The following is a 72,089-nucleotide window of genomic DNA, read 5'->3' as shown; positions in this document are numbered from 1 at the left end:
AGTACCATAATCCCTCACTCCATCATAGGCGCAAGCACTCCCCCCCTCCTAAGTATGATTATCTCTTACTAGCCATCAGGAACACACATATTGTCTCCTTCCATCCATACGTCTATCTCGATATCTCTCGGGGCATATCTTCTATCGCGCACACACCCTGTCACTCGATCTCCCACCCATTGAGTCCCATCACGATCTCCAGCGGATCTCTCTATGACAAACATACACTCTCTCCTCCCCATATATGCATTTTTTCTGTACTCTCTCTCGACCTCTCTCCCTTGTTTGTCAGACCCCTCTTGACCACATGCTAGGGGTCTTCCTCTCTCGGTTCCAAACAACCACACACTATCTCCTCACCTTGCCTCCGTTGTCGAAGATGCATGTGTGATATGTTTGCACAAGACACGCACGCTTTTTCTCTACTTTTATCGTGTGTTGTCCATGTCTCTTTCACACACGCACACACACTTTTTTCACTCTGTCTCTCTCTCTCTAGTTAGGGACTCTGTCACGTCCATAAGCATATGGATGTTTTGAAAAGTCAAACCTCAGAAAAGTTTGACCAAGTATATGTGGAGAAAAACATTTACATCTGGAATGATCATTAGATTCATCAGAACATGTACTTACTTCATACTATCATTTATCTTTGGTGTTGTAGATATAAATAATTTCTTTATAAACTTGGTCAAAGTATGAAACATTTGACTTAAAAAAATGTTGGAACTACATTATCGAACTCTCTATACTGACGGATTATACGCTCACTGTGTCAGCGTATAGCTCTGTATATTGTTTAGTTGACCGGTCAACCAATCCACATGCTGCCTTGTCAGCTCGTGTTCTGTATCTTCGTGTGCTGGCCCATGTGGCAGTGGGTGAAAATAAGTAAACTAGAGGCCCATCTGACACGTGGTGAAGTAAACAAAGTTGAAACCACTCGGGGTAGCACCCCGCACGCTAGTAAATTGAGGGCGCATTGAGGATATAACCTTTCCTTGAGAGATTGCTTGTATCGGATCTAGAAGGTCCAACAAAAATCAGGGTCACTGACGCACCGAAATTGACAGCGTTGGTGTACTCGTGTGCCAAATTCTCCAAACTCTTTATTGGATCCGTAATCGTTCAGGCACAACACTCATCTTCTTCTCCGTCTTCTGGAAATTCACATTTTTTAATTTCTTCTTGATGTATTAACAACCGTCTTCCAGAGAATGATTCCCACAAGCTTGACCCAGTCCATGCGCACAGTGAAGATCTTAGCACTAAAATCTATCGGCCCCAATCTAGATCAAGTTGTTGGATTCCTTACATGATTTCCGTGCACGGAGAAGCTACTCATCAAGGTGAAACTTCTTTCCTATAAGTAAACGTTAATCACAACGTAGCTCAATTTTTTCGTAATTTTCCCAAATTACGATGACAAGTGTAGTGTTCAAAACTACATCTACGCACTGCACCGAAAGAAATGTTTTTAGTATTTTTCTCACGTGATCGCCTGCATCATTTTTATGTTGTACTACTATAGTAGCCTAGGCTAGTGATAGTGGAAAGTAACTTAGACTACTCCAGTAACTCTATGGTTACCCTAAGAGCAAGTACTACCTCTGTCCCGGTTTACTCTTCCAATTTTGTAGTATCAAAATTCGACCATAGATTTAACTGACAAAATGTTAATGCATGTCACTAAGAACTATTTCGTTGGATTCGTATTTGAACATAATTTCAAATGGTGTAATTTTTAGTCACATGCATTGGCATTTTCTTAGGTAAATCTATGGTCAAAATTTTACAGTAAATATGAGGTAGTATTCTCTCCGTCCCAAAATTCTTGTCTTACATTTGTTTAGATACGGATGTATCTAACACTAAAATGTAACTAGATACATCCGTATTTAGACAAATTTAAGACAAGAATTTTGGGACGGAGGGAGTACAAAAGTGGGCTATGTAGGCCATAACATGTGCCAAATTCACTTGTGATGCATTTGGTATCGATGCCCCTCCATTGCTCACCTGGTGCCCCAATCTGGATCACCTACTTTGCTCCGGTGCCAAATTAACTCACGCAATGAAAAAACACTACGTGGGAGAGAGAGAGGACTGAGGCAATAAAAAACACTTGTTTAGGAAAGTGAGAGGCTGGTGTTGTTGGTTTGATTGATTTGTTTATACATGTGGGTCTGTGTGCACAGCAGTGCCAACTCTCTCACATCGCGAGAGCGGTGCCAAAATCTTTTGATTTGACATCAATGCGTATTATGTGGCATACTTTTGCGAAATATAGCATCAGCCACATAGTGGAAGGCAACAAATGCCCAAGCTCTTCACGTGCTCCTAGTTAAATGAGAGGAAACAGAAAGAGAGAGAGAGAGAGAGATAGAGAGAGAGAGAGTGAAAAAATATCACTAGCCAGCCAACCCTATCGTAAGAGCGAATGATATTGGTACCTCTTGATGACACGGCAATCTTATGCAGCCAGTTGCTCTAATATGTTCTCTTCTTTTGTAGATAAAAGACCCGAAAGTGAAAAATGTGCTGCACTATAACAATCTCATCGAATGACTTGATCTCCATCTTACATAAATTGATTTGATCGACTACCGAGGCAGCACATCTGAGATTAAATTGGCTAGGTTCTTTGTTCTGGAGGCAAGTGTGCTCAAGGTAATGAGGTTTGGCGTTCTCTGGCGCAACAATGAATGGCGTGCTGATCACCGCAAGCGTCTAAGCCTAAATGACAAAGTCTCCGCAGAAGCTGAATTTTTTTTGAAACATCAAGTGGCCAGAGACTCGAAAACTTATTTGCTCATTAATGACTTGTTAGGGTGGTGAATTTTAGTTTGTACGATAATGCTGCATCCACCTAAAGTAACGAAAGTTCTTACATAAACTTCCTAGTAATTCCCTCTTCATAGGTGCAACATTACTCCTAACATTTGTAATATCAGTTTGAAACTTGTAATATTGTCATGTCCTATTCCTGTGTTTTCAAAATCCTGCGAATCAAACAGGTCCTGAGTTGGTGATGATGTTGTGCCTCCCATCTTTCACCAATAGCCGTCGGATCTAGATGTGACGCATACAAACCAAGCTTCTCCATTTTTGCAAAAAGATGCCCGCACTTGTTCCCTATTTACAAATAACTCCTTGTCTCTCACAATCAGCCTTATCTCCTCCCCACCACATCTAGAAGGCCATGGAAAAATCTGGCGCGATGGCCGCTGCCGGAGCCATCCACCCCCAATCTTGTTGTTCCATGCAATGCACGGGCATCTACGCACGGGAAATTATGTCGAACATGGCTAGTTGTAAGCAGGCTAGCTCTACAGCCATGATGATAGTGACTGCAGACGGTGATGCTGACTATGGTATGCCGAGCACGGCGCCTATACTCAGGTGTCATCTCCGGCGCAGGTTCTTATCACTTCACTGTGAGGAGCAGCATGTAATAATTTGACCAATGGGTAGTACAATGCTTATACTCCTACTACTACATTGGTAGTACTACTACTAGTACTAGTAGCACCACCGTCTGGATTTAGGAGTACTACCACGTCCATCTGGATTTTAGTATTTGACTAGCAATATCTAGTAATGCATGTCACAAAAAATGTACTACTCCCTCTGTAAATAAATACATGGTGTTTTATTCCTATCGGCGAGAGAACTTAATGTTTTTTTGCTAACTAGAGTACTAATAGGATTACATGCAATGAACTAAACACTGCATGTCATGTTTGGTAGTCTCAAGTCATTGAAAGCATGCACGGCCCACATCTCTCATTGGTTGATATGTCACGAAATAAGAAACAAGGAGGGAGTTAATGCACTGTGCCTAAGTATTTTGGGATTATTTGGTTTTCGTAAGGTGACTTACACAACATTTTTGTTTACATGCATTAACATTTTATTAGTTAAATCAAAGGTCAAACTTGGCGCAAAATGCAAAGGGGACCAATAAACCAGTAAACATCAAACTTCTCTCATTTGGCCCCAACTAGAGGTCCGGTGAGATGACTATACTGCACCGGCACGGAGGGGGACGCAGCTTCATTGACTTACGACAACTGCCTTTGGGTGAATAACACATGGGCCCAGGGGGTGGCTGGCCCACCTATCATACAGCCAAAGGCAGGTGCAGTAGAGGCCGAGGAGTAGTACGAAATCCTACGCACCTACGGACGCTAACCAAGGGCAAGAGTGATCACTCGAATCGCAAGATCAGTTGACTAGAAGCTAAGCTAGACCCATGGAGGCGATGAGCCCGAGCATCAGCCGGCTGTGCCAGATAGTCCACGACGCCGGCCTGCGGCCCGGCACCAAGGAACATCTCCAGGTAGTATTGCTTGAGGCCGCCAGGGCGAGGGGCCGCTTGGACGACAACTTCTTCTCCTTGTTCAACGAGGTCCTCGCCGGTTTCCTCGACAAGTACACCGTCGTCAAGAAGCTTGCGGACGACTTGGACGTAAGCCTCCAGCCGACGCGCCTAGGCTCTGCGATGCCCTCCACCGTCAACGGCCACTATGGTGACAGCCTCTTCGACGCACTGGTGGCCCTGCGACTGCCCGCCGTCATGCCGGAGAATGTCCACCTCGAGGTCGCGCTCGCCGCGCAGCGCCTGGCGCAGCAAGACACCATCAACATAATCACCCACGTCTATGCGCAAATCGTCCACAAGGACTACTACATGCAAGAGGAGGACGATAGGATGCTGGCCTTCTTGGACCGCAGGGCAACCTTGGACGGTACTGTTCAGAAGCACGTTGAGCTCGCCGCCAACGCCGCTGCTCCTCACACGTCAGTTGGTGACCCGGCGCACTAGGGCGTGAGGATGTCGTTGATGGATCCGTATGTATTTTTATCTTTCTGTCAAATCCATGTAGTAGTATATGATACTATAGTAATTATCTTACCTTTCACATCAACTTCATAATTTTCGTATGTACTCCATGCATGAACGGCGCTAGAACCAAACTTCTCATTACTCTAGGCAAAATCATTATTTTCTATCTATCGGTCGTGCCATGGAGCAGAACCAAATTTTACAAGTTATGAGTTCAAAAGAAAAAGCCTGCCGTGTTCGCATCGCACCCCCACACGGTTGGTCCGGCACGCCGCTCAAGCGGGAATGTGTGCGGTGTTGCATTTTCACTTACAAGTGGGACCGCAGTTAAGCAAACCGACTATTGGCAAACCCCCACCCCGCCCACCGCACGATGGCTGAGAAAACAGGAGGGAGAAAAGATGGATGTAGCACAGACTCCAAGAAAATTGGTGTCAGATGGGACTCATGTGGGTGGCGTGTGCCGTACTGCTAGACGTGAATGCTAGTTATGGCCCATGCCACCCCACCATACCGAGCCAATATCGAGGAACGTAGAACAAATTTCCTGCAGTCCGTGCTTAGCCCTCCTCTATCTCTCTTCTCAGCCAGCCAGTGGACGCACGGAGCCCATCGTCTGTTTGCTCACATGCGGCCCCACATGTCAGTGAAAACGTAAGAGGACCCACTAAACCTGCACATCTTTCACCTCGACGTGCTGGTGATGAAAAACAAATCCAATAAAGATCTTCGGTGGCCGCTTTTGGAGTTACTCAAGTGTAGTAAGATTCTATTTATAGTTTAACCCAAGATGCACATCTTGTGGCTTCAACTACGACTCTATTTTCTTTCATGACACGACCTGGATGCTGGATGTCCCATGTGTCGGCAAAAGAAGGAACAACCCGACCAAATCTTCAATTGTGCTCTCGGATTAGACTAGTTGTCCTAACTTAAAAATTTTATTGTGTATTTCGTCCGTTCCAAAATACTTGACTTCCATTTGTCCAAAAATGGATGTACCTATATACTAAAACATGTCTAGATACATATATATTGTGACAAATAGAAGGCATGTATTGTGCAACGGAGGGAGTAGAATGGATGCAAGTTTTTGTATTGGGAATAAGAGTACATCCATATATTGATACAGCACAATTTAGTAGATGTTCTATCACTTTTAGCTAGCACAGAGGCTAGAGATGAGATTAGTGCACTTGTTGATACTCCTACTAGAATAGATGCTAGACATGAGACTAGATGCGAGGAAGCAATGTATACATCTTTACACTCGAACAAGAAAGAAGCACGCAAGATCGAGCCTCCGCAGATCAACAATGAATGCATCGAGAAGGCACTAATCCAACTTACAGGAGTAGTAAAATGTATTCTTGTGGTTCTTGTTTTCTTTGGTCTTGCTTTTCTAGTCAAAATTATCGTTGGAGTTCATGCAAAATGGAGATCCATTTGGGGTCGTGCGTTGGAGTTGGCCTTACATGTGGGACCGCAGTTAAGGAAACCGACTATCGGCAAACCCCCACCTCGCCCGCCGCGCGATGGCTGAAGTTAGAGAAACGACGAGGTTGAAGAGATTGCTCTAGCACGGACTCCAAGAAATAATATGGTGTCAGATGGATGTCGTGGTGGTGGCATGTTCCGTACTCCTGGACGTGAATGCTTGTTCTAGCCCATGCCACCCTACTACTCCTACTACTTACTCCTACTATATAGTACTAGTATCGAGGATTCGAGGTGCTGGTTACGTACGGCGAACACATTAACATATGGCAACAGTAAAAGCACCCGCCCGACGCGCGAAGCATGTGAAGCTTGTACAAATAGGGTACTACTATTGTTGATTGGCCTCATCCGATAACCTGCTGCAATGCACGTACAATAATGTATTCAGAAAATATTTTTTTGCCTCGTCGCACCACTCACTCAGAGAAGCGACTCGAAAGCCATTCATAAATTTAGTAAGTTTATCATAGACATGTCATTTTATTATATACAGCAGGTCATCAACCCACATCGACAACGAGGATACATTATAAATACTAAAGTTTTCACCACACAACAAATAACAAGCAATGAAATGAACTTCAACTCAACCATTCCTCGGCGTTGGAAACGCTTGGTTTGAACCACAAGTGATTCTCTGGGATGGGCCATCGATTGTCGATCTGGAAACCAACGCAGGACTGATCATCCAGGCTGAAGAGTCCTACTATATATATCAGTACCAGGGTAGGGAACCACCCAAATGTCCGAGGTATAGACACAGTTTCTTCTCATAAATGGTACTATTAACGTTGTGTCAACAGCAGTTGGATCGCCTTTCACCATCATCGGATAGTTTTGTCCAAGGAAGAGCGAGTTTTCTCCAAGACTATCAATTCTGTACCAGGGAGAAGGAGTTGGCGCTAGCACACCAGTATCCATCCCGAATACCATGCAACGGGTGTTGGAATAGGTCCGGAGAGTGCGACCATGGGAGACTACACCTGCTTCCTTAGCAGTAACATCATCAGTGGGCTATATACACACAAGAAGAGGTGATCCATCGGAATTAGCTGCCAGGTGCCACAGAGTATATGGGCGCTGCTCGTCCTCATGCTCGTGATCATGATCACCATCGTCATCTCCCCCTTGGTTATAAAAATTTTCAAGTATAGGTGGTGGGATGTTCACAAGACCTTGGAAACACAAGAAGAAGGTTAATTAGTAAAGGGAAACTTGCTAATCCGCATGCATGTGGATGAAACAATTATAATTACGGTGGAAGACAAATGTACCGAAACTACGAGGATCCCATGAAAAAACAGTGCCATGAGTGGTGGCAGCCAACACAAGGCCCGCGTATTGAATTGCATCATGGTACTCATCCGTGTACAGAAACCGATTTTTGAGCAATATCCATTGAGTCGAACCACGAAGGACGGCAACAAGCTTGTCAAAGATAGCAACAACTTGATAGTTGTTGTAATTCCAAGAGTGGTTGGGAACTCGACAAATTGCTATCTTCCATAGAAGACAGTCACCATGATCGTATTTGAACGTGCATACAATACCGGTGTGCTCAACCTCTGGGCAGTCTGCTGAGATTTTTGGAAGTGGAACCCGGTCACGAGTGTATACATTCAGAAGTTCCCACTCGCAGTTGGACCCAATGTAAACAACCCAATCTCCATTTGCGCCCGCCCAAGCCTTGCCCTCAAGCGATGGCATCTTAACATCATACGTATCATTATCAAGCGGCATCAACTGGCACAGGGCGAGGCCTCCGTCATGCCGGCGCCAGTCATCAGGGTCACGAGGAAGAAGATAGGGGAGATCAAACCGCTCCTTGACTCTTGGGTTCTTTGTAATGATGTTATTAGTTGAGTCGAGAATGGGCTTGAACGAACCTTCCATGCTAGCCGAGGTGATGACGTCGCACCGATCAATGAGTTCCTCCACCACGTCATCTTTCAGATCGGGGCAAGAATAACGGGGTCGTTTCCGGCCTGTTCCCTCCATGGAGAAGACGATCGAAGAATGGCAGAAGAAAGGGTGAAGGGATGAAGGAAAATGGAGGAGGGAGAGGAAGAGCGTGCGACAGCAGTTCCAAATCGAGAGGGAAAGGCGAAGAGTCGGTGGACAGTTGCAAGTTTGCCACGGTTCACGAAGAGGCACCCCGGCCTACACGTCCGTTCGGAAATACTCCTACTACTCACCGTCGTCTCACTGATATGTTGGAACGGGACCACATGTCAATGAAACATGGTGTGTAATTTCTCGTGCAAAATATGATCTGGCCATGTTGGCCCGAGGTGCCGTATTAGTTATCGACCTTTATTTTTTTAATGGTGTGCCGATCAGTTTTGAAGCACGACTAACTGGTACTGTATGCAGAGAAAATATAAACTACTCTACCCCTACTCCACCTCCAGTACTAGTAGTATAAAAAAGATATATAGACTGGAGCTTGAGTGCTTTCTTACTAAGGGTTGCCCACTCGCTTCTCACACTACCACCCTGTCTCCAGATCTAAAAAAGACGGCCCCTCTCTCCCTCCTCATCGGTGGTCACAGATCCACCGGGGAAGAAAAGGACGTGCAGCGTTGATGCACTCGTCGTCGGCGAGCGAGATCACGCACTAACGATAAGGCTGTCCTCTCAGACCTAGCGCCCGCGCGGGATGGCCTCCGTCCCGAAGCTCGCTGCTGTAGTGTGTGCGGAGGACGACAACCATGAGCGAAGCCACTTCCCGCTGACCCTCAGGTATGCTACCTCTTTTCGAACCATAACCTTGTTCTATTGCCCCATCTGCCACATCGTTGCATGTGGAATCTTTTTCCACTCCACCATCTTCCCAATTTGCTATCCTCTGCTCTGCTGGCCACACAGACGAAAACCATAATTTGCACTATTAAAGGAAACCCTACTTCATGCAGACTAATCCATGTCTGGGTTGAATAAGGAAAGGAAGGGAGACTGTACTGTCCAAGAGAGTAGGCATCGAACCCGCATCTAGGTTGAAAAGGGGAAAATCAGTAGCTAAGGAACGAGTCTCGTGTCTCTTGGTTGAAGAAGGGTAGAAAGGCATGACAACGCAATAGAGAATGACCAGGTCGATCGGTTTGTTGTCCTCGCATAGGAAAATGGTGGCTAAAGAGAAAAAAATGGGACATAATCCACATATGCTGCCTGGGTATTTGTTGCTCTGGGCAACCATACCTCCCTCACCACTCTGCGTCTGTGGAGGTACATCGTACTGGTGCGCCCACTATCCGAATGGGCCTTCCATGCTCTTATTGCCACTTTTTTCACTGTCAGTATAACGCTAGCAGTCAAGTCAAGCAATGCTACTGCTAAAGTGATGCCACATTTAACTAATGCCGCTCTCAGTCTAATGCCACCGATAAATTTAAGCAATGCCATTTAATGCCACTGGATTATTTCAGGGTTAGCTGTTGATTGTGGATGTACTAAAGATTTTTCAGCTAAGGCATTCTAATGGTGTTGCACAGCCAGTATACCAATGATGAAACTTGTTACTACCTTCAGATTTTTGCATTGTTAATGCTTATAGATTACATACCTCACTTTCATGAGATAAGTTAATTTTTTTGTACAGTGTCACCAAAATGCCAAGGCGCTGATGTCATTTTATTTTGGTTAAACTGCACAGACAATTATGAAGACAAGAGGAAAGGTCAAGAGTGGGCACCTCCTCCTCCGGCTGTTCTCTTGATTCATTCGATCAAGTTTTTACGTTTGATCGATTATCAAGATTGGGATAGCAATTTTTAAGGTCCCCCCGAGTTCGAAATGATATTTACCTTGGAGGTACATGGTTTGCAATTTTTATACTGTCATTAGTTAATAATGCTAGTTACCTTCAGACTTTTGTATTTGGTTTAATGCTCATGCACAGCTAGTATACCAATGCTGAAACTTGTTACTTTTATATTTTGTATTGTTAATTCTTATAGAAACCTTCCAGTGCTAGAGTTTATTGAAATTTGTTCAGTAAAACCATTGTACTGTACGCTGTAATAAACTAACTACTCTACTGTTGCACTAGCCACTGGATTAGTGTATATTTGTAGTATTCGAATGGTGTTGCATTAGCGTATGGATATAAATAAAGTGTGGCAAGCTTTCCCAGATATGTGCTCAAGAAAACTACTACTTGTTTTTCTAAATACTAGACGTTTGGGTACTTTAAATTGAACCGCGAAAACGTCTTATATTAAGGAACAAAGGGTGTAGAGTTCACTCAAATTATCCCGGTAAAGCTAGTCACACCTTTGTTAAAATTAATGTTCATTATGTTATCGGAGGAGGTATGTATGTTTGTCTCTAATGCCTGTCGACTACATACCTGACATCATGATGTAATGTTAAGTCATTTCCTTTTGTACAGTGTCACTGAATTGTCAAGGAAGTGATGGCATTTTATTTTAGTAGAACTGCACAAAATTTGCTTAAAAGAGGAGGAAAGGTCAGGAATGGCTCAGTTTTTTAGAAAAAACTATGTATGCCTTCCTGACATCACCCGATGTTGCTTTATTTATTCCTTCAAACAGGTGGTTAGAAACAGTCTTGCTACCTTTTCCCATTAAGAAATTGGAATGCTTATATTTGTGAGTCTATGCTTCAACTAGTGCCACTTTTAGAGTAATCACACTTTCAATATATATGCAAACAGGGATGCTCGATTTTAGTGGAACTGCACAAAATATCCAACTGGTTCAACATTAGGAGCATGTTTTTTTCCAAAACTTTATATCCAATTGGTGGCACTATGAGCTGTTCATTACGAAGGTACATGGTTTGCTACAATCTTGCTACTCTTTTTGTGCTGTCATTAGATAGTAATACTAGTGGTTTGCATGTGAATTTATTGGCAGGGTGGACCTACATTGGAGGTGCAGGACAGGATTCAATGATTGGATGCTCAATTTCGGTTGTATCGATTTCACCTCTTCCATCACTGCGAACATGAATATCCTTGGTCTGATGAAGAATAGGCGCTATATTTATGCTTTGAACCAGCAAATCAATTCAGTATGAAATTGTCCAGGGAAAAACATAACTGTATCAGATTGTCCAGTGCATAACATGATAGACGCTAAGCGGAAGAGACATGTTTAAATCGAAAATACAAGGTGTGGTATATGTTTAATAGCTGCTCAATATTTGTGCAGATAGAGATGTCTGCCCGTTGCTATTTTGCACACAAACAAAGTGTCCGCAATTTTGGTTGAACTGCACAAGATAATAGTATAGTCACTTCATGAAGTGCCATTTGAAAATATACAAAGAAAGATTGGATAGTCACTTCATGGACAGCAGAAAAGTAGTATTGTACTATTTATTGGCCAACACTAGGTGCTTCATTGCTTTGGTCTGATTATACAATGGGCATCATTTTGCCTAAGTTAAAGTTTGTATTCCAAAAATAGTCTCGCGGTGTGATCGAGAGAAGACCAAATCATATTGCAATGGATGTTCGTCCATCATGTGTGGTTCATTCTCATGGTTCCAGCTGTTGGTGAAACCACTTACGTTTCCAAGAGGAATTGTAGACTTCACAAACAAATTTGTCTCTCAGTCTGTACTAAATGTTGGCCAAGAGAAGCATCCCTGTTAGTAGGAAGAACATATGTTTTTTCTAGATCTTTGCTTTTGGAGCTCCATATTGTGAATCATTGAGATGCATTAACATGTTGATCTTATGTATGGGAATCGTACTAGTTAGTTTTAGTTGCGACGCAAGATCCGAAGTGGCTGATCTTTGCTTTAGGAGCTACATATTTGTATATGATCTCTGAATCATTGAGATGCATTAACAGTTACTTATTTATGTTCGCTCAGTGTTTACAAGTTACTGATCGATCACTAGCTAGCCTACAAATGCGCTCCTGGCAGTTTTATTTGCGACCCAAGATGCGAAGTGGCAGTTTTTTGAATAAAAATGCATATCTCTGAAGAAACTGACAAGCTACACTATCGATCCTACACGGATAAAAATGCCTACCTCCGAAGAAGCTTAAGCCTAATTAATTCCGTGAGCAAAGCAGCAAGACCAAGGCATGACAATAATTAACGACATGCAGAAGTTTAAGCCTAATTAATTCCAGCGATTTAAGTGGCTGCATGCGTGCCCTCGGTTGCGACTCGTTGCATGCTGCTTCGCGTACTGCCTGCGAGCGATTCTGAGTGCCTGCATGCAGCCGGCCGTAATTAAGGCAGCTAACTGATGCGAAAAAAGATACGCTTTAATTGTTGCAGGCTTTTTAAATCCGTGGAAGTACTGCTTCCGTGCCTTCTCCGGTGCCACCGTGACCCAACTCGCCATATCCTCATAAGCCCCCACCGGCCCGACGTCGCTCGCCACATCCGCCATGCCCCCGCCCGTCCGTGGTAGGCGATCATCGCCGAAACTAGTGTTCGGGTTTTCATCGGAAGGCACACGGAGGGAGGAGGCATTCTATCTGTCTTTAGATGGCAATGTGGAGATTGAGGAGTTGTTGGAGCGCGACCGAATGGCGGAGGAGCAGGAGTTGTTGGAGCGCGACCGCCTGGTAGAGGAGCAGCGTATCGCCGATTTGCGCCGCCAGCGGGACATGGAGCAGCAGCGCACCGATGCTCTGAGTCGCGAGCAGAGCGCCCGCAACTGGGCCGACTACGTGGAGGCCGGCGCCCGGCAAATAGCCATGGAGGTTGTCGGGCACGCACACGTTCACGACGCCAATTTTTACTACCAGCTCGTCAAGTGCGTTTCCCGCTTGGAAGCTGAAGCTTTGGTGGACCACGCCGGCATGGAAAGGGCCAACGCGCGCGAGCAACGCGCCCTATCACACCTCTTGCAAGTCCGAGGTGAGGCGCACGACGCCGGTGCCGGGGTTTAGCGTGTACCACAGATGGCGGCCGGCATCGTCTAGTTAGCTAAGAGTAAGTTAGTACTTGTACACTACTAGAGTATTAGTGGGACTAGATAGTTAACTTGGCTATGATGGTTTTTAACGTGGAAGTTCAGTACTCTATACGTGGATCAGACCTGTTACTTTGCTCTGAATGTTGAACTTTCCGATTGACGTGTAAGTTTAGAGGCTGACTTGTGGGCCTAGCAAGTTGACGCGTACACAATCAGGAGATGATTGTACGTGGAGAGGATGACAGCATGGACCCACCATTGTCAGGGCAGCACACAAGCAAGTGCCTCCTTATTTCAAGCCAATAAAAAATGGCTCCTCCTAGTGGATTTCTGACATCTGGGTCCCATGCCATTGTCAACGTAGTCCATAAACGAGAGAATTGCACCACGAGTGGCTGACATCAGGGATCCAGCAGCTCGCCCAGTTATTTTTGTTTTGGGTTAATTTGATAAATGCCACTCCAAATCTGTTGTATCCGAGAAATGCCACTGCAATTTCCAAACTTTGAAAAATGCCATTTCATGCCATTTCTAGTGTCATTTTTCGAAGTCTGGAGTGGCGGTTTTCAAAGTTTGCGAACTGCAGTGGCATTTTTCAAAGTTTGCAAAAATTGCAGTGGCATTTTTCAAAGTTTGGAAATTGTAGTGGCATTTTTATGAATCGCCATAATTGGAGTGGCATTTATCTAATTTGTTTTTGAGATGGAAGCGTGGTGTCAACTGGGCTGTGCGGGACACTCTGGCCTGTCTAGACAGCCTTCTCTTTTATGTTTACCACAGACCAGCCCAGTAGTTTTTTTTCTTTCTGAAAATGGATAGCCTAGTTTTTTTGTGATTTGTCAAGTAAGTTTCTTTAACAGGCCTGTTGGGCTGCAAATCTTTCAAGACGAGGAGAGCTTCATTCGGCTGGCCGAGAAAATGGTCTATCAGTAATGAGAAATGGGCTGTACATTTTTAAAACACATCAAACCGGCAATTAGTTTCAAGTATATTTTTTTCAATTCGAGATTTTAAATTGCATTGATTTTTATGCGTGGACAAATTATTGGATTTTATATTGATATACATTTATTTCTAAAATCAGTCTGAATGTGACTCGAAATTTCGGGATTAAAAACAGTTCATACCGCACCGGCATATGCAAAATCTCGTATAATTTTTTAACTGTGGCCACAATATGGGCTGTAATGCTAACAAAAAGAATATGGGCTCCAAAAAACCCCGTAAGAATTAGCAAATGGGCTGTAAATTATTTGAAATAATGGCTGATGGGTTGTATGCTGTTTTCCACAGATTTGAGGCTTTCCACAGATGGCATGGATACTGTTGGATGTCCATCCAACAGCCATTGTGCTTCTTCAATCTCTGCTCTTCCTGCTCCAGACGCTCAAGCAAGCGCCGGCGGGACTGCCTGCTCCCTCCTCCCCGTGGCCGGCTGTGCTTCCGCGCAGGCCTCACTGCCCCACCGTACTCCCATCGCCGGCCTAGCCATCCCTCTACTCACCCACATCTGTTGTTATTCTCCAGCGACGGCAGACTAACTAGTAAACCCTCGTACAGTCGTACTCCCCTCCGCGTGGGAAACAAAAACAAATGCCGAGTCTTCCCTGCCTCCGTGTCGTTCCCTTCCTAGGCCTCGCCGTCGTCCACCGCCCTGGTGCTCTCGGCGTGGCGTGGTCAACGTGGTCAACGATCGACATGCATTTGAAGTGTACTGTACGTGGAGAGGCTTACAGCTGGGTCCACGGCCGCACGCAAGGAAATGCCTCCTTATTACGCGCAAAATAATGATTCCTACACCTGACATCTGGGACCCACCGAAAGGGCCTCTGTGTTTCACAAAAAAACATTACCGCCGCTGACAGCTCGGACCCACCAGCTATATCTTCGCACGCAAGGAAGTGCCTCCTTATTACGCACAAAAAATGAATACTCCCCCTGCTAGCTGGGACCCAGTATAGTGGGCCTACTAAGTTGACGGGGACGAAGGGCTTTGTCAACTTAGTCAATATCCATGATTCTAGCTCGACTGACCGTACGATGTCCATCCAACGGCTGTAGTGCTTCTTCAACCTCTGGTCTTCTTGCTCCAGCTGCCCAAAGCAGCGCCGGTCGTGCCGCCTGCTCCTGCCTCCCGTGGCCGGCTATGCTGCCGTGAAGGCCTCACCGCCGCCATACTACTCCCGCCGCTAGCCAGGCCATCCCTCCACTCCACTCACGCACAACCCCTGTTATTCTGCGGCGACGGCAGCGCAGCCGAACCAGTGAACCGTCGTACTCCTCTCCATGTGGGCATCCGCTGTCGTGTCTTCCCCGGCTCTGCATCGTCCCCTTCCTAGGCCTCGCCGTCGTCCACCGCCATGGTGCTCTCGGCACGGCTTTGTCAATGTGGTCAACGAACGAATTCCATCGAAAGAATACTGTACGTGGAGAGGCTGACAGCTGGGTCCATGACAGCCGCAAGGATGTGCCTCCTTATTATGCAGAAAATAATTATTCCTCCACCTGATAGCAGGGACCCAAAGGATGCCCACCAGTATTTCGCGAAAAAACGTTTGCCGCTGACTGCTGGGACCCACCCGAGGGCCACCATATTTCGCGAAAAAAACATTCCCCCTGCTGTCAGCGCGGACACACCAGAAGTGCCTCCTTATTACGCACAAAAAAATTAATACCCCCCTGCTAGCTGGGACTCACCTTGGTGGGAGGCTGACTTGTGGGCCTACTAAGTTGACGGGGATGGAGGGCTTTGTCAACTTAGTCAATATAAACGATTCTAGCTCCAGTGACCGTACGATGTCCATCCAACGGCCGTAGTGCTTCTTCAACCTCTGGTCTTCTTGCTCGAGCCGCCCAAAGCAGCGCTGGTCGTGACCATGCTCCTGCCTCCCGTGGCCGGCTGTGCTGTCGCGGAGGCCTCACCGCCCCCTACTATTCCCACCGCTGGCCAGGCCCTGCGGCGACGGCAGCCTCACACCGCAAACGAACCAGTGAACCCTCGTACTCCTCTCCGCGCGGGCTTCCGCTGCTGTGTCTTCCCCGACTCCCCGTCGTCCCCTTCCTAGGCCTTGCCGTCGTCCACCGCCCTGGTGCTCTCGGCGCGGCGGGGTCAACGTGGTCAAGGAACAACTTCAATCAGACGTGGAATGTACGTGGAGAGGCTGACAGCTGGGTCCACGGCCGCATCAAGGAAGTGCCTCCTTATTATGCGGAAAATAATGATTCCTCCACCTAATAGCTGGGACCCACCGGACGGGCCACTGCATTTCGCGAAAAAAACGTTCCCCCTGACTGCTGGGACCCACCAGCTACATCTTCGCATGCAAGGAAGTACGTCCGGGCAAAAAAAATGATTCGCCCGCCTGACTGCTGGGACCCACCAGCTACATCTTCGCAGGCAAGGAAGTGCCTGACAGTCGGGACCCACCTGGTTGAAGCGTACGTAGCATTGTCATTTTGGTTGTGAACGTGTACGTACATATATACTGGTGGATGTAGAGGCGCACACGTGTCGTAGTAGAGGCGCGTACATGTCGTAGTAGAGGCGCGCACCTAGCATGTACACGTACGTACAGTGGCCAGGGTGCAAGAAAGAAAATACGGCCACGTATGTGTACATGCGGGCGGGGTCTCGAACACCTACTCGCGCATACGTACGGCCAGGGCTCGTGTACATGGCTGGGTCGTAACGGAGAAAGGGCATCATCGTATTCATGGGGAGGCAACGGAATGCATCGTGTTCATGGGTAGGCGACGGAATGCGTCGTGTTCATGGGGAGGCAACGGAATGCGTCGTGTTCATCAGGAGGCAACGGAATGCGTGGGAGCCAACTGGCTGGGTCGGAACGGAATGCGTGGGCGTGTTCATCGAGAGGGCTTGGACAGAACAGGCGATGGAAACGAGGCCTGGCGTACCGCACAACGGAGGAAACAGACCTCCTACGTTCGGAACGGGGTCCTGTTGATCGGGAGGGGTCTGGTGTACCGCAAAATGGAGGAAACGGACCTCCTACGGTCGAAACGGGGGTCCTGTTGATCGAGAGGGGTGTGGCGTACCGCAAAATGGACGAAACAGACTTGTGTTGGAGCGCTACGGTCAAAACGGGGGTCCTGTTCATCAGGAGGGGTGTGGCTTACCGCAAAATGGGACTCCAAGGGATACTGTTCATCTCCACCGTCGACCTCCTCCAGCCTCCACAGGCTCCTGTTCATCCAGCCTCCACCGGCTACTGTTCAACCACCCCTCCATGGGCACCCCTCCACCGTCTACTGTTCATCCAGCCCTCCACACCACGGGGTCCTGTTCAACCACCCCTCCACGGGCACCCCTCCACCGTCTACTGTTCATCCAGCCCTCCACCACACCACGGGGTCCTGTTCATCCAGAGGCAACGCCACCGCTCACTGTTCATCCAAACCCCCCGCAACACTCAATGTTCATCCCAGAGGTAGCATCGATCGGCTTCAGTTAGCAGCAGTAGCGAAGGAATCGCTCGATCGGGTTCAGTTAACAGCCATCGATCGATCGCTCCGGTTCAGTAACGCGTAGCCTGCAGTGCAATCACTCGGGTTCAGTTAGAGCCCAACGCCTCACTCGGGTTCAGTTAGAGCCAATTCCTCGCACACACGCGCGTACGTGTACGAGAGAAACGCGCATCGCTCGGCCTCCGACCTCCCACCGTAACCGGGAACTCCCCAAAATTTTCCTCCCCCTCGCTTCTACCATGGTTTTTTCCGTCATGGACGGCCCAAAGAATGTCATGCAGCTGCGTCTCCGGCCTGCCCAAGATGAAAAGACCATTTTCTATCATGATTTTTTGTCATAGAAGTAGGAGCCCACCACATCTATGATGATACCGGGTTTTGTCACAATTATCGTCATAGAAGTGTCATATGTATGACAGGAAAAAAATTCGTTCGGCCCAAAATGTCACGGATGTGTCTTTTTTTTGTAGTGCATTCGGTTACTTATGGCCCGTTACTGTCCTTTTCTGCTTGTGGGCCAAATTCAGCCCGTGGATACAGTCGGCCCGTTTGTGGCCCGTTAATCTGTTGGGCCATTTTCATAGCATCATCAAATACGCCCTATTAAAGGCCCGTTATGGTCAGCCGATAAACACATATGTTTTCCACTGTAGCCCGTTTACGGCCCCTTATACGGCCCGTAGAAGGCCCATAGATGAGATCGACCATAGAAGGCCCATGGATCCTACGGGACGTAGAAGGCCCATTGACCCGACGACCAATAGAAGGCCCATTGATCCAACGGCCCATAGAAGGCCCATGGATCCGACAGCCCATAGAAGGCCCACGGATCTGACAGCCCATAGAAGGCCCATGGATCCGACAGCCCATAGAAGGCCATGGATCGTCCGTCCCGTAGATGGCCCATGGATCGTACGGCCTGTGGACGGCCATGGTAACTACAACATTTGGGCTAGTTGGCCCCCGTTTGAACGATATAGCATATTCAAAGAATTATCCTACTCTATACTATCACCTCTAAAAAACATACACTATACAATAAAGAGACTAAGGCATAGAAACGTAGAATAATCCTAAACTATACAATAAAGAAATTATAGGCGATTATACCCACTAGGCATTATGGTTCGGCACCAGTGATAATAAAGCATACACAAACAACAAATTACTTACACTAGGAAAATACAGCTCATACATCATGGATGCGCATCAACATAACTTGCCATTTGAATAATAATCTCCTCAAAAAATAGGATTGGTCGTATTTAGATAGCACAGATTTCAGTCTGCAAAATCTCTAATTCCTTTGTAGTTACCTCAATGTCTTGTTTCATTTTTGACTCCTATATCTAATACCTGCATATGCAGTCTCAACTTGTTGATTGTACGTTCAGAGTCATGTACACGTTGTCTTGCCACCTCTAGTTGATGCTCGAGAACATCGGCACATTCCAATTCCAATCCATAATCATTCGGTAACGACCATGCCGCACTGCTCGCAGATCTTTGTGTTGATGTCACTTTATCCTGAAATGTTTCTATAAGTACACGTGACTAGGGCAAAAATATAGTTACAACACTGAAGCGAGCAAGACAGACTATTTTGTACATGGCAAAACAGGACTAACAATAATGTTACATGTCATGAAGCATAATCAGGTGATATTTTAAAAATTATAAAAAGGTAGTATGTGCAGCCTGCATATAGAAATCTCTCTTAGCTTACCAGAGGAGCATGATGTTGGGGCCCAATCCAAAACACAGACAAGTTACAAATTTAGACAGCATGTTGCATAGAAGTAAGCAAGCAGTTGGCCATTCTGTAGCTCAATTAAAGTCTTAGGGAGCGTAATGAATAGAAGAGGATTTCATACAAACATACTATAGCAAGCGAAACTATGCAATCATTAGCCTGGTATAAACTAGATTGTGAGCCTCATTCAATAATAGTTGGTTAATAGACTTCAAAGCTTCAGGCACACTTCGGCAGAGTAATTAAATGGTAAGGCCTTTAATTATGTCAACTAATAGTTATAAAAGTACCCAACATCAGGCATCATTCTTTGGGCATCTCATTAACTAAGGACAAATAAAGCAATTGAAAAGAGCAAATTAACTATGCCTGAAACAAACAAGGAATTGAACTGTTGAGTTGGATACAGTGACTTACCTTAATAGGTTGAAGAGGCTCAGCGCAGCTCCTACTTCTCTTGCAAGGCTCCTTCCTAACATCTTGTACATGGAAATCCTCAATCTTATCTTCATTGCACCCCTTCTGCAAGGTGACACAAACTAGTTACTCGTCTCCTTGGAAGATAAATGTGCATACTTTCCAGTCTGTGAACACAACGGGATGAGATTATAACAAAACAACACCACATAATGAAACATGCCGCATCTCTTGCACTTGCACACAATAAAATGAGCATTTACTATGTCTGCACTATGTAAAAACTAGGCATACCTTCGAACTCGATCTCCAGGTACTCTTAGAGCGCCTACTTTAGTGTACAGCCAAACCTTTATGTCACCTATGAGTTAGAAAAGGCCCCACGACAGCAGCCCTTAGTGTTTAAATTGTTGACCAGCTCTATTAGAGTGTTAGGTCAAGAACAACAAGTAATCGAAGCAAACAGTCCTAGTATGGCTGGCTCATGCAAACAAGCAATTAAACAGATGTGTGAGAAAATCTTACATATCAAGAAAAGAAGCAAAGAAGGAGGCTTAAAGACCATCACTTGACTGGCCAGATTTAAGGGGCATTTAAACATCATGTGCAACGTATGAACTAACATAAACATTGCATATTCCAGATTCTACAATGGAATGCACATGTATTAGGTTATGCCATGTATGATGATGCCTAAATGTACACTATAGCACGCAGGAGTGATTCATCATTCCACGCACAATTGAATTGCAGGTTAAGGGCCAGTTCTATTTCGCCTTTTCAGGGCTTATTGTCAAAATAAGCCATAAAAGATGTAAAGAAGTCATTTTTGAGTTATGGGCTTGGGCTTAACTAATTTCTCTTTGGAGGGGGGTGTTTCGGGTAGAACCTCACTAAAAATTGAAGGGAAGGGGAATAGTGAAATGACTCTGTTGTCCGCCTATATTACACTCAAAATGCAACTGGTGACGCCCGCGTCACACCTCACCCTCTAGTAAAAACAAACACGCAAGCGTTCATTGCCCTGCCCGCTTGCATCTCCTCTCCCCTTTCCCTCTACCTTGATACCCTACCTGCAGCACTAGGGTTCCTCCAGCAAGCCATCGCCACTGGTCCCATCTGGCCTGGTCCTCGACGATGCTCTGTACAGCTAGGCTACATGGCCAGCGGGTATGGGCAAATCTCGCTGGCTGCTCCTCCCTCGGGTGCCGCCCCTGATTCTCATGGTCTCCAGCAGCTGCTCCACTATGGTTCGTACAACGCACTACTCTGGCAGGTGCTGCACAACTACGGTTGATGCCACACTGCGGCAGAAGGCACCTTATTCCCCCACCCCACCCCCAGGCCGTGGCCTTGAGGTGCTGTTGAAGAATGAGCTCATCCAATAAGGTGAGGATCTCCTCTGATTTTTTGCCAAATTTTCATTCTGATCCACTATACAATGAATTGCTATGAGCTGCTTTTGCTGCTGCTATATGATCCATTGCGATGAGCTGCTCCTGCTGCTGCTATATGATGAATTGCTGTGAGCTGCTGCTGATATATGATTAATTCCTATGAGCTGCTGCTATATGATGAATTGCTATGAGCTGCTGCTACTATATGATGAGTTGCTATAAGCCGCTCCTGCTGCTGCTGTTGTATGATGAATTTATATGAGTTGCTCCTGCTGATGCTATATGATGAATTGCTATGAGCTTCTCCTGCTACTGCTATATGATGAATTGCTATGAGCTGCTCCTGCTGCTGCTATATGATGAATTGCTATGAGCTGCTCCTGCTGCTGCTATATGATGAATTGCTACGAGATGCTGCTGGTATATGATGAATTGCACACTGCTGCTGCTGCTGCTGTATGATGAGTTGCTATGAGCTGCTACTGCTATATGATGCTTTCAAGTGGTGCTGCTATATGATAATAACCAGCCACTTAGACTATCAAATTTCAATAAATAATTGTTCTTCATTTAAATGTGGATCATGCTTTTTTGTTTAAATTAGGAAATGGGATCTCTATGGAAAACATTGACCAAAGTAGATTGTGCCAAGTAGATGGTATCTTTGTATTTGCATTTTGAGCAAATAGTGAAGGTCTGTTTTCCTATCATATTAATTACTGCATTGGGTTCAATTTGTGGTGTTTGCATGTCAAATTAATTTTCATATGGGCAGCAAAATGAAAAAATATAATGCAATCTAGACTTTTCACTGATCATACCAAAGATATGCTGAAAACACAATGAAAAGAACTGGTTGGCTTATTACATGGAGATTATATTCACATGTGCTTATTTTCTTAGGATAACTCGTAATAATTGTCCCGAAGAAACTTGGCCAATAGAACTGACATACAAATAACATGTCATGATGATTGCAATGGAAGAGTGACGTACCATAGCACACTGTATAGGCTCACCGCTGGCTCTCCTTTTTTTGCGATGTTCCATGAAATTGCCACACACATCTTGTACATTTTCATTGTGTAACCCTATCTGCAAGTTGACACGGCTAATTTCAGACATCTCTACATGATAATACATTGCATATCCCTTGCACATATTTAAACCACAAATTAATGATTGTGTGCGTAGCATGAACTAGCCACGCCTAATGTAATGTACTGGAATGTAACACCCCGTATGTAACCTGCCATATTTGTATTCCAACTCTTGCCATTTTCGGCACTAAGTTATGATATTTCCTCGTTGTCGGGTTTTGTATTCGTGTTTTTTTGTCTTTGTCATGCATCTCATATCATGTCATCATGTGCATCGCATTGGCATACGTGTTCTAAATGCATCCGAGCATTTTCCCCGTTGTCCGTTTTGCATTCCGGCGTTCCTATGTCCTCCGGTGTCCCTTTCTACCTCTTTTCGTGTGCGGGTGTTAAACGTTTTCGGATTGGACCGAGACTTGCCAAGCGGCCTTGGTTTACTACCGGTAGACCGCCTGTCAAGTTTCATGCCATTTGGACTTTGTTTGATACTCCAACGGTTAACCGAGGGACCGAGAAGGCCTCGTGTGTGTTGCAGCCCAACACCCCTCCAAAGTGGCCCAAAACCCACCTAAACCCCTTCCATCATCTAGGCCGTTCGATCACGATCGCGTGGCCAAAAACCGTGCTCAATTTGGAGCCTCCTAGCTTCTCCTACCTATAAATATAGCCCCCTACGAAATTTTCGGATCTTTCCTACCCTAACCCTAGCTCCCCACTCCTCCGCCGTGCCGGACACATTCCGCCGGGCCGGACAACATTCGCCGCTACCTCCTGGCCAACCAGGGCATGACACCTGTCCCCTAGCCGCCGCCTCCATCGCCAGGCCCGCGTGGCCCGTAGCTGGCCCTCGGAGCCAATCGCCCGGCCGCCGCCCGCAGCAACCGCGCCCGCCTCCTTCTTCGTCGCGCGCCGCCCGCATCGCCCAAGTCACCGTCCCCGCGTGCCGCCTCGCCGCGCTGGCAAGCCGTCGCGCCTTGCCGCCCCGACCTCCTCCGGCTCTCTCCAACCTCGCCTGTGCCGCCCCACACCCGATCCGGCCACCTCCTCCTCTCCTCGGCAAGTCCGGCGACGTCCCGCGACAACTCCGGTCAGCTACAGTATGCCATGCCATCTTTACAGGGGTGTATGCCATGTATTTTTGTGATATCTGTGGTGACTAGCACAAGCATGCAAAGTAGCCCTAGTAATGTTGCTGATTTCAGGGACTCAGAAATCTTCTAAGTCATTGCCCTGATTATATTTTTATGCCATGTATTCATGTTGCTACCGAGTGATCCGTGCCTCTTTTGAGCATGATCAGTAAGGATGTTTTGTACATATTGTGGTGCTCTATCAATACATGTATTTTCTTGCAATTATGGAGCACCCTAGCTTGAGTCAATCGAGCTCTACTTTTGCTATAAAATGTTCCTGGCAGAATGTTTACATGTTAAGCATTTTTTGCCAAGCTTGTTGTAGTTGATCCATGCATGCTATGTTGTTGTTCTTGCCATGTTTAGCTTCTATACCATGTCTATTTGCTGGGTGTATGCTTAGTTTGTCATGCAATGCCTTGTGGTGAGTGCATTGAGCTCGTAAACATGCCTACTTAATGTCTGTTTTGCCATGTTCCAGTTTTCTGCTAAGTCTGAATCTGTTAACGATAATTGCTATGTTCACATGGTTGCCATTGTATTTTCTGATCCCTTTTGGCTCATGGTCAGTAAGGGACTTTTGTTGTATGCTTTGAGTAGCTTCATGCCATGCCTTGCTTTGCCATGATATTTTCCTGTAGCATGTTGTTACCTTGCTCTAAACATTGCTTCCTGATGTTAAATTCCTAACTTGTTATTTTCACTAAGTCTGTAACCTGATATCGTTTGCACTTTTGCCATGCTTGTTTGAACCTGCTACTGAGTGATTTAGCCGTAGCTCAGTGTTCATATTTTGTCAAGAATCTTGAGTGGATCCCTTCCATGTATTTTGGTGCCATGTTAGAGTGTAGTAGCTTGTTGTTCTTGATGCATTTAGATGGCCTCGTGCTGTTAATCACAGATCGGTGCCATATTTGTTTTGCTTGTCATTTCCAAACCGTGCATCCGATTCCGGTGATCTTTATATCGATTTCGGCCGAAATAAACTCATCTTTCCAGTGGCACTCTTGGTTTTCCAAGTTGAGGCCAGGTTCAATCTTTCCTTTAGGAAACATGCATATGCATCGCATATCGCATCCCGCATATCATGCCATGTTTTGCATCATGTTGCTTGTGCATTGCACGTGGTTGATTGTGTTTCCCTTTGCTTGTGTTCTTGATTTGGGTAGAGCCGGGAGACGAGTACGTGAAAGAGGAACCCGTTGAGTACGCTTACGAGGATCAAGCTAACGTCAACTCGGAGAACTTTGCAGGCAAGATGACCATACCCTCGAAATCACTTCTATCTTGGCTTGCTAGATGCTCACTCTATTGCTATGACTATGCTACAATACCTACCACTTGCTTATCATGCCTCCCATATTGACATGTCAAACCTCTAACCCACCTTGTCCTAGCGAACCGTTCTTTGGCTATGTTACGGCTTGCTTAGCCCCTCTTATAGCGTTGCTAGTTGGAGGTGAAGATTGGAGTTTGTTCCTTGTTGGAACATGTTTATTGTTGGGATATCATTATTATATCTTGTCTATTTTTATGCACCTATATACTTGGTAAAGGGTGGAAGGCTTGGCCTTATGCCTGGTGTTTTGTTCCACTCTTGCCGCCCTAGTTTCCATCATGCCGGTGTTATGTTCCTTGATTTTGCGTTCCTTACACGGTTGGGTTATAATGGGAACCCCTTGACAGTTCGCCTTGAATAAAACTCTTCCAGCAATGCCCAACATTGGTTTTACCACTTGCCACCTAGCCTCTTTTTCCCTTGGGTTTCCGGAGCCCGGGGGTCATCTTTATTTAACCCGCCCCCCCCCGGGGGGGGGGGGCCAGTGCTCCTCTGAGTGTTGGTCCAACCTGAGCGATGTCCGAGGCTACCAGGGGAAACTCTGGGCTAGCCTACCCGACGTCTGGCTCATCTTAGTGTGCCCTGAGAACGAGATATGTGCAGCTCCTATCGGGATTTGTCGGCAGATTCGGGCGGCTTTGCTGTTTTAGTTTTACCATTGTCGAGATGTCTTGTAACCGGGATGCCGAGTCTGATCGGATTGTCTTGGGAGAAGGAATATCCTTCGTTGACTATGAGAGCTTGTGATGGGCTAAGTTGGGACACCCCTGTAGGGATTTGAACTTTCGAAAGCTGTGCCCGCAGTTATGGGCAAATAGGAATTTGTTAATGTCCGGTTGTCGAAAACCTGAAACTTAACTTAATTAAATTGAATCAACTTAGTATGTGGCCGTGATGGTCTCTTTTCAGCGGAGTCCGGGAAGAGAACACGGTCTCGTGTTATGCTTGAACGTAGGTTTTTCTAGGATCACTTCTTGATCATAGTATCTCGACCGTGCCTTTGCCTTCTCTTCTCGCTCTCATTTGTGTTATGTTAGCCACCATATATGCTAGTGCTTGCTGCAGCTCCACATCATACCTTTACCTTACCTATAAGCTTAAATAGTCTTGATCGTGAGGGTGTGAGATTGCTGAGTCCCCGTGACTCACAGATTACTCCAAAACCAGATGCAGGGACCGATGATACCGCCCCAGGTGATGCGATTGAGCTCAAGTGGGAGTTCAATGAAGACTCTCGTTGTTACTACGTTTCCTTTCCAGACGTTCAGTAGTGGAGCCCAGTTGGGGGCGATCGGGGACTTTGTTGCATTTGGGGTTGTTCTTCATTTTGGTTCCGTAGTCGGACCTTGATTGTACCTGGATGAGTGTAATGATATTTATGCTATTGTGTGACGTTGCGAGTGTAAGCCAAGTATGTATCTCTTTACCTTATTCATTACATGGGTTGTTGTGAAGATTACCTCACTTCCGACATTGCTTACAATGCGGTTATGCCTCTAAGTCGTGCTTCGACACATGGGAGCTATAGCTGCATCGTGGGCGTTACAAGTTGGTAATCAGAGCCTTCCCTGACCTTAGGAGTCCCCTGCTTGATCGAATCGCTGGCGTTGTTGAGTCTAGAAAAATGTTTTGAGTCATTTAGGATTATATATATCGGAGAGTAGGATTCTATTTACTCCTCAGTCCCTTCGTCGCTCTAGTGAGGCATCCTGACGTAGAGTTTTGACTCTTCTCTTCTCAAATTTCACTAAAAAAAATTTAGGATCACGCGGGTATCTTGGAATCATTCCGATGGTTTTGTGATGAGAACATTGTTCTTGGTGCCTCCTGACATTTAGGGGTTGTGGCAGGGTCCCGGGGAGTTGAGCTCCGAGGTGTTGTCGTCACAATTTTATCATTGCAATTCTAGAATACCAGAGTTTCGCCGACATCGAAAATCTCTTTTATGCAGTTGTTGGTGAGATAACCTCGACGCCACCCAGCACTGGGGCGGGAGTTCGGGAGTATCGCCATAACTCGTATAACGGATGCTTTTCGAAGGTTGAGGTAAATGATTTCCGAAGGTTTCTTGGTTATGTGTTGAAGAATGGATACAGCTGGATGTAGGATTTGCTAGCTTTGGGTGAGATATTATGCTTCCCCTATATCCCCAACACCTGATTGCATAACCGGAAAGGTTCGGGAGTTTCATAGGTGGGAATTCACGTAGCTCTAGTATTTCTTTCACGGATATTTGGTTTGTGATTGGGTAATCCTCACCAAGTATTTGTTCTTGTTCGTACCTTGTTGTTTTATTCTTCTACCTCTATCTAAGTGACTTCTCAATTACGGAAGTGTGACCATTTCAATTGGAATGCATTCGTTCATTTTGTTCGGATGTTAAGACTATATGTTGCAAATTCAATCCATTTGATTCAGCTTGAATATATGTCTTTCAAGATGCTAACGGATGTTACCCTCTTCAGGATGGCTCCTCCAATGCGTCAGAATCCTGAACCGCCGCCACCACCTCCACCTCCGGAGGCATGGCAAGCTGTGATGGCCGCTACCAATGCAAACACGTAGCTGATCATGCAACTCTTGCAAGAGCGCTACCAAGGCCATGGCAACAATCAGAATCAGTTTGCTACACTCAACTAGTTCCTTGCTAACCAGCCAAAGACCTTCAGTAACTGTGTCGAGGCAACAGACGCTGATGATTGGCTTGTGGATATCTGCAAGTATTTCGAGTGCAGAAACATCAGGCCTGAGGACTTTGTCAAGTTTGCCTCGTTCCAACTCAAAGACCAAGCTGCAAAGTGGTATCAGCAATACAAAGATTCCAAAGGAGGTTTTATGATTACCTGGGATCAATTCCGTCAAGACTTCAAAGCTCACCACATTCCTTAGAGTGTTGTTGAGAGCAAGCGTGAGGAGTTTTGCAATCTGAACCAAGGCAGCTTGTCTGTTTACCAGTATAACATCATTTTCCAGAAGCTCGCTTGTTTCGCCAAGCAGGACGTCCCCGACGAGAAGAGCATGATTTATCAGTTCAGAGGTGGCCTCAGAGAAGATCTTCAACTAGCTCTCGTTCTTTTTTAGCCCTAGAAGTATGATGAGTTTTACAACATGGCACTGAAACAAGAGACTGCTCAGCTCAAGTGCGATGCTTCCAAGAAGCGAGTCAGAGATGCAACTCCTTCCTCAACTCAAGTGGCAACTAAGCAGCAAAAGTATTGGCTGCCTCCTCCTCCGTTTCGTCAGCCTTATCAGCTGAAGAGCAAAGGTGGCAATGGATCTTCCCACCCACCCAACCCAGGCTTTCAGAACAAGACTTCGTCTCATGCTCCAAGATCAAGTGCTCCGTATCACCGTCCACTCTCGGAGGTCACGTGCAACAAGTGTCAGTAGAATGGTCACTATGCCAACAAATGCTTCAATCAGAGGCGTCTTCCTCCTCCTCCTCATGTGAGATCTGCCAATACCGCAGTGGTCAAGCATAACCCCAAGTCTGCAAAGGTCAACTTGATGAACGCAGCTCAGGTAGAGGACTCGTCAGATGTGATAATGGGTAACCTTCTTGTTAACGATATTCCTGCAAAGGTTCTTTTTGACACTAGTGCATCGCATTGTTTCATTTCAAGACCATTTGCATCTAAACATGAGTTGCCTTTCCAAGATTTGCCTAGACAGTTATCAGTTGTTTCTTCGGGTAAATTCATGAATGCAAGCTCTATGATCCCGGATGTTACTATCACGTTGGGCGAGTATAAATTTCTGTCCTCTCCAGTGGTCCTTGGTAACTCGGATATTGATCTTATTCTCGGAATGGACTGGCTTTCTAAGCACAAGGCTCACCTTGATTGTGCTGCAGGCAGATTCAATTGACACATTCGTCTGAGGATGTAATCATCTTTGCCGCTCGTGATGATACCATCCGTCTGTTTTCTCTCAACGAGAAGGGCAAGCTGGATGCCATTTCTCAGATTCCAGTCGTTTGCGAATATCAAGACGTCTTTCCAGAAGAGCTTCCAGGAGTGCCTCCGCACCGGCCAGTTAAATTCGTCATCGATCTTGAGCCTAGCATGGAACCTGTTTGCAAACGTCCTTACAAGCTTGGTCCTAAAGAGTTGAAGGAGCTGAAGAAGCAACTCGATATTCAAGAGCGTATGGGTCCCATCTGACCAAGTTCTTATCCATGGGGTTGTGGTGTTCTTTTTTTCAAGAAGAAGGATGGAACGGACCGAATTTGTGTCGACTACCGTCCATTGAACAAGAAGACCATAAAGAACAAGTACCCACTTCCCAACATCAATGAGCTTTTCGAACAACTCAAAGGTGCTCAAGTATTCTCCAAGCTTGATCTCCGTGTGGGCTATCATCAGATTCGCATTCATGAAGAAGATATCCCCAAGACAGCATTTAGAACAAGCTATGGTTCATATGAATACACTGTCATGTCTTTCGGCCTTTTCAACGCTCCTCCAACATTCTCTCACATGATGAACTTCATCTTCAACGCCTACACAAATGACTTCGTCTTGGTCTACCTCGATTACATTTTGATCTTTTCCAAGAACAAGGAGGATCATGCCAAGCATTTGAGATTGGTGCTGGATAAACTCAGAGAACTTCAGTTCTATGCGAAGTTTTCAAAGTGCGAGTTTTGGCTCGATGAGGTTCTCTACCTTGGGCATATCATCTCCGCCAAGGTCATAGCTGTTAATCCTGAGAAGGTGTCTACAATTGTGAATTGGGAACCACCTCAGAATGTGAAGCAACTCCGCAGCTTCCTTGGGCTCGCAAGCTATTGTCGAAGGTTCATTGAGAACTTCTGTAAGATCGCGAAGCCTCTTTCCAACCTTCTCCAGAAGCATGTGAAGTACGTCTGGTCGCCTGAATGTGACATCGCTTTCAACATCCTGAAAGAGAAGTTAGTCACTGCTCCAGTTCTGACTCCTCCTGATGAATCCAAACCGTTCAAGGTCTTGTATGATGCTTCCCTTCAAGGTCTTGGTGTAGTGTTGATGCAAGAGAAGAAATTTGTGGCCTATACCTCTCGCCAGTTGAAGCCCAATGAAAAGAACTACCCCACTCATGACCTAGAGTTGGCGGCAGTTGTCCATGCTCTTTTAACTTGGAGACATCTCTTGTTGCGAAGAAAAGTGGACATCTTCACTGATCATAAGAGTCTCAAGTACATCTTCACTCAGCCAAACCTCAACCTCAGGCAGACTCGTTGGGTTGAAATGATTCAAGAGTATAATCCGAGTATCGAATATACTCCAGGCAAGGCCAATGTAATTGTTGACGCATTGAGCAGGAAGGCTTACTGCAACAGTTTGATTATCAGGCCTTACCAACCAGACCTTTGTGAAGCTTTCCGCAAACTTAATCTACAAGTTGTTCCTCAAGGATTTCTTGCCAACATCCAAGTCTCTCCTACTTTGGAAGATCAGATTCGTGAGGCTCAACTTCTTGATGCTATGGTGAAGAAGGTAAAGATTGGGATTGCCAAGAGCCAACCTAAGTACAAGTGCTATCGTCTTGATGACAAGGATACTATTTTCTTCGAGGATCGAATTGTTGTTCCTAAGGGTGACCTTCGTAAAGTCATTATGAACGAGGCTCACAATTCACTCCTCTCTATCCACCCTGGAAGTACAAAGATGTACCATGACCACAAGCAGTCGTATTGGTGGACTCGAATGAAGCGCGAGATTGCTCAGTTCGTGAATGAATGTGATGTTTGCAGAAGACTGAAAGCAGAACACCAGCGACCAGTTGGTCTCCTCCAACCTCTTGCCATTCTAGAATGGAAGTTTGACCACATTGAAATGGACTTCGTGACTGGGTTTCCAAAGTCCAAGCGTGGCAATGATGCTATCTTCGTTGTCATCGACAAGCTCACTAAAGTGGCTCATTTTCTTCCTATCAAAGAATCTATCACAGCAGCTCAGTTGCCAGAGCTATATACCTCCAGGATTGTCTCTCTGCATGGCATTCCTCAGTTGATATCTTCAGATTGTGGCAGCATCTTTACCTCCAAGTTTTGGGATTCTTTTCAGAAGGCCATGGGCACCAACAGTCGCTTCAGTACAGCCTTTCATCCTCAAACCAGTGGCCAAGTCGAGCGAGTCAATCAGATTCTTGAAGATATGCTCAGAGCTTGTGTCATCTCTTTCGGTATGAAGTGGGAAGATTGTCTTCCATATGCCGAGTTCTCCTACAACAACAGCTTCCAAGCGAGTTCGGGCAAAGCCCCATTCGAGATTCTCTATGGCAAGAAGTGTCGTACTCCTCTTAACTGGTCAGAGACTGGTGAACGTCAACTTCTTGGCAATGACTTGATCACAGAGGCTGAAGAAATGTGCAAAGTCATTCGTGATAATCTCAAAGCTGCGCAATCGCGCCAGAAGAGTTACTATGATAGCAAGCATCGTGACTTGGCTTTCGAGATCAGGGACCATGTCTACCTCCGCTTCTCTCCAATGAAAGGTACTCGTCCCTTCGGTATCAAAGGGAAGCTTGCCCCTAGATACGTGGGTCCTTTCAAGATCATTGGCAAAAGAGGCGATCTCGCCTATCAACTTGAGCTTCCCTCCAACTTTGCAAACGTGCACGACATGTTTCACGTGTCGCAACTCCGCAAGTGTTTCAAGACTCCTGACCGCACCGTCAACTTCGAAGAGATTGATCTCCAAGAAGACCTGTCTTATCGTGAGCACCCAGTTCCTATTCTTGAAGAAACTAAGCGCAAGACTCGCAAAAAGTCTATCAAATTCCTGAAATTCAAGTGGTCACATCATTCCGACCGTGAAGCCACCTGGGAACACGAGGATCAGAGGCCGACGGGGGCGTCGGTGGGGCGGCTCGGGTGGGCGGACGAAACGTATCCGGTGGGCAGTACGAATGAGCCGCTGCAGATGCGCTGCGGTTGACGAGAGTACCGGCGAAGCAGATCCAACGCCGTGGACAAGGCTAACACTGAATGGGTTGTGGTACAGTGGTGGATGATTAGTCTACTTGTTTATAGGGGAGGTGGGAGGGTTAGATGCGGCCGCAGAAGCAGATCCGGCGAGGTGGACGCCTCTGGCAGTGAATGGGCTCTGGTACGCTGGTGGATGAGCAGTCTAGGGTTTCGAGAGGGGAGGGGAGAAAGGCCAATGAAGTATGGACAGCGTGATGTGAGATGCTTTGGTGATGTGGAGTTAGTCATTTTTGTGGGAGGGGAGAGCAAATGGGGGTGCCGTGTAGTGGGAGGAACCGGAAGTTACCAAAGCAACCCCGACCTATTATGTAGATGAGGGCGATATTGTAACTGTTGGTTTCCGTGCACCAAGGACAAAAGGGGAATTTCACATCCTAAAGACTAAGGTGGCGGGAGATTTTGTCGCCCGCGGGATTGTTCGTATCCAGTTTCAACTTATTTTGGACCGTGCTAGGGGGAAGGTCATGCAAGACTGTGTACACGGGGCACGTGTCAGCAGTTAATAACTGGTGTGAAGTCCACCCCAGAAAAAAAGACAATAACTCGGGATGATGTGCCAATGACTTGGACGTTCACACGGGCGCGGCCAATCATACGGCTGTAGTGGCGCGTTCACAAAAAAGGGATCAAACGCTCATCCTATGTATTTCTCGTCTAAATAGATAATTTAGTGCAATTGGTTATTTACTTTAAACATAATGCATTGACGTGTTAGTGTAGAGGCGCACAAAAAGAAATGGATAACGTAGTCCGCTACTTAAAAGTGTTACCTCGTATGATTACATAGCCTCCATTTCATAAATTGTGTACCCGTTGAATTCATATATGAATATTACATATATTACTTCATAATAGAACCTTAAATCATCCAAGACTAATGATTCTGAATGCAAGAGTAACAATGGTGCATGTACATGATAGCTACATTGGTTGTTTGAAGAAAACATCACTGTAACTTTGGCATGCACACCTGAAAAGGTTTATTTAAATAGAAAAAATGTGATATGTGAGTGTCCAATCTTTATAGCGTTGAATCGATATTGAACCTTTGGCCACGATACGAAGTAGATATTGATTTATGTTCAAGTGATGCACATCCACGATCGCTAGATAGTGATAAGTGAATGAATTGTGCAATCTCTCTCACACGGATACATATCTCATTTCCCTATGGGCATCGAAATCACACACGTGCACTTCGTGTATTTCTCTCCCTCCGTCAAGGTTAGAATTCGTGTTTCTACCCTGTCCTACAAGTATCTCACACAGAAACACACACGCTCTCTCTGTCGAACACGCCCACCCCTTTAATTCCGCCCACCCATAGCCACTAATGTCTCAAAGTATAATAATGTCTCTCACACATATGCCTAAGGTTAACTCGAGTTCCGGAACCATATGAATACATACAATGGGATTCCAGCAGAGCACCTTTTGTTTTGAGATTTCGCTCTCTCTCTCTCCCTCTCTCTCTCCCTCTCTCCCTCCCTCTCTCTCTCTCTCTCAAACATGCGCGCGTGCACACACACATTGTTTCTCGCTTCATTTTTCCGGCACTTGCATGCACACAATTTTGTTTATCTTCGTGATGCTTTAAGTATGCCTCACACAAATGCTATCTACCTATCCCTTAATATAGCCAGATATGTGTCACCCAAACTCCTTCTCCCTACTAGCAAGATGCCCATGCGTTGCACCGAACATCAAGATGCATTTGTATGAATAGTTTATCTTGTGGGAGAAAAGGATGAACGAGGGAATGCCTTATTTGCAAATGCGGAGAGGGGTGTGGGTATCTTTTTGCAAAATTTCCACAGTTTCCTTCCTATCCTTGGGGTATAAATCGGATGGCCTATATTGCAGGATGGCAGGAACACCACCATCACTAACTCTGTTTTTTATAAGAGTAGGGATATGTAAGTGTCACTGCCCCCCCCCCCGACACCCACACCCACACCCACACAACCACACACACACTTCCGAACACCGAAGGAGTAGGGTGACACCTCGATCTTGATACTAATCTATCGACTGGCTTCTCTCTCAAACACACACACACGCACACACACTACCCGACATCGAAGGAGTAGGGCAGCACCTCGATCTTGATAGTAAGCTATCTACTCCTCTTTCAAACACACACACATACACACACACTCGCTAGTCGTGCCTCTATGCCTACCGCGCACACTCTCGATACGTCTTTCTCTCCCTCCCCCTCCCCCACCCCAACAATGACAGCAGAAGGGTGAAAACTCGATCTGATCGTAATCTGTCAATTGTTTCTCTCTCGAACATTGTGTCTCTGTGCCTCGCTCAGTAGCCCCCTCGATATATATACTTCTCACGCGCACACAGCTATAGTGACGATGATGCTGAACCCAGTGTGCCTCGTTTTTACCGGCCTCATGTGATAGTTTTCACCATGTTTTCTGTTAATTAACAAGACAACCTTTTCTTTGTTACTACTTGTGAATCTGAAATCATTCGGGGCAGACATAACATATACCACTTCAACCCAATTATCGTAGTAACTATTTTAAAAGAAACTAGCTAGATGCTCGTGCGTTGCACGGAACATCAAGATGCATCTGTATGAGTAGTTTATCTTGTGAGAGAAAAGGATGAACGAGGGAAGGCCGTATTTGCGAACGTGGAGAGGGGTGTGTGTATATTTTTGCAAAATTACCATAGTTTTCTTCCTATCCATTAGATATAAATCCGACGACCTATATTGGAGGATGGCACGCACACCATCATCACCAACTCTGTTTTGTCCTCCCTTCGTTCCTAAATATTTGTCTTTTTAGAGATTTCAACAAGTGACTACATATGGAGCAAAATGAGTGAATCTGCACTCTAAAATATGTCTAAATAGACATCCTTATGTGGTAGTCCATTTGAAATCTGAAAACGAAAAATATTTAGGAACGGATGGAGTATAATAGTAGACATGGAGATATATCTCCAGCATGGTCTACAACAAAAATGTGCTGGACTCGTTAGCGCCGGATGCTCGCAACGCGATGACATGAGTTAGAATTCGGTCTTTAACCTTAGATTTTTATATTATATATTACTTATTTAATATATACTTCTTTCACTACTATACTGATAGTGGAACCCACAGAATACTTAGAATACAAGATTAAGGATGGACTTGTTTCTTTTTAACTTTCTATATGAAGTTGTAGCCACCCTACAAGCCACGTGTACACTGTACGTGCAATTAACTTTTTATAGAGGGACAATCATACACGCAATTAACTCAAATGGATTGGATGTCACTCTATTATTTCCAGCATAAGAGCATCTCCAACGTCAACCGACAAATTTCCTCCCGCTTCCTTCCGCGGAGGACGACATCAAACACCAGCGGCATACATTTTCACAACTCTAACCAACGAGATGAAATTCGTGCAAACACGGACTGATTTCATATAAGCATGAAGGATTTCGTATAAAAAACCGGATCTTCATATAAACATGATGGATTTCATTACATTTACAAGAATAAAGCGGTGCCAATCCGGCTCTCTTGGTATAATTAATACTCACTCCATCCGGAAATACTTTTCCTAGAAATGGATGTATGTAGACTTATTTTAGTTATAGATACATACAATTTATCCATACTTAGAACAAAAATTTCCCACCAGCTGGAGAGGGAGTGCATAATCAAAATGGCTGCCCGCGGATCCCTTTGTCTTCCTCATGTCCGGTAGACACTTTGCGGGGTCGACGAAGGTCCTCGGAAGAGACGAAGAAGCAAAGAAACCACCTGAATGCGCAGTCGTCGCCTCAGTGGTGGCCTTCATGGGACCCAAGTGGCGGCGGCCTCCCGTGTTGTACTTCTCCTCGATGATTGCGGCGGACACGAAGAAGTTGGCCACCGACTCGTTGCTCTCCACGGACCCGGCTTCTATCTCTGCCTGCATGGCGCTGCCGCAGGCAGGGGAGGCGCGCCAATAGACACGGGAGGTGTGGCACCGCATACACTGGTGGCGCAGTACGACGCGACAGCGATGACGCCTGTACCGGTGTGCTCGCCGCCGTGCCGGCGTGGAGCAACTCGCCACTCCTCATTGAGCTGAACTAGAGCGATGAGTTGCTGAAACACACGCCTGCTTGGGGCGGCAACTAGCTCCGTTGGGCCAAGCGAGGTTGGTGAAGCACCGAGCGGCCTCACCCGTATTCGGAGGGCTCGGCGGGCCACCCAGCCTGGTAATATGCCGGAGAACGGCTCCTCGGAAGCCATCTTGAGAGTGGAGAAAATGGTGAAGGAGGAGATGGGGGAGCGGCGGAGGGGTGCGATTCTTGCCCGCTGTCTGTCTGGCCTCGTGTAAATAGAGGGCAGACGATAGGATCTTGGCCGGCGTCTGGCCTCGTTTAAACTGAGGGCAGACAGGAGGAGCTCGGCTGGTGTTGCGTTTAATTCCGGCCTGCTCATGAACGGACATGTGGCCGGAGTAGGTTTCACGGTTTGCATGCGGGTTTAACGGAGGGGTTTGATGGAGGCGAGGAGGCATGTTCAGCCGGGCGTGCAGCGGGCGGCGCAGTACTATTCGATTTGACAGTGGGGTGGCGCAATTCTTGATACCGGTTTAATGCAGACGAAGGAGGGAGTAGCGGTTCCCTCAATGTTGAACGGCCAATGCATCCTCCTTCAATTAATGCATAAGGAAAGTAATGTGAGGAGGACGGGGAAAAGATGCTGCACGATGTGAATGCAACGAAGTTTGCCGTCATATAAAGGTGCCCTTCCATTCCAATGCATCTACCACATCGTACGCACATAAGCATTTGACTAAGCACCTACAGTAAGCGCAAAAGAGCTCACTCCAGACCCATGGCGGCGATGCGCGTGAGTGGCCAGTGGCTGTGCCAGATGGTCCATGACGTCGGCCTACGGCATGGTGCCGAGGATCATCTCCAGATGGTGTTGGATACCGGCTAGTGGATGGCCGCCGCCGACGCCAACTATGACTCTCGGTTGGACCAGATGATCGTTGCCATCACCAACAAGTTCACCGTCCTCAAGAAGGTCATGAACGACATCACCGTACTCATCCAGCCCACGCACCCGGGCTCCTCATTGCCTGCCACCCTAATCGGCCTCCATGGACGGAACCTCTTTCAAGCACTTATGGCCCTGCGACTGCCCGCCGACGCCTCGCCCTGCAAGAATTCATCGACCTACACATCCACGTGTACGAGCAAATCATGTACATAGGTATCTACAAGGCCAGTGAGGACGCTACGACATTGGCCTTCCCCAACCGGCTGGAATCCTTGGATGCCTTTGCTGAGAAGCACCTCGACCTCGCCAAAAAAGCCGTCGCTCCTTAGCCGCCGGTCGGTGGCCCGACGCACTAAGTTGAGGAGGAGGTCGTACGTTGATGGATGCATCTTTCTTCTTGCCTTCTGTAACCACCACTGTGATCGCATCATCACCGTGGCCCTAATTCTTATTGTTCTGTTGCATTCTCCTTTCAGTCAATACCGACATGTGCGATCCCTTTGCTTAATTATATGCATCACTGTAACTAGTACTCCATCCGTCAATTTATAAGTTGTGCTTACCTTTTCCATAAACTTTGTGCGACGCGCGGGCATCTTGCTGGAAACACTACAACATGTCGGACCGCGTGTGACCAAACCGATAATGCGCCAACCTAGCTACTACGTACCCTACTTATCTGGTGGAAATAGCCCCGCCCTAGGCGTTTCCATTCGTTATTTCTATCTATCGATCATGCCAAGGAGCAGAACCAAAATGTTACAATTTATACATGTTTCTCTACTCCTACTCCTATAAAAGACTCAGTTGGTGATGGTGGTGTGTCTGCCATCCGTCGTTTTTGACCATTAGATCTGTATCTAACAACTTTGAGGTAAGTTCTGGCATTTTTACAACAATAGCCCAATTCTCTGCTCCAATTTGCAGAAAACCTCTTATTATCTTGAAAGAAACCACATGCCTCCCTTACCTCATCAAAACAACCTGAGAAATATATACTCCTATAAAAGACTCAGTTGGTGATGGTGGTGTGTCTGCCATCCGTCATTTCTGACCATTAGATCTGCATCTAACGGCTCTGAGGTAAGTTGTGGCATTTTTGAAACAATAGCCCACTTCTCTGGTCCAATTTGTAGGAAACCCCTTATTATCTTGAAAGCAACCACATCCCTCCCTCACCTCATCAAAACAGCCTGAGAAATATATCTCTACTCTTATAGAAACAGAGTTGGTGATGATGGTGTGCCTGCCATCCTGCAATATAGGCCGTCCAATCTATACCTGAAGGATAGGAAGGAAACTATAGCAATTTTGCAGAAAGATACCCGCACCCCTCATCACATTTGCAGATAAGGCCTTCCATCGTTCATCGTTATCTCCCACAAGATAAACTACTCATATAAGTGCATCTTGATGTTCCGTGCAACACATAGACTCAGTTGGTGATGGTGGTGTGTCTGCCATCCGTCATTTCTGACCATTAGATCTGCATCTAACGGCTGTGAGGTAAGTTGTGGCAGTTTTACAACAATAGCCCACTTCTCTGCTCCAATTTGCAGAAAACCCCTTATTATCTAGAAAGCAACCACATCCCTCCCTCACCTCATCAAAACAGCCTCAGAAATATATTTTGAGTGAAAAGTACTCCCTCCGTTCCTAAATATTTGTCTTTCTAGAGATTTCAATAAGTGACTACATACAGAGCAAAATGAGTGAATCTACACTTCAAAATATGTCTATATAATCCGTATGTGATAGTCCATTTGAAATCTTTAAAAAGACAAATATTTAGGAACGGAGGGAGTAAAATATTAGGAGTATATCAAAACAAGAGTGATTTCTTTCAAGTTTGTGAACAAGTACTACTATTCTACTACTTTGGATCCGTCGCAACGCACTGGCACATTGCTAGTAAAAGGAAAAGGCCTGCTGCGTTCGCGTCGCACTCCCCCCACACACGGCCAGGAATCGGGAGTACTCCACGGCCCGTCCGGCACGACACATAGCTTAGGGAAGGCGTGTTGCCTAGCATTTTCACTTTCATGTGGGACCGCCGTTGACCAAACCGACTATTGGCAAACCGCCACTAGTAGAAAACAAAGGTTTAGCGCCGGTTCGTAAGGCCCTTTAGTGCCGGTTCCATAACAGGCACTAAAGGGTGGGCACTAAAGCCCCCCCTTTAGTATCGGTTCGGCACGAACCGGCGCTAAAGTGCCACCACGTGGCGTGAGCTCGCGCCCTAGTATGGGGGACCTCTAGTACCGGTTGGTGTTACCAACCGGTACTAAAGGTTTTTTTTTTGAGAATTTGGGGAAAAAATTGATTTTTTTTTCAATTTTTAAGTTTTATGAATTATTTGATGATTTAGTCTCTAATCACATCTCTTAACTGCTCAAGTGTGGATCACTCATTCCAAATCGCCTGACTTCCCGGCTGGTCACCCATCCTCTCACTCCCCCAGCCTAAGCACGCTTAACTTCGGAGTTCTATTCCCCCTACATTCCAAGTCTGCACTTGTTGTTTTCCTGACAAATGTAAGATGTCAATCCTATTAACCCTCAGCAGTTTAGCTTGAGCATTAGGTCACACGTTTCACCGTTTGAGTTTGAAACTATTATTCTAAAAAACAGTAATTATTTAGTAACACTAATATTTCTTGAATAAGTTTGACCACAGTTTGACCATAGTTTGACCAGATTTGACCAAAATTTAAAAAATTGAAATAATTAGTTAGTAACATTACTATTCTTGAATAATTATGTAGTAACATTAATACTTCTTGAATAAGTAGTTTGACCAGATTTAACCAATTTTTTAAAAAAACTGAAATTTGACCATATCTTTTTTTCGTTTTGGAATTTGAGGATTCTAAAAAATTGCAAAAAACTTCGTGCTGAATTTTTTTCATATATTATACTTTTTTTCCGACATCGTATGCAAAAGTTATAGCCATTTTACATTTTCCCTACACTTTTTGCAAAACATGTCCAAATTTCAAATTTTCCTAACTAGTAGATGTAGTAATATAACTACCGCTCGAAGGATTTTATTTTTTGAAGTTTTTATCATTTTCTTTTGATTTTTTCAGAACTGAAATGGCGACACACGGGGGGGTAGAGTTTGAAAATTGCCCTATAGTGCCGGTTTGTGTCACAAACCGGTACTATAGGTCAGACCCCTTTAGTACCGGTTCGTGGCACAAACCAGTACTAAAGGTTAGCCCTTTAGTACCAGTTTGTGACACGAACCGGTACTAAAGGTGATCGTGGGGCCCCGGCCTGACGCCAGCCTGCCATCACCCCTTTAGTACCGGTTCGTGGAACGAACCGGTACTAAAGGTTCAACACGAACCGGCATTAATGCATAGCCGTTCGAACCGGCACTAATGGTACCATTAGTACCGGGCTAAAATCAAACCGGCACTAATGTGTCTCACATTAGGTCCTTTTTCTACTAGTGCGCACCCCTCCCGCCGCCGGGTTGGAAAACAGAAATGAGGGGAAGATCTAGCTGTAGCACGGAAGCCAAGAAATTTGGTGTCAGATGGGGCTCGTTGATAGAGTAGGAGCATTCCGTACTACTCTACTCCTAATAGTACCAAGTTTGTAGTACTATACAACTAGTACTACCACTAAACAACTAGTAGGTACGTGCACGACACAACATCGTAGGAACAAAAAACAGGAAGATCTTGTTTTGGGTGACTTATCTTTTTTTCAGTCAACGTAGTATGAATAATATGATGTGGGGGGCACCCATGAAGCTTATGTGGCTTGGTTGCATGGCTACGAAATGTTAGAGAAAAATAAATAGATATTGTGTTTAGAGTGCACTCCACTAAACAGATATACTTTGGATCCATTGCAACGGGCTGGCACATCTATATCTATACCCCCTATATAGTGTGTGAATAACTTTGAAAGTTGGTCGTTGGATGAAGCCAATCCGATGGTACAAAGATGGCAAATCCGATCACTACTGGCCGTTGGATATCATCTACATTCCACCAGATTCTACCACATGGAGAATCTAGAAGACTCCATGGTTGAACTTCATTCATGACTAACTTTGCCACAACTAAGCTTAGGCAAAGTGTGTCTGCCACAAAAAATGTGGCTAACAAAATGGCCAACACAAGTGTTGCAAGATTTGGCAAGAAGTTGAGTCTATGACATGTGGACCATGTAGCTAGAAAAGTGTGGCAAGCCACAAGTATAGAAATCAAGCAAACACATGCCTGGTGTGTTTGGTAGGGTGTATGAGGGTGCATGATCCCAAGAGTTCCCTTCTCGACCCACTTTTTGGTGCTTGGTAGAGTGTATGGAGGGTGCATGAGTCCACACTAGATTAGCACAAATACACTAGAAGCGTGCATGAAGAGAGCACACATGAAGAGAGGTGTTGAGTTGAGCATGCATGAAGAGGGAACAACTATGCTGAGACGAGAACGCAACCAAACACACTTGTGGCACGCCTAAGCTTAGGCATGGCAACCTTAGGCTGCAAACAAAACCATAAGTTTGAAAGTTGGTCATTGGATGAAGCCAATCCGACGATACAAAGATGGCAAATCCGAGCACTACTGGCTATTGGATATCATCTACATTCCACCAGATTTTGCCACATGTAGAATCTAGAAGACTCCACATGTAGAAGCATAATGCACAAACCACCAGCATCTCATGCGTGCAATGCACGTGTACCTTACTAGTAGTTGGTAGTAGTAAGAAACAAATTCCGGGTTTGTCACAAGCTCGTACTGCGGGAGCACCACAAGGCCTGCCGCAGGAGTTACATTTCCCTCTCGGGGCCCATGGGACCAAACTTCAGTGGCTTAGTGCCCGGCCTATGAGTCAATGACATGCGGACCTTAAATGCGGTTGGCCCACATGTCATTCTCATGGTGTTGGTGTGGTTCGTGACTCACTCGTTCGAGATGAACCGGCCGGTGGTGGCGTGGCTGTGGCGAAGGTGCCACAGCTGGGCGTCGGGGCGTCACGAGGCGTTGATGGCCACACCGGTGGGTACTACCTATAGTACAGAAGTACTCCAGTTGAGGATTGATGCCCGGGACGAAATGTGTCACAGCCTCTGGATGAAAATTCGATGGTGCGGGATTACGGATTGGAGCACAACAGCGGAGCAGGCAAACCACGTCCAATCGGGTGTGGCTGTGGTAGAAAGTTGATGGTCGCCGTAGTTCAGCTGGCCCGCATGTAATGCACACAAAGGCAGAGGAGCGATGGGGCCGAGAGGGATGTGGCACACGTCGGGGGGGGGGGGTGAGGATCCCCTGACGTGAACAATCCTACAATTCTATCACTGACATGTGGGACCCGCAAGTGTGGGTCCCACCAGTTATTGAAGGAAAGGCAGGGTAAGGTAGTGATAGCCATGTCAGAGGATCCATGTCCATGTCGGGGGATGTCGTGCTTACAGGTAGGGTTGGAGCGGCGTCGTGGGAATCGTGTGTGGGTGTGGAAGTGGTAGAAACAAGAAACGTGATGGTCGCTGTGGTTCAACTTCCATGGACAAGCTGTCATGTCTGCTGACACATGTATATCAAAACTAGAGTGTTTATATTTCAAGCACGTGAACAAGTATTATTCTACTACTTTGGATCCATTGCAACGCACGGGCCAACACATTGGTACTAGTAGTGTCTATCTCTATCTCTAGAGGCCTTCCCTCGTTCATCCTTTTCTCTCACAAGATAAACTACTCATACAAATGCATCTTGATGTTCCGTGGGGATAAACCACATGACTTATTTCGTATGGGACACATCCTATGATATACTCCCTCTCTCCCAGTTTATTTTTTTTTTGAATCTTTTCGTTTTATAAGTTTCAAATTCAAATTGAGAGGGGCAGTGGGGCCGAGATGGGTGAGCCATAGGTCGGGGGACGTGTGGTGTCATGGGTTCGTGCGACATCGTGGGAATCTAAAAGTGCTAGTTATCGACTAGAGTGGGGGTGAATAGGCAATTTTTATGAAAGTCTTCAAAACATGAAAGTTTCGAAGACAAACGATAGAAATGAACCTATTAACATGCAGCGGAAGGTATGAAGTGAAAGCATGAAGACTATTAGCGGCTAGGCAGTATCGATCAGGATGGAAGATAGTATGAAGCCAATCAGAACATGTAGTCATACAGTGAAGTCAAACAGATAATTCAAGCAGGCAATTGATGTCTACTACACAACCTTCTTCTTGTAGACATTGTTGGGCCTCCAAGTGCAGAGGTTTGTAGGACCAAGCAAATTTCCCTCAAGTGGATGACCTAAGGTTTATCAATCTGTGGGAGGCATAGGATGAAGATGGTCTCTCTCAAGCAACCCTGCAACCAAATAAGAAAGAGTCTCTTGTGTCCCCAACACACCGAATACAATGGTAAATTGTATAGGTGCACTAGTTCGGCGAAGAGATGGTGATACCAGTGCAATATGGATGGTAGATATAGGTTTTTGTAATCTGAAAATATAAAAACAGAAAGGTAACAAATGATAAAAGTGAGCGTAAAGAGTATTTCAATGCGTTGAAACAAGACCTAGGGTTCATACTTTCACTAGTGCAAGTTCTCTCAACAATAATAACATAATTGGATCATATAACTATCCCTCAACATGAAACAAAGAGTCATTCCAAAGTCACTAATAGCGGAGAAAAAACGAAGAGATTATGGTAGGGTATGAAACCGCCTCAAAGTTATCCTTTTTGATCTATGTATTCAAGAGTCCGTAGTAAAATAACACGAAGCTATTCTTTCCGTTCAATATATCATAGAGTTCATACTAGAATAACACCTTAAGACACAAATCAACCAAAACCCTAATGTCACCTACCTAGTCCAATGTCACCTCAAGTATCCATGGGTATAAATATACAATATGAATCACACAATCTCAGATTCATCTATTCAACCAACACAAAGAACTTCAAAGAGTGCCCCAAAGTTTCTACCGGAGAGTCGAGACGAAAACGTGTGCCAACGCCTATGCATAGATTCATGGGCGGAACCCGCAAGTTGACCACCAAAACATACATCAAGTGGATCAATAGAATACCCCATTGTCACCACGGGTATCCCACGCAAGACATACATCAAGTGTTCTCAAATCCTTAAAGACTCAATCTGATAAGATAACTTCAAAGGGAAAACTCAATTTATCACAAAAGAGTAGAGGGGGAGAAACATCATAAGATCCAACTATAACAGCAAAGCTCATGATACATCAAGATCGTATCACCTCCAGAACACGAGAGAGAGAGAGAGATCAAACACATAGCTACTGGTACATACCCTCAGCCCCGAGGGTGAACTACTCCCTCCTCGTCATGGAGAGCACCGAGATGATGAAGATGGCCACCGGAGAGGGATTCCCCCCTCCGGTAGGGTGCCGGAACGGGTCTAGATTGGTTTTCGGTGGCTACGGAGGCTTCTGGCGGCGGAACTCCCGATCTATTTTACTCCCCGAAGTTTTTAGGGTATATGGGTATATATGGGAGGAAGAAGTACTGATACATCTCCAACGTATCTATAATTTTTGATTGCTCCATGCTATATTATCTACTGTTTTGGACATTATTGGGCTTTATTATCCACTTCTATATTATTTTGGGACTAACCTATTAACCGGAGGCCCAGCCCAGAATTGCTGTTTTTTTTGCCTGTTTTAGGGTTTCGAAGAAAAGGAATATCAAACCGAGTCCAAATGGAATGAAACCTTCGGGAACGTGATTTTCTCAACGAACAAGACCCGGGAGACTTGGACCCTACGTCAAGAAAGAAAAGAGGAGGCCATGAGGAAGGGGGGCGCGCCTACCCCCCCCCCCCCCGGCGCGCCCTCCACCCTCGTGGGCCCCCTATTGCTCCACCGACGTACTCCTTCCTCCTATATATACCTACGTACCCCCAAACGATAAGATACGGAGCCAAAAACCTACTTCCACTGCCGCAACTTTCTGTATCCATGAGATCCCATCTTGGGGCCTGTTCCGGAGCTCCGCCGGAGGGGGCATCGATCATGGAGGGCTTCTACATCAACACCATAGCCCTTCCAATGAAGTGTGAGTAGTTTACCTCAGACCTACGGGTCCATAGTTAGTAGCTAGATTGCTTCTTCTCTCTTTTTGGATCTCAATACAACGTTCTCCTCCTCTTTTGTGGAGAACTATTCGATGTAATCTTCTTTTTATGGTGTGTTAGTTGAGACCGATGAATTGTGGGTTTATGATCAAGTCTATCTATGAACAATATTTGAATCTTCTCTAAATTCTTTTATGTATGATTGGTTATCTTTGCCAGTCTCTTCGAATTATCAGTTTGGTTTGGCCTACTAGATTGATCTTTCTTGCAATCGGAGAAGTGCTTAGTTTTGGGTTCAATCTTGCGGTGTCCTTTCCCAGTGACAGTAGGGGCAGCAAGGCACATATTGTATTGTTTCCATTGAGGATAACAAGATGGGGTTTTCATCGTATTGCATGAGTCTATCCCTCTACATCATGTCATCTTGCTTAAGGCGTTACTTTGTTTTTAACTTAATACTCTAGATGCATGCTGGATAGCGGTCGATGAGTGGAGTAATAGTAGTAGATGCAGGCAGGAGTCGGTCTACTTGTCTCGGACGTGATGCCTATATACATGATCATACCTAGATATTCTCATAACTATGCTCAATTCTGTCAACTGCTCAACAGTAATTTGTTCACCCACCATAGAATACTTATGCTCTCGAGAGAAGCCACTAGTGAAACCTATGGCCCCCGGGTCTATCTTCATCATATTAATCTCCTACTACTTAGTTATTTCCTTTGCTTTTTGCTTTGCCTTTATTTTACTTTGCATCTTTATCATAAAAATAGCAAAAATATTATCGTATCATATCAATCAGATCTCACTCTCGTAAGTGTCCTTATAGGGATTGACAACCCCTATTTGCGTTGGTTGCGAGGATTTATTTGTTTTGTGCAGGTACGAGGGACTCACGCGTAGCCTCCTATTGGATTGATACCTTGGTTCTAAAAAACTGAGGGAAATACTTATGCTACTTTGCTACATCATCCCTTCCTCTTCGGGGAAAACCAACGCAGTGCTCAAGAGGTCGCAAGAAGGATTTCTGGCGCCGTTGCTGGGGAGGTCTACACAAAAGTCAACATACCAAGTACCCATCACATACCCTTATCTCCCGCATTACATTATTTGCCATTTTCCTCTCGTTTTCCTCTCCCCCACTTCACCCTTGCCATTTTACTCGCCTCTCTCTCTATCCTCCCTCTCTTTCTCTATTTGCCTCTTTTTGCTTGCTTGCTTTTTGTTTGCTTGTGTGTTAGTTTGCTTGCTTGTCTCGATGGCTCAAGATAATAATAAATTGTGTGACTTCACCAATACCAACAATAATGATTTTATTAGCACTCCGATTGCTCCTCTTACCGATGCTGAATCTTGTGAAATTAATACTGCTTTGCTGAATCTTGTCATGAAAGATCTATTTTCCGGCCTTCCTAGTGAAGACGCTGCTACCCATCTAAATAGCTTCGTTGATTTGTGTGACATGCAAAAGAAGAAAGAAGTGGATAATGATATTGTTAAATTGAAGCTATTTCCTTTTTCGCTTAGAGATCGTGCTAAAGCTTGGTTTTTGTCTTTGCCTGAAAATAGTATTGATTCACGGAACAAGTGCAAAGATGCTTTTATCTCTAAGTATTTTCCTCCCGCTAAGATCATCTCTCTTAGAAACGATATTATGAATTTTGAGCAACTTGATCATGAACATGTTGCACAAGCTTGGGAGAGAATGAAACTAATGATACGTAATTGCCCTACTCATGGTTTAAATTTGTGGATGATTGTTCAAAATTTTTATGCCGGATTGAATTTTGCTTCTAGGAATCTTTTAGATTCGGCCGCGGGAGGCACTTTTATGGAAATCACTTTAGGATAAGCTACTAAACTTCTAGATAATATTATGGTTAATTATTCTCAATGGCATACTAAAAGATCTACTAATAAAAAGGTGCATGCGATACAAGAAATTAATGTTTTGAGTGGAAAGATGGATGAACTTATGAAATTATTTGCTAATAAGAGTGTTTCTTGTGATCCTAATGATATGCCCTTGTCTACTTTGATTGAGAATAATAATGAATCTATGGATGTGAATTTTGTTGGTAGGAACAATTTTGGTAACTACGCGTATAGAGGAAATTTCAACCCTAGGCCTTATCCTAGTAACCCCTCTAATAATTATGGTAATTCCTAAAAAAAATATTATGGAAATTATAATAAGATGCCCTCTGATTTTTAATCTAATATTAGAGAATTTATTACTTCGCAAAAGAGTTTTAATGCTATGATTGAAGAAAAATTGCTTAAGATTGATGATTTGGCTAGGAACATTGATAGAATTGCTCTTGATGTTGATTCTTTGAAACTTAGATCTATTCCACCTAAGCATGATATCAATGAGTCTCTCAAATCCATGAGAATTTCCATTGATGAGTGCAAAGAAAGAACCGCTAGGATGCGTGCTAAGTAAGATGCCTTTATAAGAGTGTGTTCTTCTAGTCCTATGAAAATAAAGATGAAGATCCAAAAGTTATTGATGTGTCCCCTATTAAATCCTTGTTTTTCAATATGAATCTTGATAATGATGGGACTGAATAAGATCCACCTTTACCTAGAAGGCGTTCCAAGAATTCGGAATTGGTTGATCTTGATGCTAAAATTGATAAAAGTGGGATTGAAGGAATTGAAACCCTAGATCTTGCTAAACCCACTATTATGGATTTCAAGGAATTTAACTATGAAAATTTCTCTTTTATTGATTGTATTTCCTTGTTACAATCTGTGCTAAATTCTCCTCACGCTTATAGCCAAAATAAAGCGTTTACTAAACATATCGTTGATGCCTTGATGCAATCTTATGAAGAAAAACTTGAATTGGAAGTTTCTATCCCTAGAAAACTTTATGATGAGTGGGAACCAACTATTAAAATTAATATTAAATATCATGAATGCTATGCTTTATGTGATTTGGGTGCTAGTTTTTCAACGATTCCAAAAACTTTGTGTGATTTGTTAGGTTTCCGTGATTTTGATGATTGCTCTCTAAACTTGCACCTTATGGATTCCAATATTAAGAAACCTATGGGAAGAATTAATGATGTTCTAATTGTTCCAAATAGGAATTATGTGCCCATAGATTTTATTGTTCTTGACATAGATTGCAATCCTTCGTGTCCTATTATTCTTGGTAGACCTTTCCTTAGAACGATTGGTGCAATTATTGATATGAAGGAAGGAAATATTAGATTCCAATTTCCGTTAATGAAAGGAATGGAACACTTTCCTAGAAAAAAAATTACCTTATGAATCTATTATGAGATCCACTTATGGATTGCCTACCAAACATGGCAATACCTAGATCTATTCTTGCTTGTTATGCCTAGCTAGGGGCGTTAAACGATAGCGCTTGTTTGGAGGCAACCCAATTTTATTTTTATTCCTTGATTTTTTTCTCCTGTTTAGTAATAAATAATTTATCTAGCCTCTTTTTTGGTTGTGTTTTTTTGTGTTAAGTTAGTGTTTGTGCCAAGTAGAACCGTTGGGAAGACTTGGGGAAAGTCTTGTTACACTTGCTGTAAAAAACAGAAAGTTTAGCGCTCACGAGACCTACTGCCATGTTTATTTGGAGAGCTATATTTAGTTAATTATTTTTTCAGATGATTAATAGATAAATTCCTCACGTCCAGAAATTTATTTTAGAATTTTTGGGGTTCCAGATCTTGCGCTAGCTACAGATTACTACAGACTGTTCTGTTTTTGACAGATTCTGTTTTTGTGTGTTGTTTGCTTATTTTGATGAATCTATAGCTAGTAAAATAGTTTATAAACCATATAGAAGTTGGAATACAGTAGGTATAACACCAATATAAATAAATAATGAGTTCATTACAGTACCTTGAAGTGGTCTTTTATTTTCTTTCGCTAACGGAGCTCACGAGATTTTCTACTTTAAGTTTTGTGTTGTGAAGTTTTCAAGTTTTGGGTAAAGATTTGATGGATTATGGAACAAGGAGTGGAAAGAGCCTAAGCTTGGGGATGACCATGGCACCCCCAAGATAATCTAGGGACACCTAAATGCCAAAGCTTGGGGATGCCCCGGAAGGCATCCCCTCTTTCGTCTACTTCTATCGGTAACTTTACTTGGAGCTATATTTTTATTGGCCACATGATATGTGTTTTGCTTGGAGCGTCTTGTATTATTTGAGTCTTTATTTGTTAGTTTACCACAATCATCCTTGCTGTACACACCTTTTGAGAGAGCCATACATGATTTGAAATTTGCTAGAATACTCTATGTGCTTCGCTTATATCTTTTGAGTTATATAGTTTTGCTCTAGTACTTCACTTATATCTTTTAGATCACGGTGGTGGATTTGTTTTATAGAAACTATTGATATCTCATGCTTCACTTAGATTATTTTGAGAGTCTTAAAAAGCATGGTAATTTGCTTAAAATCCTAATATGCTTGGTATACAAGATTAATAATAAAACTTTCTTATGAGTGTGTTTGAATACTATGAGAAGTTTGATACTTGATAATAGTTTTGAGATATAAAGATGGTGATATTAAAGTTGTGCTAGTTGAGTAGTTGTGAATTTGAGAAATACTTGTGTTAAAGTTTGTGATTCCTGTAGCATGCACGTATGGTGAACCGTTATGTGATGAAGTTGGATCATGATTTATTTTTTGATTGTCTTCCTTATGAGTGGCGGTCGGGGATGAGCGATGGTCTTTTCCTACCAATCTATCCCCCTAGGAGCATGCGCGTAATACTTTGCTTCGATAACTTGTAGATTTTCGCAATAAGTATATGAGTTCTTTATGACTAATGTTGAGTCCATGGATCATACGCACTCTCACCCTTCCACCATTGCTAGCCTCTCTAATACCGCGCACCATTCACCGGTATCATACACCCACCATATACCTTCCTCAAAACAGCCACCATACCTACCTATCATGGCATTTCCATAGCCATTCCGAGATATATTGCCATGCAACTTTCCACGTTTCCGTTTATTATGACACACTCCATCATTGTCATATTGCTTAGCATGATCATGTAGTTGACATTGTATTTGTGGCAAAGCCACAGTTCATAATTCTTTCATACTTGTCACTCATGAGTCATTGCATATCCCGGTACACCACCGGAGGCATTCATATAGAGTCATATCTTGTTCCAAGTATCGAGTAGTAAGAAAATAAAAGTGTGATGATCACCATTATTAGAGCATTGTCCCAGTGAAGAAAGGATGATGGAGACTCTGATTCTCCCCACAAGTCGGGATGAGACTCCGGACGGAAAAAAAAGAGAGAAAAAAAGAGGACAAAAAAAGAGAAAAGGCCCAAATAAAAAAATGAGAGAAAAAGAGAGAAGGGACAATGCTCCTATCCTTTTACCACACTTGTGTGTCAAAGTAGCACCATGATATTCATAGTAGAGAGTCTCTAATGTTATCACTTTCATATACTAGTGGGAATCTTTCATTATAGAACTTGGCTTGTATATTCCAATGATGGGCTTCCCCAAAATGCCCTAGGTCTTCATGAGCAAGCAAGTTGGATGCACACCCACTTAGTTTCTTTTTGAGCTTTCATATACTTATAGCTCTAGTGCATCTGTTGCATGGCAATCCCTACTCACTCACATTGATATCTATTTATGGGCATCTCCATAGCCCGTTGATACGCCTAGTTGATGTGAGACTATCTTCTCCCTTTTTGTCTTCTCCACAACCACCACTCTATTCCACCTATAGTGCTATATCCATGGCTCACGCTCATGTATTGCGTGAAGATTGAAAAAGTTTTGAGAATGACAAAAGTATGAAACAAGTGCTTGGCTTGTCATCGGGGTTGTGCATGATTTAAATATTTTGTGTGGTGAATATAGAGCATAGCCACACTATATGATTTTGTAGGGATAAATTTCTTTAGCCATGTTATTTTGAGAAGACATAATTGCTTTGTTAGTATGCTTGAAGTATTATTATTTTCCTGTCAATATTAAACTTTTGTCTTGAATCTTTCAGATCTGAATATTCATACCACAATTAAGAAGAATTACATTAAAATTATGCCAAATAGCACTCCGTATCAAAAATTCTGTTTTTATCATTTACCTACTCGAGGACGAGCTAGAATTAAGCTTGGGGATGCTTGATACGTCCCCAACGTATCTATAATTTTTGATTGCTCCATGCTATATTATCTACTGTTTTGGACATTATTGGGCTTTATTATCCACTTTTATATTATTTTTGGGACTAACCTATTAACCGGAGGCCCAGCCCAGAATTGCCGTTTTTGCCTGTTTTAGGGTTTCGAAGAAAAGGAATATCAAACAAAGTCCAAACGGAATGAAACCTTTGGGGACGTGATTTTCTCAACGGACAAGACCCGGGAGACTTGGACCCTACGTCAAGAAAGAAAAGAGGAGGCCACGAGGTAGGGGGCACACCTAGCCCCCCCCCTCCCAGGCGCGCCCTCCCCCCTCGTGGGCCCCTGTTGCTCCACCGACGTACTCCTTCCTCCTATATATACCTACGTACCCCCAAACGATTAGATACAGAGCCAAAAACCTAATTCCACCGCCGCAACTTTCTGTATCCACGAGATCCCATCTTGGGGCCTGTTTCGGAGCTCCGCCTGAGGGGGCATCGATCACGAAGGGCTTCTACATCAACACCATAGCCCTTCCGATGTAGTGTGAGTAGTTTACCTCAGACCTACGGGTCCATAGTTAGTAGCTAGATGGCTTCTTCTCTCTTTTGGGATCTCAATATAATGTTCTCCCTGTCGGTGTCAAAACCGGTGGATCTCGGGTAGGGTGTCCCGAACTGTGCGTCTAGGCGGATGGTAATATGAGGCAGGGGACACGATGTTTACCCAGGTTCGGGCCCTCTTGATGGAGGTAAAACCCTACGTCCTACTTGATTGTTCTTGATAATATGAGTAGTACAAGAGTTGATCTACCACGAGATCAGAGAGGCTAAACCCTAGAAGCTAGCCTATGGTATGATTGTATGTTATCGGTCCTACAGACTAAACCCTCCGGTTTATATAGACACCGGAGGGGGCTAGGGTTACACAGAGTCGGTTACAAGGAAGGAGATCTATGTATCCGTATTGCCAAGCTTGCCTTCCATGCCAAGGAGAGTCCCATCCGGACACGGGACGAAGTCTTCAATCTTATATCTTCATAGTCCAACAGTCCGGCCAAAGGATATAGTCCGGCTGTCCGGATACCCCCTAATCCAGGACTCCCTCAGTGGCCCCTGAACCAGGCTTCAATGACGACGAGTCCTGCGCGCAGATTGTCTTCGGCATTGCAAGGAGGGTTCCTCCTCCGAATACTTCATCGAAGATTTTGAACACGAGGATCGTGTCCGGCTTTGCAAAAGAAGTTCCACATACCACCGTAGAGAGAATAATATTTCCACAAATCTAATCTGCTGACGTACCCCGTAACGTGACATCACACCACAGCCAGGTCTTTATTCGAATCGTTTTTCATAACCCATCTCAGCGTGTTTCGCGAGGCGGTTTCCTTGGCACGTCTTGTCGAAGCAGAGATCGTGTCCCCGTTATTACGGGATTCTCATAAATACGGACGTGGGTAACCCAACCATGCCTATTGGTAGGACTCCTAGATCTTAGGTAAGTCCCAAACGGCCACGAGGAGGACGCTTGATATTCACCCTCTTTATAAAGGGGACAAGGCCTTTTCCTCTCGATCTTAATCGAATTCGCCTCCCGCTTAGAGTTCCAACACCCAAAGCTCAGGTTTAGGCACTTCAAACCTTGAACTATGTCCGGATCCAACCTTCAAGGTTGGTGGATGCCTTCCTCCGTCACAGAGGAGGACATCAAAAAGTTGAGAGAGGCTAGATATCTGACCGCCAAAATTTCGCATCGGCTGCCTGCCCGAGGGCAAGTCGTCCCTACTCCCGAACCCAACGAGAGCGTCGTGTTCATCTCCCACTTCCTCCGAGGACTAGGCCTCACTCTGGATCCCTTTGTTAGGGGTCTTATGTTCTATTAAGGGATATATTTTCACAATCTGGCCCCGGATTCCCTTCTTCACATCTCGACATTTATTGTCGTATGTGAGGCCTTCCTCCACATTACCCCTCACTTCGGCCTATGGCTCAAGACCTTCGATGTGAAGCCGAAGATGATTGAGGGGCAGCAGGCAGCGTGCGGAGGCGCTTTAATAAGCAAAATCGCTGACGCTCCATGGCCTGAGGGCTTCTTCCCAGAGGTGTCTGGATTGTGGCAACGGGAGTGGTTCTACATCACAGCTCCCCGAAGTGCCAAGTGGGTAGCTGCCCCCACCTTTCGCTCAGGCCCCCCACCACAACTGATGTCATGGATCAGCAGGGGGCTGAGCTGGGGTCCAGCCAAGGACGTGCCAATACTGCAAACCCGCATCCGAGATCTCTTTGAGAGAGATTTCAGTCTGGTTATGGTAGTGCAAGTTATGCTAGTTCGCCAAGTCCAGCCTTGCAAACGCCGGCCCCTTCGCATGTGGGAATTCAAACCGGAAGGACCGCGAGCTATTCAACATTTCCTCGGCATGACGCATGGATAGATGTACAAATTGTTCTTCGGACCACAAATAATGTGTCCGGACATTACTAAGGATGCAGGTCTGAGCTGCAATCGCTCGGATACCCAAGTAAGTAGCCCCGCATCCGAACACACTGTCCGTTTATTTATCGCAACATTGCCGTGAAAAAACCGCTCTTTGACCCAGGATTGGATAGCGAAGGCAAAGTTGATCAGGTGTTCGGCCCCCCTCCCTGAGACCTCACCAAATCCCGTGCTAACCAGGATGCTGGAGATCGCGCCTTATCAAGCGCCCTCAGGAGAAGATAAAGGGGGGAACAAGGAGGCCAGCGCCTCTGCGAAGGAGGTTAGCCGGGGAAGAGGAACTGAAACTTCCTCTCCCCAGGGAAGGAAGAGAACCGCCTCTGAGGACCCGGAGACAATGGTCTCCAAATGGGGGAAGAAATCTCCGCCGGAGGGTCCTGCCCTGGGGGATACCCTGGCAGCACTATGCCCTCAAGGGGATCAGCCCTCAACCGAGCTGTAAGTAAAAGGGTACTTAATAATGAAGATATCTCTCTTTACCTCTGAGGAAAATAACCGAGGCATTTATCTTGCAGTTTGGATCTTAGCCCTTCTCGGCAGAGCTTGTCTTCAGGGGATCTTCTTCCAGAGATGATGGAGAGTGAAACGCCTCGCCGTGCCAAACCGCCTCATGAGGCGGGCGACCCCAAGCTGTTGTCGCTGAGGGTTTCTCTTGATCCGGCAAGGCCAGAAGGTAATCCTATGGCCACCCAAAGTCCTTAGTATCCGGCTCTTGAAGAGAGCAATCAAAAGAGTCCGGCACCGTCTGGTGTGCGGTCCGACGTACTAAGGGATCTGCTAGAGCAAGCGGCTATCTCAGAAGAGCACCACACATTGATGGGTACGGTGATTGAAAGGATTTTGTCTGCCGAAAGCGGGTTGCATGAAGCCTTTATGAGTCTACTAACGGGTTTTGAGGTACACGAAATGATGTATATTTTTGACAGTACTGCACATTTTTAGATGTGCCCTGTGTAGATAGTAGCCCCTGAGACTCTGGTTGTCATCGAAAACGGTGGCAAACAGAGGATCATAGTCCTAGGTAATAACCAGACCGCCTTTATGTGCAGGTGGTCGAAGCTCCGGTGGCTAGCCGGACTGATGGGTTTGCCGAACTAAGGCGACAACTGGATGTGGCAAATGTCGACATTGTGCTTGTTAACAAGCGGCTTGACGAGGCACAGGGTAGGTGATTTTTCTGGTGATTGTCACATAGTAAGAGCAGCATGATACCGTATCATTAATATGTTGTGACTGCAGATGGAGCTGCCACCGTGGAGACCCTTCGGGCAAAGCTTGCCCGAGCCAAGGAGCAAGCAAGGAGTAGTAATGCGGCCACTTTAAAGGCGGCCAAAGAGTTAAGGGCCGAACAGGCCGCACATTGCGAGAGCAAAGAAAAAATAGCCAAGATGGTTGTAGAGTTAAAAGATGTTGCTGACCGTTATCGGCTTCTTGAAGAAGAAAACCGGGTGAAGGCGACGGACCTGGAGAAGGCCCGGGTGGCTGCCAAGGAAGCCCGCTCCAAAATTAGAGCGACGAACGAGGAGCTGAATCAAGCTGCGGATATCATTTCTGGGAAGCCCTTTTGTTGCGGACTAAGTTCGGAGATCCGAAATATGCTCCTCTGGACCGGCTATGGAGTTCTGCGGACGAGTACATGGATTTGGCTGGAAGTGTTGCTAATGCGGCCGAGTACTTCAAGGATTAGAAAGGTCCTAAAGTGGAGAAGCTGTTCTGGTCACAGTTTCATGCCCCAGTCTGTCCGCTGTTGCTGAATGAGTGAATGACCGGTTGGGCCGAGCTTCATAGATTATCCGGACTTGCCATGAAGTCCATTGTGGATCATCTGTGGCCAGGAGGGCCAAGGCCGAATAGCTACTTTAGCTCAGTGCAACAATTCCTTGGTGTTGTGCCACGCATTGATGCTGTAAAGAGGTCGGCGTGCATAGAAGGCTCGCGGATGGCCCTTGCCCATGTCAAAACATACTGGGCGGAGATGGATGCCACCACTGTTGCGGCACAGGGTTCGGCCATAGGCCGAGTGGCTGCCGAGCACTACTTTGAAGAAGTTCTTGAAGGCGCTCGTTTGATAGAGGCTCATTGCTCGAAGAATATTATATTTAAGTGACAGGTATTCCCATTGTAAAAACAATGTTTTATTGAGTTTATCATGGCTGTATTTATACTTTTGCCCAAAAGTATGATGCCTTTTGTGCGGCCGTTTATGTATATATGTATATAACCTGAAAGATGGCAGTCGTCGGCTTTAGCCCCCACGCATATAATGCGGGGAGGGGGGATTCACAGAAAACGCATGTTCACACTTGATCCAACGTCGTGGTCCACTAAGGAGGTGATAGCGCATCAAACTAGGCAATCGGACTATAATGCTTTAACACTTTCACTTAGCCAGAGGAGTTTGACAGTGGGGCTACTATATAGCCCCTGGTGGCTCCGCGCTCATCCGAATTCGGGGCGCGTACATGCCTAGCCGGGAAACGGCCCTTCGTTAAGGCAGAGGAATCCTGAAGATTCCGCTAGGTCATCGAGTGGTTGACCAGTCTCGCGCTATATCAGGATAGTCAGTTTTCGGCTTTCTCTACTGAGGTGCTCGTCCAGATGAACCAGGGCACAATCGCAGCAGTTCTCCTGGTGCCGCCTTAGCCGATAGAGCGGAACGTAAGGCAGCAAAACACAGGAGCCGGGCAAACCCAACATTTGACCAAAGACATGATTCGAAGCTGATGGATATAAGGCAAAACTCGCGACGCCGAACACTTCCTAAGGTATTCGGTCTTTATGATGTAAACTGGGCTAAACGGTGCCCTTTCTAATAAGGCCCTGGTGTCCAGGTACGTGCAATATTCTGACGTGGCCATATGCCAATACGTCGGCATCCTTCTCAATTGTACTGAGAATCCGGGGGATGTGTATCAACAAGAGACTGTAAAAAAGGTTTACGCAGGGTCTTAATCTAAAAAGAATCCGTGGAACGGGTCCCTGCTGCACGTCTGTGCTTGTGTCTCCGTTGTGTCGTATCCTGGACGGGTGTTGCATGATGGTCATCTGTAAAAGAGAGGAACTTAGCTGAAAAGTTGTTGGGCAAAAGGTAGGTTATACTAAATAAACCATGTACAGTTCAAGATGAGTAAAGTTGAGCCTAATTGTCACTTGTTTACACGCGTTGAACCCCTTGTATTGTTATAGGGGTATAGCCATCAAACATGTATCAATTATATATAGCTGCACCGGACTCATCTAACCACGTCTGTGGTCTTAAGGCAGCCCCACGGTCTTCCGCGCGCAAGGAGCGCTCAATATTTCCATTTATTGTAATGATGCCACATGGACCGGGCATCTTGAGCATGAGGGAAGCGTAATGCGGTATTGCGTTAAAGTGAGCGAAAGCTTTGCGTCCGAGTAGTGCTCGATAGCCACTTTGGAACGGAGCGATGTGGAAGGTTAACTTTTTGCTGCGGAAGTTATCGGGAAAGCCGAATATAACCTCTAGTAGCAGGGAGCCCGTGCAATGGGCTTCTGGGCCTGGCATTACTCCTTTAAAAGTAGTATTGCTATGGCTAATTTTTGTTGGGTCTATCCCCATTTTGCGGACTGTGTCCCGATATATCAGGTTTGAACTACTGCCGTCGTGTGAAATGGTATCCATCAATTATCGGGTCTAACACCAAGGCAGCCCATCCTGCATGTTGGATACTTGCCGAGTAATCCCGATGATTAAAGGTGATCGGTTGGGACGACCAGTGGTAGAACTCTTCGGTGATAGGCCCTAGGGCACGTGTCTCCAGGAGTGCCCCTTTGTTTCTCCCCTTTATCACGTGTAACACGTTTACTGTTTTGATTTCTGGTGGGAATTTCTTCTGTTCCCCAGTGCTTTGCTTGCGAGGCTCGTCCTCATCTTCGCTTGGTGTATCCTGCCCTTGTGTTCGGCGTTGAGCTTGCCGGACTGCTTGAAGACCCAACATTCTCTATGGGTACGATTTGCAGGTTTATCGGGGGTGCAGTGGATCTGGCATATTTTGTCCAGAATCTTGTTTAGGCTGGATAGTTCGCCTCTGTTGCCTTTGGAGGGCAGCTTTTGCTGACCTGGCCGAGAGCTTCTGAATCTGGCGTTGACCGCCATGATCTTCGGGCTGTGTTCTTTATTCCGGCGCTTGTTTTTGCTGCGTCGTGGTTTCTCGTTTCCGTCCCTGAGTTCGAATGTACTTGGGTCGCTGGTGCTGCATCGGGCTAACCAGCTGTCCTCGCCCGTGCAAAAGCGGGTCATGAGGCTTGTTAATGATGCCATTGTTCTCGGCTTTTCTTGGCCGAGGTGTCTAGCAAGCCATTCGTCTCGAACGCTGTGCTTGAAAGCTGCTAAGGCTTCGGTGTCTGGATTGTCAGCTATTTGGTTCTTTTTAGTGAGAAACCTGTTCCAAAGCTTTCGGGCTGACTCTCCGGGCTGTTGAGTTATATGACTTAAATCGTCTACATCTGGTGGTCGGACATAGGTCCCTTGAAATTTTTCCTAAAAAGCGTCTTCGAGCTCTTCCCAGCTTCCAATGGAGTTTTTAGGGAGGCTTTTAAGCCAGTGCCGAGCTGGCCCTTTGAGCTTGAGGGGTAAGTACTTGATGGCGTGGATATTGTCTCCTCGAGCCATGTGGATATGGAGGATGTAGTCCTCAATCCAGACCCCAGGGTCTGTCGTTCCGTCGTACGCCTCTATGTTTACGGGTTTGAATCCCTCTGGAAATTCAAGGTCCAGCACCTCATCGGTGAAACATAGGGGGTGTGCGGCACACCTGTATTTGGGTGTACCATGGTGTTTGGATTTTTGTTGTGTTGCATTGCGTGCTGGAGCGCGCTTGCTTGGCCCGTAGATGGATCTGGTTGCACCGTCCTTTTGATGCGAGCCCTCACGTGGATCGCGTACTGGCTTGTGTGTGGCGCCGTTTGCCGCTCTATGTTGGCCACGAGGTCGTCTATCCGACCGGATGGCTATTTTGTTTTTTGATTGCGGGGGATCTAAGGCCTCCTCATCGAATTCAGGTAGCAGCTTTCACTTCGGGTAGCTCTTTGTGTGGCGACTACCGCCGTATTTTGCTACAGTGTTGAGTACTTTACTCCATCTAATTCTGAGTGTGTCTTGTGCAGCCCTGAGCCTTTGTTTCTGCTTTTTCAGACTCCTCGCAGTGGCAACAAGCCTTTGATGGGTATTCTGTTGCTCCGGGTGCTTGTTCGGTGTGATGTCATCCGGACTGTTATCTTCGCCGGAGTCGGGTTGTTCGGTTTGATTCTCCGTGTTGCCGTGGTCGGACGGTGGTTCAATGCCGTGTTTGTCGTCCGCTGGCTCACCCTGCTCTATCGCTGGGTCTATATGATCGATGTTTCTGCCGAGGCGGGATTTGGAGCGGCGCTTACGCCGCCGCTTTGACTACTTCTCGAGGGAACGATCCTTCGCTATGTCCTTCCGTTCCTCATCGTCGTTTTCTTTCGGTGTGTCCACCATGTATACATCATATGATGAAGTGGGCGTCCAGTGCCCTGTGGGCAGTGGCTCCTGTTCGTCTCCTGCATCGTCGTCCATACCGTCGATGTCTTCGGATTCGAAGTCGAGCATGTCGGTCAAATCGTCGACAGTGGCTACTAAGTGGGTGGTGGGTGGGTGGCGAATTTCTTCGTCATCCGCATCCCAATCCTTCCGGGCATAGTTCGGCCAGGACTCTCCTAACAAGGAGAGAGACTTTAATGAATTCAGTATGTCGCCGAAGGGCGAGTGCTGAAAGATATCCGTGGAGGTGAACTCCATGATCGGCGCCCAGTCAGATTCGACAGGCACGGGCATGGGCGGTTCGAAGTCCGTGGCCGGGGAAGAGTCCGACAGTTCGGCGTCACGGCTCCCGTGAAGGGTAAGGTCGATACTCGGCTCGATCGCCGCTGAGAATGCGGCCTCCGTGGCGGTGTCTATCCACCCGTCCATGGATGGCGCAATTGGCTCAAACTGAGGGTCGTAGAGGTTGCTGGAGCGGTCTCCTGAACATTGTCCGATGGCAGAGCTAAATCATGCTCATCGTGATCGTGCGGCGCACTCGGCAGGGGCTCGAATCCGTCGAAGATCAAGTCTCCGCGGATGTCGGCCGTGTATTTTAAGCTTCCAAACCTAACCTGGTGGCCAGGGGCATAACTTTCGATCTGCTCCAGATGGCCAAACGAGCTGGCCCGCAGTTCGGAGCCGCTGGATACAAAGATCTGTCCAAGGAGAAAAGTCTCACCCCGGACTGCATCGCTATCGATGATTGAAGGAGCCATCCAGCCTAACGCTGACGACACAGAGGAACTCTCAATGAAAGCACCAACGTCGGTGTCAAAACCGGCGGATCTCGGGTAGGGGGTCCCGAACTGTGCGTCTAGGCGGATGGTAACAGGAGGTAGGGGACACAATGTTTACCCAGGTTCGGGCCCTCTTGATGGAGGTAAAACCCTACGTCCTGCTTGATTGTTCTTGATAATATGAGTAGTGCAAGAGTTGATCTACCACGAGATCAGAGAGGCTAAAGCCTAGAAGCTAGCCTATGGTATGATTGTATGTTGTCGGTCCTACGGACTAAACCCTCCGGTTTATATAGACACCGGAGGGGCTAGGGTTACCCAGAGTCGGTTACAAGGAAGGAGATCTACATATCCGTATTGCCAAGCTTGCCTTCCACGCCAAGGAGAGTCCCATCTGGACACGGGACGAAGTCTTCTATCTTGTATCTTCATAATCCAACAGTCCGGCCAAAGGATATAGTTCGGCTGTCCGGATACCCCCTAATCCTGGACTCCCTCACTCCCCCTCTCTTGTGGACAACTATTCTATGTAATCTTCTTTTTGTGGTGTGTTTGTTGAGAATGATGAATTGTGGGTTTATGTAACATCCCAAATTTTCAATTTGGAATGTTATACACTAGATCATCATTGCATATCATATTTATTGCATTTTGGTTGATCCTAGAAATTTTTTGCAACTCAAGGACCCTCGGAGAGAGTTGGGGATTTCGTTATTTTCATAATTGAGTTGTCTCCAATTTTGAAAATAGGATCATTTGATTTTATTTATTTTATCTTCAATAATTTCTATTACAAAAATATGAGAAAGGGAATAAAATGACTTTCCCAAAATATAGAAATATTGAGGGTTTAATAATAAAATCAAATAAGATTTTATCCCGGAATGTTTTGCTATTTTATTTGAATTCAGGAAAAATGCATGTTTTTCAATTGCATTTAGGCCCCAAATAAATGTTCACTTTGTCCGGCTTGATTTTAGAAGTCGGGGAAAATTTATTTCGGGATTTTTGGAGTCCGTTTAGTATCTCTTTTATTTGTTTTTCTGCGTGTTATTATTTAAAAAAACACGAACCGACTCCGGGCCGTACCGAGCGGGACTCCGCCCGGGGAAGCCCTTATAAGCCGCCGCCCGAGGCCCGAGCCAGCCCAGCCCGAGCCGCCCCAAACCCTAGCGCCCGCCCTCGCCGCCGCCTCACCGCGCCGCCGCCGCCCCGACCGCTCGCCGGAGCTGCCCCGCCGCCTCGCCGGACCCGCCGCCCGAGGTAGCCGTCGTCGCCGGCGGTTTTCTTTAGAAAACCACCCGGTTTTTTTAAAGCCGTGGTTTATTTTTTTTATCAGATCGGTTTTATTTCGGTTTATTCTATTTAGCAAGCGTTCGCTCGATTCGTGCATTTTAACGAATGTGTTCGTCGTTTAGATCCAGTTAACGAACGTTCGTTCGTTAAACTGTTCGTCGTTTTTCTTTTTCTCGGATTTAATCCGCGATTTTTCTGATCGCGATTTCTGATCCGATTTTCGTTTTAGTTTATCTTTTCGCTCGTTTATCGGAATCAGGCGATTCAAGCGCCTGGAGTTTTGTCTCGAAACCCTTTTTCCGTTTAACCAACTTAAACAAGTTTTTGCTTCTGTAAAAAAATTGCCTTAGATCCAGAATAGTAAACGAAGTCTGTTTCTTTTGCCGTTTGTTTTTCGTTGCTTCATTCGATTTGATTTTTTTGCCAACCAGAGTTCTTAAGTTGAACTTTCTGGTTAGATCTCTTATTTGAGTTTTACCTTTGCATTAGTTGATTACTTATTGTATGCTTGTTTGTTTGTGATAGAGTACCCGGAGTGCGTCGCTTGTTACTTGAAATCGTTAGGTTTCCGGATCATCAGCAAGGCAAGTAACACTTTGATCATACCTTCTACTACCCAGTTTTATTGCATTAGATCAATCCTTACACGTTGCATGATTAGGATCTAATTAAATTGTGGGTTTGGGAAGTAGTTGAGGTAGTACCTATTACCTGTTTATTATCAAACCTTTGGGAGTTACTTCTACGTTTGCTTATTGCTATGCTAGTAGACGTGGAATGGGTGAGTGATATCCATGACAGATGTGAGATTTTTAAATCAATGGTTTATCTAAGGTGGCAACTTAAATACACATCTAGGTGGATTGAGGCACCTGGGTATTCCAGGATTGCCTATTTTCTTTTGGACCGCCACCCAGGTTCAAAGGGATCATGAGATTATTCATGCTAGAAACTTCCGTGTGCAGCCACAAGCTATGATGGGCTCTAGCATAGTTCACTAAGTCGTGCGAACTCTTACAGTGGTAGACTAGTAGATTAGGGGATGTAGGTGGTACGGTCTACCCATCGTAAGGTGCTAGTGCTTCTGAAAGACTATGTCTCGGCCATCTGTTTCTCAAACACCGTGTAGTGCGAGAAACCATATAAATCATCTGACTAACATGTCAGCCAAATAAACAACAAGAGACACCCGTGACAGTGTGGACACTCTATAAACAAAGAAAAAGCGAGGCCGAGCTAGTGGATCCATGACAGTTTTCGTGACGGTTCCTTGATGTCCGTCATGAAGAGGCTACCGTCTTGGCGGTCGTCCGTCTCTTGCTGACCGGTGACGGATTTCGTGACAGTTTTCAGGATCGGCATCAGAAATCCGTCATGGATTAACAGATTTCTTGTAGTGTTTAACTGTGCCGTGTTTAATTATTTCAGTTATGCAAAAATGTATTGTTTAATAGGTCTACGTGATGTTTAAGTATGAATTGTCCACTTCAGTTTCACGAATGGCTATATTGGGTTGTTTATATTGAGTAGATGCCTTGTTTATCTATATTTGGTTGTTAGGTTGGTTGGAGTGAGCATTTTTTCAGTTATCAAGTAGAGGCCTTGTTTATCTGTATTTGGTTCTTAGTTTGGTTGCAGTGAGTATTTGTCAGTTATCAAGCAGATGTCTTGTTTATCTGTATTTGGTTGTTAGGTTGCTTTTTTAGCATTTGTCCAGTTATCAAGCAGATGCCTTGTTTATCTGTATTTGGTTGTTAGGTTGCTTTTTTAGCATTTATCCAGTTATCAAGCAGATGCCTTGTTTATCTGTATTTGGTTGTTAGGTTGCTTTTTTAGCATTTGTCCAGTTATCAAGCAGATGCCTTGTTTATCTTTATCTGCTTGTTAGGTTGGTTGAAGTGAGCATTTGTCCGATTTTCAAGCATATGCCCTGTTTATCTGTATTTGCTTGTTAGGTTGGTTGAAGTGAGACTCTATCCAGTTTTCAATGGCTATATTTGGTTGTTATACCGGTCATTTATGCCTTGTTTATTTCAGTCATTCACAATGTGTTATTCATTATGTTCAAGTCGGAACTGTGCCGCTTGACTACATCAATACCAGTTTGAACGGCTATATTTGGTTCCAGTTATTCCTGGTTTAGTTAACACATGCCCTTTATTTCAGTTTTACACATTTATCCAGTGTGATGTTTAAGCATTACCTACGTTCTATTCATTTTCAACAATACTAGTTTGAATTGCAATATTTGATGGTTGTTAAGCCTGTTGTCGGTAACATTGCCTTCCATTTTATATTTGCTTTAACAACATGCTGAAACCAACACATTCAAGCTATCATTTGGAGATGATGTTGTTTACCTTTGCTATATTTGCTTGATGTTAAGATTTCTGTACTTATCATGCCTTTCCACTACTTATGCAGGACAACAACGGGAGTGGCCACCATTTTCCGCCGAGGTTAGTTTCATCCCTCGGCTTGTACCCCCCCCCCCCCCCCCCCGTCGTTCCATAATATAGTGCATATAGATCCAGGCCTGGACACTAGTTAGATTTTAATATTGACTTGTTGCTTGTAGGTACATATGCCCTTGGCAGGGATCCACGCATTGACCCTTTTTGCATATGGGGCAATGAGATATTGATGAACAAGCATCAAGTGAGGAAACTGATAAGGATTATTAGCAAAAAGATACGAATGGTGGCAAGAAAATTATTTGTTTATGCTCTATCCAACACAACAGTGAGCTGTAGGATGGTAACTACAAACTCTACAGCCTTCTCTGTTTACTGCCCATAATGAGTTGTTAGACAACAATGTCTGAATCTTTTTCGTTCCCAGTTGTTCCTAAAGTAGTTCACTCAAGATTACCTCGCAAAGTACATGATTGGTGGACACACAATGAAGGTTAAAGTATTTCATCCAGACTACAATGAGCATTGAGAAGTCCTAATGAAGACAGTGAAGGATGGACGGGCAGCCATCAAAAGGGGTTGGCCTAGAGTCGTGTGCGCATTACGCATGGAGGCGGGCACAATATGGGCATTCCTCTTCACCTTCTCCAGCAACTAGAATTTCTTTCGCATCTCTCTTTACATTCTTTAGTACAATTGTGGTTCATCATTCTATATTTGCTGCTTCTGTAGTTCTTCAGTATATGTACCTGTGCGTCGAATTATGGATTCGTGGTTGAACCTATATTTGTAATAAACATGATTGGATATGAAATAAGTGATTGCCTACTTTCAAATTCAAAACATGTGATTTTTAAATTAGGGATTAATTAGGGATTACATTGCACACGGTTTGCAAAAGAGAAACATCTGCGATATATGTGGAGATCAGAAAATTTTCTAGGATCCACTATGTGTGCGATCAATCTCCACTACACACACGACTTTCTCTTGAAAATTGTTTGCGTTAGGCCACCTTGCGCAAACGTTTACCAAATAAAAGGTGTGTGTGATGGACAGCCTTTGCTACACAAATTCTTCTACCCACCGTGTGTGATGCATTCAATAACGCAAACGATAAAATTATTAATATCGTGTACAATGGCAACGCTATCACAAACGGTTTAACGGGAAAAATTGTGTGTGATGTGCCTGTGAACGGAAACGTTTTCCTTGGAGCGACTGTGTGGGATGTACATATGAACGGAAATGTTTAGCGGGGACTGACTGTGTGGGATGTACTTGCGACCGGAAACAGTTTGTATTTTTTAGCTCTACTGTATGTATTTCCATATTTGAGCGCTCGCCGGTCCCACACGACCTCATTTTGTCGAGCGTGTGTGCCAGGAGGGCGTATCCCCGACGGTTTCTGGGTCGTGTGGGAAGGACCCGCCTATTGCCCACACTCACTTGGCGATGGTTCCAAATGCCGTCACGGAAAGGGGTTAAAACCGTTTGTTTAGGACCACGCGTACGAGTGATAAACTTTCTTGAAAACTTACAGTATGTTCTTAGTCATCAAACAATTGTAATTCATCTTATTTTCAGGAAGGGTCTATGTAAGAGCTTTGATTTAGCAAATTCCACATAATCAACTATCATTTAATCTTTCACAATTGCTAACACCGACGTGATATTTATGGGTTCAAAGTTTCAATCGGACACAGAGAAAGATAGGGGCTTATAGTTTCGCCTACCAACCTTTTACCTCAAGGGTAATGTCAACAACAATACTTGATGGAAGCCAACATCTGAGTGGATATAAGTATCCAGATCGCTCCAACACATAGTGTTTGCCAAAGGAAAACGTGTAAAAAGGAAAGGTGATGATCACCATGACTCTTATATAGCGGTAGAAGATAAAATTAAAAGATTGGACCTTCGCAGAGGGAAGCAAAGGTTGTCATGCGCTTTTATGGTTGGACACACAAAATCTTAACTCAAAAGAACGTCACTTTATATTGCCGCTTGTGATAAAGACCTTTATTATGTAGTCCATCGCTTTTATTTCTTCCATATCACAAGTTCGTATAAAGCATATCTCTTCGCATTTTTTGGTTGTGCATGTTGGCCGAATCTTAGGCCATATAATACACGCAAGCTTGCATTTTGTTCAAAAAATATGTCTTTCTAGGATATAGCCCTATGCACAAAGGGGTTAAGTGCCTTGACATCTCTATTGGCAGGGTCCACATCTCTAGAGATGTTAGCTTTGATGAATCAGTCTTCCCTTTTGAGTCTCTTCATCCTAATGCCGGTGCCCTTATTTGAAAATGAAATACTTCTTCTTTCGGATTTTGATTAAGGGGGTGATAACAATTATGCTAACCAATTTTGTAATATTCCTTCCTCTATTCCTAGTGTTATGCCTATGCAGGTGCCTGGAGAAAACGGTGGCCAAAATGATCAAAATCATGATATGGATGACCCATTATTTCATGTCAATGGAGAAGATAGGGCTAGCGCAGGACACGAGGAAGATCTGGCGCCTGACACGCCGCCCGTGCGCGTACTAGCCTCGTATCATAGGGGCGAATCTCCCTCGGATTGCAACCCTGCAGGCAGCAGCAATCAGACTACCCATAGTGGGAGTAACATAGGTGGTAACATCACACTTATCTAGGAAAAATAGATGATGTGGCATGTAATTAATGAAGAAAGAGAGGAATGTGGTAACATAGCTAGTTACTATAACATCACACATATCAAGAGAAGATGAGTCTACAATGTAATAAATGAAGTGATGCATGACACAACACATATGTTACTACCTAGTATGGAGGTAGTAACATAGACTAATAACATATGCATGTTACTACTCTAAGTTACTCCCCACTATGACTAGTCTCAGGCGGGCCAGGCCGACCAGGCAGCAGCGGGCCACTCCGCGGGCACCGTGTCACTGCATGGGGTGCGCAGGCCACATGCCTATAGCCCAGGGCAGCGACAGCCGCGCCTGCGCACATGAAGTCGACAATGACCACACGGTCTTCTGCGGGATCTACTGCGGGCAAATTTGTTGTGGCCGAGGATAAAGCCATCTTAGGATCAGCCACACAAGTGATCACATGATCGTCTACATCCACCCAGTCTGCACGTTTGGACAGATCCTCTGTATCATCTGCGAACAATCAAACTGTTCAATCTCCTATGTGATCACAACGTCAACCTGCTGCTACTCCAAGGGCAATAACCCGACTACAACAAGGTATAAGAAATCCAAAATAAGGGCGGATGGTACTATACCGTATGGCATGTTGTGTATTTCACGTGAACCAACAAAATTAAGTGAAGCACTTGGAGACCCTAAATGGAAAAAGGCTATGGGTGAACAATATGGTGCACTCATGAGGAATAAAACTTGGCGCTTGGTACCAAGTCAAAGAGGTAAAAATATTATTGACTGTAAATGGGTGTATAGAATCAAAAGAAAAGCATATGGCTCCATTGATAGTACAAGGCACGTCTAGTTGGTAAAGGATTCAAGCAACACTATGGTATTGATTATGAAGACACTTTTTAGTCCTGTTGTTAAAGCTGCTACCATAAGACTTGTGCTAGCCATTGCTGTTTCCAGGGGATGGAGCCTTAGGTAGTTAGATGTTTAGAATGCATTTTTGCATGGTGTTCTGGAAGAGGAGGTCTATATGAGGCAAACACCAGGGTATGAAAACAAACAAGCACCTAACTATGTTTGCAAACTTGAGAAGGCTCTTTATGGTTTGAAACAGTCCCCTCGTGCATGGTTCTCAAAGCAGAGCTCACAATTGAAACATCTTGGTTTTGTGGCATCCAAAGCGGATACTTATCTCTTCATTTATAACAAGGCAAATACTATCATGTTTGTGCTCATTTATGTTGATGACATCATAGTTGGAAGCTCCTCACAAAATGCCACTAATGCTCTTTTGCATGACTTAAGTTCGGAATTTGCTTTGAAGGATCTCGCTAATTTACACTTCTTCCTAGGTATTAAAGTTAAAAAGATTCAAGATGGCATTGTGTTGAGTCAAGAACAATATGACACTAAACTTTTGGCTCGTATGGGAATGAAAGACTGCAAGTCATCTCCCACACCATTGTCTTCTTCAGAACAGTTTTCAGCACATGAAGGAGAATTACTTAAGGAGGAAGAGAGTACAAAGTATAGAAGCAGTGTTGGAGCTCTACAGTACTTGACTTTGACGCGACTAGATATATCATTTGCTGTAAACAAGGTATGTTAATATTTGCATGCTCCTACCACCACTCATTGGATAGCTGCAAAAAGCATTGTGCGATACATTAAGCACACTATGATTTTGGGACTTCAGTTCGGACGTTCTAGTTCTTCACTTGTTAGTGATTTATCTGATGCTGACTGGGCAGGATGTATTGATGACAGAAAGTCAACTGGTGGATTTGTGGTATTCTTTGGTTCAAACCTTATATCTTGGAGTGTTCAAAAACAAGCTACAGTATCAAGGTCAAGTACAGAGGCTGAGTACAAATCACTTGCAAATGCCACTCCTGAAATTATTTGGGTGGAATCATTGCTTAATGAGTTGGGAATTAAGCAACATCGTGTCTCATGTTTATGGTATGACAATTTGGGAGCCACATTTCTCTCTGCTAATCCGGTCTTTCATGGTAGAAATAAGCATATTAAAATTGATTTTCATTTTGTACGAGAAAGTGTGGCAGAGAAGAAGTTGGACATAAGATTCATTCCATCCAAGGATAAAATAGCAGATGGATTCACTAAAGCCTTGCCGATTAAACCCTTTGAAGAATTCAAGAGAAATCTTAACATAGGATAGTTTCGATTAAGGGAGGGTATTAGAGTCTGAGAAATGTTCTCCATGTATTTTAACTATCTCAATATCTTATATCCTGTATCTACTTCTATCGGGAGTGGCTAGATGGCAGTCCACTGAAAACAATATTTAGGTCAGTCGACTGACCACATTTTGTTTCAGTCAATCTGTGTACTAGTGACGCTTTCCTTGGGTAGTAGTAGACCAGCTGGTGCATGCTTTAATATTGACAAAACTGTAATGACATGCACCGCTAGGCTGCTAGCTGTGGTGTGGCTAGCGGTGGTAGTGAACCAGTCTAGTGGCGGCCATGCAGGCCAACTAATAGTAGTAAAGCTGACTCGTTGAATCTCTAATCTGGTTTTCGCAAAAAAAAGAATGTTTAATCTGGTACTGTTTCATAAGCAAGCGGTGCTATGACGAGTTGTCCTACGTGTGTGTATAATGAGATGAGTTGAGCCCGACTGGACAAGACATGATTAGATCTAGCACTGATTGGTGCATGGTATGAGCTGATAATATGTATGTACAGGAAGATTGCTAGTACGATTGTTTACAATATGCAAGAATAAGCATATAATAGAGAAATTATTGCAAAATGAAATTTCTCTAAGACGGAATGAATTGATGCCATTAGTATTACCCATAAAGAAGTTTATTTTTTAATAATACATTCATATCATTAGTATTACACTCTAAGAAGACAAAATTTAAAAAATGACAACATTTGCACACAATTTACACAGAAAATGCACTTTTAAAAAAATATGCAGGAATAATTATATACTAGTGGAATTTTGTGAAAAAATGTATCTAAGAATGAATTGCTGGCATTGGTACTAACCTTAAATATGACAGAAAGAGATAACTAAAACAAATAATGACAAAAATTGCAAACCATTTATAATGAAATTGCGCATTTTCATAAATGCAAAAATAAGCATGTAATAGTGGATTTTTTTGCAAATAAAAGTTTTTTAAAATGAAATGAATAAGTCCCATTAGTAGTACCTTTTTATAAGGCTTTTTTGGAAGGTATCATTGGTATTACCCTTAAAGAAAAAAGGAAATGCAAACAATCAAAAAAATAATGATAAACTTTGCACACAATTTACACAGAAAATTTCACTCTTTAATATAGAAGAATAAGCATATAGTAGTGAAATTTTTCTCAAAAGGAATTTCCAAACAAGTAATAAATAACTAGCATTGGTATTACCCATAATGAAGAATGAAAATGAAATAAAAACTCAAACAAAATCAAAATAATGAAGTATTCTTAGTAAGAATGAATTAGCGGTATTAGTATTACCCTCCAGAAAAAAGTAAATGGAAAAGAAACTCAAAGAAATAATAACCAAATTCGCACATAATTTACATAGAATTTGCGTCTTTTGTAATATGCAAGAATAGCCATGTAAAAGTGCAACTTTCACAAAAAAAGTTTTCTAATATGAAATGAATTAGTGTCATTGGTATCGCCCTTAAAAGAGAAAGAAAAATTAAAAAATGCACACAATTTATGCACGAATTGGGCTTCTTATAATATGCAAGAATAAGCATATAATAGTGGATTTTTTGCAAAAAAAATTCTAGTAAGGAATGAATTTGTGGCATTAGTATTTATATATGCAAGAATAAGCATATAATATTACGCACTAGAGAAAAATGAATATATATATATATATATATATATATATATATATACATCTGGGCTATTCTGTTACGCGTAACAGAATATTATTCTGTTACCCTTCTTGAACTGACGTGGTTTACAGGTTGGACTGGCGTGGTTTTGTACTTGAACTAATCTTCCTGTGTGTACGACGGGCGGAAACAGGGGATGCAACGTGGAGCTTCCGGGCGTTCTCCGGCACGATGCTGCGGGCCATTCGTTGCTAGAGGAGACATGTAAGGGGTTCCGCACGTGCGCGCGCTCACTTGGTTGTGTTTTGCGATCTGTAGTCACCGGAGGTGACGGCGTGGGCATTTGGTGGCGGACGTGTTTTGGGCGTTGGTGTTTACCGTGGTGTTCGTAGGCCTCAATTTACGTCATGTTTGTTGTTTTGGATGTGAGAATGATCTGTGGGTGAGAGTTTCACTACTAGAAAAAGGCATGTTAGAGGTGCACCTATTTTTTCCATTAATGGCGCACTATAGGTGCGCCACTATTACCACGCCACTAGTAACAAATAGTAATGGCGCACATTTGGTGCGCCATTACTATCTGTGCGCCATTACTATGCCTAGAAGTGCGCCATTACTATCTGACTTAGTAATGGCGCACCACATAGAAGTGCGCCATTACTAACAATTTCTTTCAAAAAAATCAGAAATTATTTTTTTCAAAAAAAATTCAAGAAAATAATTTCATTTTTTTCTTAATCTCGGGTCACTATGGCTTAATCTCGGGTCAATATGTTTAATATCAAGTCAAATTGCACTAAGTGGTCAAACTTCCCGGAAGGTCACCCATCCTCACCTAGCAAATGATGCGCCATTACTAAGTTTGAAGCTTTTTCCATTTTCCCCCTCTAGATCTTAAAAGCCCCATATCTTTCGTTCTGTTAGGTTTTTGGGGATTTTGAAAATCTTCAACAGGGTTCCGAGTAGATGATATTTCATATAAAAAACTTTTTAATCCGAGTTCATATGCAAAAGTTATGCCCATTTTACTAAATTCCAGAGAGATTTTGCAAATAAAGTCAAAATTCATATTTGTAAATTTTCCCAAAAACTAGACCACATATCACGTGGGAAACTTATTTTCTTTTTATTTTTTGACATTTCCATCATTTTCTTTTATTTTTTACAAAACTGAAAAGGCGGTCCACGGGGGGGGGGGTGCATTTGGTCAAAGTTAGTAATGGCGCACTTTGTGTAGGTGCGCCATTACTAAGTCTGACATAGTAATGGCGCACCTATGCAAAGTGCCCCATTACTAAGTTTGACCAAGGTTTGACCCAGTCATACACATAGTAATGGCGCACTTTGTACAGGTGCGTCATTACTATGTCAACTAGTAATGGCGCACTATCCCCTAGTGCGCCACTGCTAACAATTTTTTTAAATTTTTTTTCAAAACTAGTAATGGCGCACCACACACCAGGTGCACCATTAGTAATATGTCAATAATGGTGTACCTGTATCTGGTGCGCCACTGCTATATAGCAGTGGCGCACCACATCCATGGTGCGCCATTAATGTCCATATTAGCTATAGCCGTTTTCCTAGTAGTGTTTTTCGAGATTATTTGACTGTGATTTCTGATTAGAAGTTTTGGTGTTCTTGGTTGTTGGCCATCGCCGCCATGGAAATGTGTTCTTCTTTTTCTGATGTTTTATTTTTGAATTGGCGTTGCAGGGAGATAGTTGAGGATTGTCTTATTAGATTTTTGTTGTCAACTTTGCTTCTTGAGTTGTTTCCACCCCGGATTCCCATGTGATTTGTTCGTTGGCGGAGGTGGTGTTTGGTGGCTGACTGTAGCCTACGATTTTTTTGTAATCTGGTCAAATTGCGTAATTAAGTTGTGTGTTTTTCAGTGTTGTTTTGAATTGCTGCCGTATGTGTAGTTGGACTGCTCCGTGTAAAAACTTGTATTACTATGCGTTGACATCGGAGCAAGTATTTTGTACTGGCT

The sequence above is a fragment of the Triticum urartu genome, chromosome 3A, assembly GCF_056163025.1.
Source record: "Triticum urartu cultivar PI428250 chromosome 3A, HENAU_Tu73, whole genome shotgun sequence".
Lineage (NCBI taxonomy): Eukaryota > Viridiplantae > Streptophyta > Magnoliopsida > Poales > Poaceae > Triticum > Triticum urartu.
This window is presented reverse-complemented; position numbering follows the sequence as displayed.